The 72,089-nt window shown below is 35.4% G+C and overlaps 2 protein-coding genes across 3 annotated transcripts; one reads left to right on the plus strand and one right to left on the minus strand.

The window, feature by feature from the left end:
• Positions 1-3,540: 3,540 nt before the first annotated feature.
• LOC129264884 (uncharacterized) lies at positions 3,541-36,902 on the minus strand. 2 transcript variants are annotated; one of them, XM_064102048.1, is made up of 10 exons: positions 36,854-36,902; positions 27,740-27,857; positions 22,260-22,308; positions 21,528-21,609; positions 18,089-18,228; positions 12,837-12,916; positions 10,063-10,438; positions 8,291-8,384; positions 7,663-7,831; positions 3,541-5,753 (listed from the first exon to the last, which is right to left on the minus strand). In XM_064102048.1, exons 2-10 carry the CDS (start codon positions 27,841-27,843, stop codon positions 5,711-5,713), a joined length of 1,137 nt encoding a protein of 378 aa, XP_063958118.1. In that variant the 5' UTR covers positions 27,844-27,857; positions 36,854-36,902; the 3' UTR covers positions 3,541-5,710. The 2 variants fall into 2 exon arrangements, with proteins under 2 accessions (XP_063958118.1, XP_063958116.1); XM_064102046.1 differs by having other exon boundaries at positions 36,747-36,894.
• A 6,675-nt stretch (positions 36,903-43,577) lies between these two features.
• Positions 43,578-58,878, plus strand: LOC129264882 (calmodulin-beta). The gene is made up of 6 exons (XM_054902840.2): positions 43,578-44,183; positions 49,680-49,710; positions 50,162-50,305; positions 51,759-51,885; positions 53,977-54,092; positions 55,199-58,878. Exons 1-6 carry the CDS (start codon positions 44,181-44,183, stop codon positions 55,225-55,227), a joined length of 450 nt encoding a protein of 149 aa, XP_054758815.1. The 5' UTR covers positions 43,578-44,180; the 3' UTR covers positions 55,228-58,878.
• Positions 58,879-72,089: the final 13,211 nt, after the last annotated feature.

Raw genomic sequence — 72,089 nt, forward strand, 5'->3', positions numbered from 1 at the left:
AAAAACACAGTTATCAAAAGATAAGATTATACAGACAAATAATATTCAAGATAAACAGATGTGGCCGTCACAGGAACTTACCAAGGTGGCAGTCACTCTGACAAATCTAAAACCAGAACGGAGACAAAGCTATTGTGTTATTTTGAGTTGTGTACCATTGATCAGCTTGGAATCAGTTTCATTTGTGTAACTGTAATTGAATAGTGATATCAGTGTAGTGTTTGCAATTTTCATTACAAGATTTAAAAAAAACTCATGATGTGGCATAACAAATTCTAAATTAAGAAGCAATGTCAGCCTGATCATGTACGCCAATGTTGTACATGTTAAAGAAAATGATCTTGAAACTCAATTTCTGGTTTTTGTACTCCTCTCATAATAATTAAAAACTATTTACTTTCAAGGATGCCGTCTCCTTTCCTGTTAATGATATTGCCAACTTGTCATACAGTCTATAAAAAGGTTTTGATTCGGATCGGATGAAATAAGAAAGTTATCACATTTTTAAGTTTTGCTTAATTTAAAAAAATAGTTATATGCACATCCCAGTCGGTATGCGAATGAGGGAACTGATGACATCACTCACTATTTCTTTTGTATTTTATTAGATGAAATATTCTAATTTTCTCCTCATTGTCCAGTGAAACAAAGTTTAAATTCTCCCTGAACATGTGGAATTACCATTGTTTAACATTTTGTGGTTCGGTCAAGTTGGTCCTTATTGTCAAATCTGTAAAAATTGAATTATTGTATAATTAAAACAATAAAATCAAAAGAAATTGTGAGGGACATCATTGATTCTCTCATTTGCATGTGACTAAATTGTGCATATAACTATTTTGTGAACAATAAGCAAAACTTTAAGATGTCTTAACTTTCTTATTTTACATCCGATTTTGATGAAATTTTCAGCATTATGATTGTCTGATTTTTTCTCTATTGATTCAAATCAATGTTTTTCTGAGGTGGACTTGACCTTTAACACCGGCGCTCAACACGAACTGCCAGAAATATGTCATTAGGTCAATCCCAACATCAGCATCATATCAAGTACGGTGTTGTAACAATACCAACATAAGATTTCAACATCGTACTTGAAATCACCCATTATGCACTAAAACAATGATGCAGACAACGTAATTGGAAATGTCGTTGATTAGATAAATTTTGTGATATATGTTAGGTGAAAATTTATTGTGTCCAATCAAAATAAAACATCTGCAAACCCCTGTATTCTCATAAATGAATAAATGTGGAAAAATTGCAGGATATAATTTTTGTTTATAGTTCTCTCATATCAAATCACTAAAAAAAGATGTAAATTAGTGCTGAAACGGCCCGTTTTGATGAAAAATACTAGAAATATAAAAATAGGCACTAGATATTAAAAAACAACAACAAATTTTCATAAAGAATCAATCAATGACTGAATTAAGAGGACCAATACCCTTTGTTAAGGTTGGAGGTGCAAGAGTAATCCCTTCAAAAGTTGAAATAGATGGCAGGAGAGATTTTCTTTCAACACCCCACCCCCCAAAAAAATGAAGAAATAAAATCTATAATCTTCACAATTATACAAACCTGCTAAAACAAGAACTGCATTTTTAAATTAAATCCCTTCCCTTTTCAACAGGTAATAAAAAAATGTGGAGGTATGCATGCATAATTTGTTATCCAATGTATGGATATCTTGGTTACTCTGCATCTCTCTTCTTTCAAATCCACAATACTATGGTGGCCCTGAAGGGACATCGCAAATAGACCAAATCGCGAATATTCACGACGTTCGCCAATTTTCGTCGTGAATTTTGTCGTCAATTTGAATATTCACGACGAAATTGGCGACGAAATTTACGACATCGTGAATTTCGTCGCGAATTATTCACGACGTCGCCAATTTGAATATTGACGACAAAATTGACGACGAAATTCACATCGTGAATTTCGTCGCGAATTATTCACGACGAAATTCACGACGTCGTGACTTTGTTTTGCTTGCATGGGCGGTATGCGGGTTGAAACCAATTCGTCTGCTGCTAATTCCTCCACTCACAAAAGGGTCTCCATTCATTTAGTCTAATGCAATTCTGTCCATAAACTTTTCGCCTAACAACCATATGGTCCAATAACCATTTGGTCCAGTCATCACTTCGTCTAATCACCAGTTCGTCTATGACCATTTCGTCTCATAACTAGTTGGTCTAATATCAATTTTATTTTCCTTAATTTCGCCCAATTAACACTTAGTTCAATAAGCTCAAATGGCATATGGACAGAATTGCATTAGACTAAATGAATGTAGACCCTGTTGTGAGTGGAGGAATTAGCAGCAGACGAATTGGTTTCAACCCGCATACCGCCCAGGCGAGCAAAACAAATTAACAACGAAATTGGCGACGAAATTCACGATGTCGTGAATTTCGTCGTCAATATTCAAATTGGCGACGTTGTGAATTTTCAAATTGGCGACGTCGTGAATTTCGTCGTGAATATTCGCGATTTGGTCTATTTGCGATGTCCCTTCAGGGCCACCATACAATACAGTATAAGAAATATAGTATGTTTAGCTCCCACCCTATCCCCATCTACTATAAGATGTGTCATGTACGTGTCATTATGCATAGTTGACCATGAGTGAGAGACTTAGACACCGTTTTCACTTCCCTCCTAAAACTAGTTTACTGGAAACTAGTTTAGTGGAACTGGTTTAACGTGTAATGAGAACAGTCAACGCGGTATTAGAAATGATCTTCAAAACCGGTTCAGAAAACCACCTCGTGATGTAGTTTTGAAACTCACTTTGCCTCAAACTGGTTTTAGCGTAAATGAGGACACAACCATTCTTCGGGAAGCGATCTTCGCATATTTCGAGCGCGCTACTCCACACACTGTCTATGGAATGCTTATGCTGCAATTTCAAATTTCATGAGAAACATGTCGCCCCACTGAGTGTTCCCATAGCAACAAGACCGCTTCACGTGAAGTGGTTTAAAAAACCACTTTCGGGAAATCAAATGGGAACGCTAGCAAAGCGATCTTCCAAAATAGTTTCCTGAACCGGTTTCCAGTTAACTAGTTTTAGAATGTATAATGAGAACGGTGTTATCGTCAAACCTAGATGACAAACCTAGAGGTTTGAGGCACATGCCCCATCAACTTCATGTCATATGCCAATTACTGTACATTCCAGGGGGCTGTATCATAAAGCTAAGTCATTTAATCAAGATTGGTGAACCTTTCTGATGCTGGATGAGATGCATCAAATTTTACATGTTTCAGCAATAGTCAATTTCAATAATCAAACTTGAAGTATTTAAGTTTCCATTCAAATGCTTGTTAAACATGAGAATTTTATTCTATTAAGATTGTCTTTCAACTGTAGCTGATCACAATCAACATGGTTGAGAATCTGATTAAACGCCAAGAAAGGATCACCAGTCTTGCATGAATAATAACACCACCCTGTGAAAAGGGGAACACACCTTCTAAATCTGTACACATGCTTATATACAATGAATGAGTAGTTGTACACAATTATCATCAATTATAAAGCAAATCATGCTTTAATGTATAACAAAAAACAAAGAAATGTATAAATCTCTCACTTTCAATTTTCAATCTGCAAAATATACACATAGAGATGAAATTGATAAAAAGGCAAGAAAATGGATTTTTGTCACTACATATCTTGAAATTTGAATAAGCATATACTGTACATGGTTTAACCATTCATCTAGAATGTTTGATTAAAAAACTTATCATACAAAGACAACTAAAGATTAGTTATAATGTAAAGTAGGAGGAAGAGGAGATGACGATGGTGACAAGAAGAATTACGTACACATGAATTGGGTATACATGGTTTATAGCTTCATCAAACAAGACATCTGTTTTTTTACACTATTGTGTCAGCTCTGAAAACATGATTATTTACTCCCCCAGGGTTAAAATTTGATTCAAAGAGAGCTCTAAAATCAAATGATTGACCGTCATAGGCTCATAAACAAAAGCTGCACAGACATATGATGCCATATGAATATGATGAACAATGATGACATAAAATCTATTTTAAACATGTTTTTTCTGAACAATTTCTCTCCTCTCAACTGTTGTTGTGTCATTATTCCTGACGAGGCAGTATTTCAAGATTCCTATGGGCTTTGTACAATGATCGTTGGTCAATCCTAACATCAGCCTGATTTCAAGTACAGTGTTATGGTTGGTGTAGGTGTTCTCCATCACCAATATAAGGTTTCAATGCAGACTGCCAGAAATATGTAGAGGTCAAGTCCAGTGTTGTGGCTGGTTAACTAATACCAGCACCATCTCTGTAACATCAGACATGGATATCACTGAATAACCTCAGTGAGCTTTGATCAAGTGACCCCTGACAAGCCCTGAAACTCGAGCTTTGAGCTCTGAATGACTTTTGTCCTTTGAATGGTTCTTAAATTTCATTTACAAGAATAATAGGATGGACTGATGTGAGGACAGATCAAAATAAGAGTCGATCTTGTCACAACACCTACTCAAACTTCATTACAAATAGCAGAAAGTACATTGCACTATAGGAGGTTTATCCCAACACCAACCTGATTTCAAGTATATTGTTAAAGGCGGGTGAATGACTTTCAACACCATACTTGTAATGACCTGATTGACTGCTGATGCTGTGATCTCCTATCATGAATTAGTTTGATTCTTCAAAGTTAAAACCATTATTAAATTACAAGAATGAAAATCAAATGGACAGACTGACGAAAGGACAGATTTAAATTTGAGAGATCAACAAATATAAGTCATCATACTCCTGACCCTCATGAATGGCATGTAGTTTTGTACATAAGGTCACCTTGACCTACTCTTCATCTTAGATGACAAAATAATTATATTTACTCTCTTGTAAATTCTCTTATAACATGTAACCTTGAAAATCGCTGTGCAGTTTTAAATAATTCAAGTAAACAAATAGATCTGAATTACATCAATGAAGTCAAAACAAACACCAAAGGCAATACAAAACGTATATTATTTCAGCCAATCTGCATAACTTACCATAAATAATATGCTCTATGTTGGTATATATTGTATGTGTCACTAATTTACACATCACATAAATAAGAGTACATGATGATTACAAATTAAAGTAAGATAAACTAAGTATTTCAAATGGTCATGCAAGAAAGGCTAACTCAAAAGGGCAAATGCCCATAACGTATGTATTTCTGGTACATCTTCAGCCCACAAAGTTAGAGAAATATTTTATGCCTTGTTCAGAGATACTGTACGTGTTCTGATATGCTTACCTAATTTTTGCCAATTACAGCAATGTTAATGAAAAAAAAAGATCTATTCAACATACTTTCCATAAATGGATCAATCACAGCATCTTTCATGACAGAAGAGTAGGAAGTTAGAAATCATAAACAACATCTGTTTTGTATTTTAGCAGAATTTTTTCTTTGATGGCCTTACAAAAATCTTAAAGTTTTGTCTATAGTTCAGTATACTGTAAAAGAAAAAGGCCTATGATTAACTTGAACTTATCAACTTTCTGCTTCTTTCTGAATAAGAATGTTGCAGCATACAATCCTATAGTGCTCTGCCTTGGATGGTAAATGAAAATATTTCTAGACAGATTCTGGGGCATGAAGCCAAATGTAAGGGGGAGGCACAAGTTCCAATTTAAGTACAGGATCTTGATCTTGGTTTAGTCTCGGAAGAAGAATTTTTTTACTGGTGTCACAACAGCACTGCACAGGAAGAAAAAAGAAGAGAAATTATGATCTTGACTTATTAAAATTGTGCCTATTTAATTTTCACACCTATGTATACTTAAAAAAAAATAGATTTGACAATGTTCTTCTTAAAATCATATAAGTTATTATGATTATTCTACATGTTCTATGAGAAGTCCAAACCATGTTTGATATTGTTGTAAAAAGGCAGAAAAAAAAAAATTGCTATTAATAATGATTTTTCATGATAAAGCACTCCCTTATTTACACACTGCCATGTAATGTTTACCAGTGTTCTGTGAAGCTAAGCTAAAATTGTTATTGCAAAACCTTTATTTGAATTTGATGAAACTTCAGCATCATAGCTTTATTCAAGCAGTAAAACCATACTTAACTTGGCATTTGATACAACCAGTAGATGGTAAGTATGCATCCATAATGTTTTAATTAGAAAAGTAAACGTAAAACCTAAATTCATTATGGTCAATGTTGTAAAGAGAGCCTTGGTGAGCAAGTACAAAGGAAAAACTAAGTCACGATCTTATCAACAGATACCAATTCGGCCCCCAAGTCTTAAAAAAACAAAAAAAAAAACAGTCCAACTACTCAGAGCTACATACTTGGTCTAACGCTTGCAACCTGTCACTTGAAATATGCAATCAATCAACAGAATTGGTTGAAGATTTGTGATTTATTGGTTAAAGTTTATGAAACCACTAGACGCTTTCCATGGTCTAGAGGTGAAGGGGTCCCTGGATGACCTTTGACCCCATCATCCTCAATATCACACATGTGGTATTACCCAAGGATCATTTGAATCAAGTGTGATCAAAATTGATGCAGAAATAAAGAAATGAGAGCAAGTTGGACAAAAACTTTAAAAAAAGGGATGGACATGACCTGTCATTTGACCTTTTGACCCTATCAACTTCATGGACCCACATGTGGTATTACTCAAGGATCATACATACTAAGTATGAACATACCTGGTGCACAAATAAAGAAATGAGAGCAAGTTGAACACAAACGTTAACATTTTTTTGTAACAGACCAACAGACTAACAGAAAAGGTGATCAGTAGTTCTCTGCCGAACTTGGCTAAAGCAGTAATTAGCAACACAAAATTGGCCCTCATCTCAAAACTACGATTGTCGCATGATTTCATGATCAATATGAGGCCAGCTATGACATGGCACCTAATACAGCATGGTAGAGGATAAAAATGACCCCCACAGAACAAGACACCAATTGAAATTGACAAGTTTAGATGACTCTCATTGGCATACATTTGTATCCACTATTCTGGTAAAGTTGCTCCTAGGCTTGTTTTAGAAGATGCCTGGAGATTGATCACTGATCAAGATTCTATTTCAAATTAAGTTTTTATACATGTTTTAGCGTCTGCTTGTCAGACTTCACTGACATCCACCTTTTTATAGTCTGTCAACCAGACTTTTATTGGTATCCAGACATGGATTTCCCAGCTTTTCGAGAAAACAAAATCCCTGATGAAGTTTACAAATTCCCTGATAATTATTTAAACCCATTCCCAGTTTTGCATGTTTTCTAAGTTGTCGCAGTGAATTACATGTATTTTCAGTATAAAAACAATAATGCAAAACTAAGTTAGTACTATTACACAGGCATGTAATGGCCTCCCTTCTCCCCATACAGCCATCCTTTCCTCACCTTATACAGAAAGAGGTTGGTATGCAACAAAATATAACAAGATTCGGATTGATAACCGTGCTTTCGACTTTAAGGCTGATCAAATTCCCTGATTTTTCCCTCATTTGAGGCATTTCCCCCTAATTTTAGGTATTTTTTATCAAATTCCCTGATTATTCCCTAACTGGAAAAAAGTAAAATAATTTTCCCTGATGGGCTGGGAACCCTGTACTACTGTAAGGTTCTATTGACTTACTCAAACATATGATGGACTATCCCTTTGTCAGTCTGCCCCTGCTCCTCTGCTGTGGTATCCTTCCCTGGACTGGCCATTTCCTGGAGCCTTAGCTGCTCCTGGAGGACATGTTGCTCCACTCGCTCTCGACCTGGATGTCCTGGGACACCAACTCTAGCAACCCCTCCATCTAAAGTTCAAAGAGCAAGAGACAGAAGTAATAGTTGAGGAGGTATAGAAATTGACATACATGTTGTCATATTTAAAAAAATCCTCCAAATGACGTGTGACCTTTGGAATCATTTAATATTTTCTCCAGCAAAAAAAAGAATAAAAAAATCATGTTTCTCTATATAAATGTAATTTCATCAAAGATCAGGACATTGATGGTGTAATTCTTATGATAAAAAGTTTTTTTTATAAATGTTTTGTACCATAAGTTCCAAAGTCACCACAAAATGAAAGCAATAATCATCACATTTACCCTTATACCTGCATGAAAAATTGTTTTTCCTTCTTTTTAATTGTCATCATGGCTATCTGAAAAATAATTAATTTTCAAAAATATGTTGAAGGATAGCAACACTTATCTAAATGCCTTAGCAATTATGTAACTAGACAAATGCAAACAAACAAATGAAGTACTCACCTGATGGCAGGACATGTTTTGGTGGCTTGTCTCCATTGCACTCAACATGGTCCTTATCCCACGATTCGTTTAAACTTGGAAATCTTTCTTGATCCTTTCAGATCATATTGAAAAGAAAAAAAAAGAAAGAATGGATGGATCAAATGATTTATCTAGTGCTGGATTTTAAAGAACTTATTGAGTATTGATAAGTGAATTATCCATTTTAAATCATAAAACACATATTGCTTAAATACTGAAGAAGTTTTATAACCTAATCCTGTTCCTAAGAAATCCAATTACTCTCTGATTCTAAGCACTATATGTGAGGTAAGAAGCCTTATTGCCACATTTACAAATATTATCTATTACTAGTATGTACTGCCAATGCTGGAGGCCGTTTCTTAAAAGCTGTTCGTAAGTTAAGAGCGACTGGTGAACCTTTTTTACGCGCTAAACCATCGCCAATGAATATACCATTTACCAAAAGAAACAATCACCAGTCGTTCTTAAAGTTGCTCTTAACTTACGAACAGCTTTATGAAACACTGAACAGCTTTATGAAACACCCACCAGTTTCACATTTATCATCTGTATTTGACAAATATCATAATTACAAGAAAAGTAATACGTGTAACACAAAAAAGGCAAAACAACAACAATATAAATAACAACGATGAAACAAAGTTAAAAGAACGCACAATTTCAAATAAACATGTTATGAAAAAGAACACTTGCTCATCCTTCTCTCTATCATCAACACTGATTTCAACAAGATTTCATTATAAGGTGCCATTAAATGATTAAAGAAACCATAATTGAATATGCAAAAAAAAAAAAAAAAATGAAGCCAATGGCCCAAGATAAAAGGTAAAGAACCAATAAAAATGTATGTTAACAAACACATTATATAAAACACATTCTGAAATGCCAATTTGCTTGTTATCAATATCCAAAAGAGTAAAATGATTTTAAGAATGTATGAAATCCTATCCCCACTGAACAAAAACTATTGCCAACCCTTAACAATTCATAATTTCAAAAGGAAAAAAAAAACAAATTTTATCTAAGTTCTAGAAACAGACTGGCACAAACTTGTCTTACATAATATGGTGAGTCTAATGCAGAGTTTGAAAAAGATTCTCACCCCTTTCTTCCCGTATTAGACTGTGTTTAGACTTAATTATCATGTTCCTTTTCCCAAACACCATCCAGCTCCATGACATTACTTATACCTTGACACATAAAGTACAAATTAACCAGAGTAATGCATGGGAATTTCTCATACGAATAACAAAAGAAAAATCATAAATAAACAGTTGATAATAATTAATAATAATAATAATAATAATAGTCAGTTCTTATGTAGAGCATAACACATAAAAATAAGTAAACCTTCTTCAAGTCAAATAATTGCCTTAGTAAAAACAATTTTTCAAAAAAAAAAGCTTGTATAAAATCATGTGCTTCCTTTAAGGCAAACATATTTTTTGGGGGTCTCTGAACGATTGTTCCCAGATTAAAGTCACTGCCATCCTGTTTATTATCTTTATCATCCAAAGAAATATTATCTAGAACTTTTGCCAACACGTCACAACAAACATCATGTCAATCCTTTTTCCTTTTGAGTATTTTTTATCATTCAAATTAAATATAAACTTTCATTAGTGGAAATGAAAATGAAATTAAACCAAACTTGAAATAAAACTATAAGGCACATCGACCAATTAAAATAAATTTCAAATCAAACTATAAACATTTTTTTTCTGGAACTTTGGACAACACAACCTTACCAAGGCCTTCCTTTGCACCAGATTACTAAATCCTGATTCTAACTCAGGTGAACGTTCCCTCTTCTGTCTCTCTATTTCTATCCTTTCCCTATTCTTCCTTCTAAATGTCTGTCCATCAAAATCATCTCCCATCCCTGTTCCATCTAAGCCTACATCAACAGGTGGAAAAGTGTTGCTACCTCTTCTCGGCTCCTCATTGCTGTTGTTGCTTGTGGAGTTTTTGTCGGACGTAAACCTGAGGGCCCGCTTCCTGAGGACACGGCCAGACTGGTTGGCGCTTGAAGCAAACCCACGTGATGGCGCCAAACGGCGATTGGAGCGTCGAGGAAGAGAGGAGCTCAATGTGGTTTTCGCTGGGATTGGTCTTCTCTGTGGTCTAGAGACCCATCACATACATAAATAAAAGAAAGAAAAAAAGTAGATTATCTGTCATGAATGTTTTTATCTCTTTCCCCATGTAAAACATCATTCTTTGTAAACTGAAACACATTAAGTGAATTAAAATGAAAGTGAAATTTGTAGACATGGTGTTCAAGCAAAAGCAGAAAGCTTGATTTCGAGTACTTTACCTCCAGAGGCTCATATTCAGAACTTAGGTTTATAAAACTGTGGTCTAAATTTTTCATTTAACTTTGGTAGCAGAAGATGGGACAGCATTACAAATGATGTAATAATTAAAAGAAACATTTTGAAGGCAAAATACTAACAAGTGGAGCGCCTCTGGCAGTCTCACCTGCATCGCGCGATTCAATATAGCAAAACTACTATAAAATAATTATTCACAAAAAAAAACATTCATATAATGATACAATACTACGTTCATTGAAAATAAATGACATTTGACCTTGATCATGCGACCTAGGACTTGTCAGTAATACTTGAATACCCCTATATCCACATTTTATAAACTATATCTATAAACTTTGAAAGTTATTACAGCAGTCTAATGATTACCTCCAAAATGACCTTTGACTTTGGTAATGTGACCTGAAACTTGCATGGGATGTTCAGTGATACTTGATTACTCTTATGTTCAAATTTTATGAACTAGATCCATACACTTACAGAGTTATGATGGTTATTCAACAAATACCCCCAACATGGCCAAAGTTCATTGACCTTAAGTGACCTTTGACCTTAGTCATGTGACCTGAAACTCGCACAGGATGTTAAGTGATACTTGATTACTCTTATGTCCAAGTTTCATGGATCAGATCCATAAACTTTCAAAGTTATTATGGTAATTCAACAGATACCCCCAATATGGCCAAAGTTCATTGACCTTTGACATTGGTCATGTGACCTGAAATTTGCACAGGATGTTCAGAGATACTTTAATTACTCTTATAACCAAGATTTATGCACTAGACCAATAAATCATCAAAGTTATGATGATAATTCAACAGATACCCCCAAAAGTTCATTGACCTTTGACATTGGTCATGTGACCTGAAAATCGCATAGGATGTTCAGTGATACTTGATTACTGTTATATAATAATAATAATAATAATAATAGCCAATTTTTATAAAGCGCTTTTCCCTGAATGGCTCAAAGCGCGTTACAGCATATTATATCCAAGTTTTATGAACTAGATCAACAAACTTTCAAAGCTATGATGGTAATTCAACATATACCTCCAACTTGGCCAAAGTTCATTGACCTTAAATGACCTTTGACCTTGATCATGTGACCTGAAACTCACCTAGGATGTTCAGTGATACTTGATTACTCTCATGTCCAAGTTTCATGAATCAGATCCATAAACATTTAAAGTTATGATGGTAATTCAACAGATACCCCCAACTTGGCCAAAGTTCATTGACTCTAAATGACCTTTGACCTTGATCATGTGACTTGAAACTCCAGCAGAATCTTCAGTAATACTTGATTAACCTTATGGCCAAGTTTCATGAACTAGGTCCATACACTTTCTAAGTAATGCTGTCATTTAAAAAACTTAACCTTCGGTTAAGATTTGGTGTTGACGCCGCCGTCGTCGGAAAAGCAGCGCCTATAGTCTCACTCTGCTTTGCAGGTGAGACAAAAATCAACATTTCCATTTTTTTTGGTATAATTCACATACAGTTTCATTCACCAAGTCCTTGTTTAACCAAGTTAATATTTTTTATTATTATATAATTATCTAATATTATCTATTATACAACATATTGGAGCTACTGTTACACTAAAAACTATGGTAGAAACTGTCACATATATCATTGGTATTCATCATCAGAACTCTGGCTGGGCCAGCTTACCGAAGAAACTATTTCTTTCCAATAATCGATCTATGAATTAAATCAACTTCTTTAGTGTTTAGGGGTGAAAGAACAAGCATATTGGAATAGATAAATAGTTACACACACAGTATTAGGTGACTTACATTCAAAATAAGGGGAAATCATAAAGGATATTGGCTGTACTCCCAGAGAATGTATCATCAACATTTTTGTCAGATCTGACTTTTTCTTGATTTTGATTGGCTGAGGAGCATTGTTACTATATGGTATCTGTGGGATAAAACAGCACTTGTCAGATAAAACATCTGACAAGTCCTTTAACACAATGTTCCCCTAATGCTTTTCTCTTCTACATCATACGGTAACACCAAAGATGGGGAAGAACAAGCAAATTGTACTACTGGTCTAAATGAGAAGTGAAATCCAGCTCATTTAATAGACTTATTACTGACCATATTTGGAAAAAATTGGCATTTGCATTGCTACTTGTATCAACAAAGATAAAGAAATAAGATTTTCATGTACATTTACCTTTTGTTTTGTTCACTCGATTTAGATGGAGATCTCCCTGTTTTCCTTTTGTTTGATTGTACATGCTCTTCTATAGTTTTCTACAATGAAAAAAAAAGTTAAAATAATGAATATACATATCTCTATGATCACACTTATTGTTTCAAATAAATGTTAACTTTGTATTTATAAGGACTTAGACACGCCATTCAAACACATTCCAAACGTGTATGATATTTTACAAAAAAGAAACACAAAACAGTAATGCATGCACAGTTAGTCAAAGGTTCACATTAAAAATTGTTCACTTTACCAAAACTGCAGCATCTACAGAAGTATTGGTGTAGCTGCCATGACTTCAAAATCAAAAAGTTTAATATGCTCTTTAATCTGAAACTTACTCATTCCACTTATTAGCCATATAACCATAATTTTTTCCCCACAAGCCTAATATGTAAAGGAAAATCCCCAATTTCTTTACCAAAATATTTAAGAATATCTTCTCCTTTTTTTATTATTCAACATAACAATAATAGCATTATTGTTTGTCAATAAAAATTTATTTACACCCGGAAAATCCTCACTTGATAAAAGTTGACATGAAGTAATGTTCTAATGTGTTATCATAAAATATTTGGTGAAGAGATCAAACTTTTCTCACACGGCACTGAAAGCTGTCATGAAGAATGAAAGAGACTACCAGAGGAAACATCAAAGACTCCTACATCTGAAGATCATACATGTAATCCTCCACTAATATCAGCTCAAATTATTGGGAAAGCTGTGCACCGTGCCTCTCAAAATCTACGTCTACATGTAAGTCCTTGAAGATGTAGAAGAAGTGATCCACACCCTAGCCAAGAAATTTGATGTGTAGCAACCACAAAGACAGAGATACAACAGATGGCCACAACAAGATACCAGATAACACTGTTGAAGCCATCAATCAAGGAGACCTACAGCTGATGACACAGCTCTCAGCATTCGTCCTATACCATTCATTTAACATTAACAGAGTGCCATTTTGAAAATGAGAAAGCACAAGCTAATGGTGAACATGTGGTGTTCCAGGTAAGTTATGCTGAAAATTTTGCAATCATACAGAGATTCAGAGCACTCATTGTGCTCATCAGCAAGTCGCTTTGTTCACAGCATGTGCACATCATGAGGATAAAGTAAAGTCCTACGTCATTGTCAGTGATGACCTTGTACATGCAATTGCCATATTCCTCCACCATCTCATCTTGGACTTCAATCAAGACACGAAAACAAAATTCTTTTCGGATGGCGCTGCAAGCCAGTTTATGCAGAGATACTTGTTTGAGAACATAACCAACTTCACTTTAAGGAGCTATAAGGCATTGACGCTACTAGTACTAGGCCACCAGCCAAGGCAAAATTGGGCAGGAGATGGAATAGGAGGCAACAAAGGTAGGTTTGGACTGCAACCAAAGCAGTAGGTTTGATTTAATGTTGCTCTAAACTTTGCAGCGGAGGCAGTAGAGAGGTGTTCGATGGAAAGAAGGATTTCAATGCAAGATGGAACAATGTAACTGTACTACCCAATACACATATGGTGTCAAGCATGTCATTCATACTGTCATCTACACAAGGGGCAATTCTCAAGAGTACAGTCTTGAAAACGACTGATGATCAGCATGCATATAGATCATCCACCTCATTAGCAGAGCTTCTATTCTAAAAAAAAAAACAAAAAAAAAACAGTTCACAATCCACATTGATAAACTTGTCCTACTTCAATATATGGATTACCTCCCCTTAAAAAGGGCTTGAAGTATGTTGCACAGGTGATATCCATGTCACTGATAGAACAAAGGAGTATGACGTGACACACTTGCATAATAATGATGATAAAGGTTAAGTGTTTGCAGAGAAAGATCTCACTAACAAGTACGAAGTAAAGGCAGACACTCAGATTGTGAAGTTACTGCCATTATAGACAATAGAGGCCGTCTTACTCTTCACTTTTGCAGAACCAATTGAATAAGCGAACTAATCATATCACATTCAACATGAAGATAGAAGACTTTTAGTTGATGCTGGATGCAATGCATCCGTCACCTTGTAAGCACACTTGACTGTACATAGTAACATGTGTGTTGTTTATTCTTATGTTCTATATCAACATGTAAATTGCTACAAAGGGTGCTTGCTATCTTCATTTTTTTTATTTGGAAATTGCAAACATTTTATTTTAGCTTCTTTGAGGACTTGGAGGGATTAGTGGGAGTATAAGTCAGTACAAGTGATATGTTTTGACTATGTTTGGTATTTAGTGTACAAAAATCTAAATTATGCAAAGTTCTACAGAGTCAGAATGTTCATTTTGAAAAGGATCACACTTGGTTTTAACTTAGTCGTAATTAACAAAATAATCAACCAATTTTCTTATGACAGGCGGCATATTATACCTACATGTAGAATAACACAGAATCCAATCAATAACTAAAAATCATGACAGCCATTTTAAATTCAGAGTTCAAACAAAATGTTTTCTCCTCAAATATGCATCCATAACCATACATATACCTCTCATCAATTAAGTTCATTACTATAAGTGTTAGTACTTTGAAAAAGTGGATACCAACAATTACTGTCATGTACCATTTCTCTGTAAATAAAGATTGCAGTACACAGATGGGCAATTCCATGGAAAATGTTCACTTTCGAGAAAAAATGAAGTTTCAGATTTCACTTAAGCAGTCAAATTTTCTTAAAAAGTAATCTATAAAGTTTCAATTTCCAATAGAAAAATCACAATATTGATAAAATTTTGTGTTTTTTTCCATCATCAAAAAAATAAAATAATAAATTGCAAAATCTAAAAAATGTGGCTATTTTTAAACAATTCATCTTTCCTGTCTCTACTAAAAGCAAATAAGGTCCCACAGGTCTCTTTTAACTTTTGTATTGATGATTAATGTTTAAATCAACAGAAAATCATTGTTATATTTCATGCCATTCATCAATTTTAGAGAAATCGATCTTCAGATTAATGTGATTTCTTTACCATTATCAGTGTCATGTCTGTTACGTTTTTCACTTAAAGTTTTCACAGCTTACAGGAAATTTGTCTGAAGGTACTGCAGATTCAGATTCTATGTTAGAATTAAACCCCCTACCATGTGTAGCAATCATTTTCCCTGACCACTTCTCATTTTCATAAAAATGGCGTAACGGACATGACACCTAATATATGACAAAAGGCAGCATTCACAAAAACAAAATATTAGGCTCAGTGTCACAGACTGTGGTCAGTCTCAATTGCTTGAGGATAGCTGGATGTAATAACTCCTAGAATCTGCATGTCATTCTAGCTATTTTTAGAAGTTGGTAAATGATGAAAGTTCAGCTCTTGTTCTGGTATATTTTTCTGAGAATTAATGGTATGCCACATAATATTAGGATAAGATGCAGCTAAATCTGGCAACATACTCAGATCACAATCTGCATCATTTGTGTTTGAACAATAATTGATTATCTTAGGTGTTTGCACTGACAGTTTGGAGCATGATAAAACTCCAACTTGTGAATTCATGAGATCTTTGATGACATTGCTTCAAAGTATCTGACTTTCACCAACCCTCAACTTCTTCAGTGATGGCACTGGCTCACATTTAAAACAAGTTTGTAAATATTCAGATATCTGTGTTACATGATGTAGCTCTATGAATCCATGAATCTACAGTGGCACTTCTTCATATCACAAAGCAAAGAGGCTGTGGAAGGAATGTGGCGCGATCAATAAATTATGTCATCATAGTATTTTGGTCAGCCATAATCATGATTTGAATGATGTATCTTCGTTTGTACACAAGCAGCGCAGACAATACAATGAAATTAGATACAGCCACATTTGTCAGCAAGCAAGATCGTAAGATTTAGTACATCCAAGATTTGATGAAAGGATGATTATACCAAGGATCTTTATTTTGAATGAAAAAAATCTCAGAAGCGATTTACAAACATTCCGATTACCTTATAACTCGTACATAATCGATAATGAAAGACTGGTTTCCAGGTACTGCTATTAAAATTTAAAATACTTTTTAATATAATTTTTTTAATCTTGAAATTGACATTAATACTAGTACATATATATGCTTTATCATAAAATACATTTTATAATACAGGTGTATGTTCATCTTGGATTTAATCAGGTCTGGTACATTTTGTTTTCTTCTCACAAAAAATCTGATTTGCTCTTCTCAGTGTGCCTATGGTACTATTAAAGCATTGTATTCTATATAAAATTATCATGTGGGCTATAGCTATTAAATTAATAATACCTGCCAAAAGTGCCAATAATATCTACATTTTTTTCTTAAGAATGTTAGTAAAGGTACTTTGCTGTTACATAATTACATTCATTATTCATATTTCTTTCATTTTGCAACTAAGAAGTGCTGATGAAGTTCACTTCGGAAGGGTGTCATGTCCGTTACGCTAGTGTATATTGTCAAATAGTAAGCCATGAATAAAAAATAATCTTTACTTTCAACTTTTTCTCTTTTAATTAGATGTGGGGGATGGTAGTAACTGGAAAATAATCATTAACTGTTGTTAACTGGTGTAAAAGAAATTTTTCCAAATATTTTTTTGTTTTATAAATATTGTACGCAAAGCCCCCCTCTTAAATTGCAAAATAATAGGAGATATTACAGATTACCAGTTATGATGTGTGTCTCTATCCTCTAGCCTTAACAAGTAACCAATTAGACTTGTACCATATCTTGTAATAAAATAATTATATTCGCTTACAAAAAGTGGACGAAACTGTCATGTCCGTTACGCTTCATGTGTCATGTCCGTTACGCTACATTTTGAGCTATGAATACAGAATGCACTGTAAAACTTTTGTTAAACACCATTTTATGGATAGAGCATGATCTTAAGGTTAAATTAACACCAGCGTCAGGTGCATGCAATCTAAGAATTCACAGGAATTTTGATAAGCAATAGGAGGTAAAAATGCTTCGTCCATTTCGTGTCATGTCCGTTACGCTGACAAAGAGTACAATTTCTCCGCAACTGTTCAACGAAACGATTTGAAATTTCATGTGTATGTAACTGATACTTAAATGTGTCTGATAAGCTCAGTAGCAATTATCAAAAGACTGCTAATTCTACTGTATAAACCTTTGAATTACAAAAATTTGTCTGAACGTCATGTCCGTTACGCTGGAATTGCCCAGATGATAAATTTGTTTGAATGCTGAAATATGTTTCTGAATGACATGTGATGACCTTACCTGAACAGGTGATTCCTGATGGATTTCTTGTTTTGACGTACAGAGTTGGAGATGAAGGATATACATATAAGAGAGAGCAACAAGTGGCTTATCTGGCAGTTTGAATACCACTTTGTCCGGGAGTTTCCATTCTTTCTTCTCTGCATTGGAAACAAACAAAAATGATATCATTGAAAATTACAGCAAATTCTCCCCAATATGTTTCATGGGGTAGTAATCATCTGCTTAGCATACTTGGATCAAGGTTGAATATTCAATGGGCAAGGTCTCCTACTTCCTGTTGTAGCTATACATGTAGGTACCCAACTGCTGGACAAATGAATACAACGTTAGAATTTGTCTTTATTTTTTTTAAAGTTTCTGGCCACTATACATCAAATTAAAAGACTAAATGCAGCCTGATTATCAATTTATCTTACAATATTTTTGTCACTGCAGCAGTGTGCAGTGAGATCTATGTAATTGTTGGCTGTATATATTTTGATATATGTTGTTAAAATTCAATTTCCACTAGATGTCTCATTTTGCACTCTATAGATTTTTCATAATCCCTTTCCACATGGAAGTCCAAAAGGGACTTGGTGTGTGTTACAGTATGTAGGCAGAGAGAGCCAAGTCTAAGAGCAAACTGTAGGTCCACATTTTATTGTTCTAATCTGTATAGGATTGGCCCAGTTCATTGTTTGTTAGGTGCTGAGCACTGGGTAGTTCCAGCTTCGTTGTAGTTTCTAATTAGAAACCGGGGTAATGATAAGCACAATGTAAAGTGCTATGAAACAAAGTGTAATAAGCACTGTATAAATGCAACTATTATTATTATTACTATTATCAATGAGCAATCAGGCTTGGTCAGAACCTTTATAGAGAGATGTAAAAAACCAAGAGACTTCAGTTTTTGTTAAAACACATAGAAGAGAGAACTCCAGTTGACTGTCAAGATATTTCTTGTATTGATTGCAACTAAGTGCACTTGTCTCATAGCCTCCAATTGTATTCTTTTTCACATTTTTGGACTGTGAGATGAAGATTAATAACAGCCACATAAGCCACACCAAAGTCTGTGAATATATTTCTGTTGGAGTAAAAGTAGTTAGCCGTCCTTTTATCGAGGAAAAAGGGTGGCAGCCACAATAAAATACAACTGCTATAGACATCTATGCTTCGGCACGAGTGAGCAAGAAACATTGGTGAGAATGACGTTGCTGAAAAGAGCTACCAGTGACCAGGACCTGCTGAGCCAAGTGAGTGGTAGCAGTAGCAGACTGAGCAGGAGATCAAGTAGATCAGCAAAAAGTAAACTTTCTGCCCTTAGAGCCTCACTGGAAGCTAAAAAGGAAAATGAGAGTAATATGTTAAAGTTGCTAAAGGAGCAGAGGACAAAGAAGCCTCTCATAAAATCAGAAGGCTATTCTTGAACAAAAATTGAAGACTCTTGAGCCTGAACAGGAAGGCGTGGAAATGCCTATCGTAGTGAACAGAATGTGATTGCTGCCCATAAGTCTTTAGAAGCCACAGATTTAAAAATATCAGAAATAGCTAGGTTGGAAGAATGCTCCATAGGTGACAGTGAAACTGATGAGGTTTCTATACAAATTCAAAAAAAAAAAGACTTAAATAATTTCTCCTGAATGATTGCTAGATAATTTAATTCATCAATTACAAATTAAGCCTCAAGTGCCAATTAGGAATCCTTTAATTATTTGTATACTCTATGTATCACGCATATAACTTGTATTATAATGTACATATTACATAACTGTAAATATTGTTTTTTTTTGGTATAAAACAACAATTCAGTTGCTATTAATAACAATATCAGGGAGGGCCTACATTATACAACCTCTGCTTTTCAGTTGGCCCTCCCTCCCTTTCAATTATTTATATTTCAATTTGATAATTGTCTATTGTAATGTTATGTTATTGCTTTTTGTATATACTTCAAATGTTATTATATGTTACTATGTCAATCGTATGATAATTGTAAATATGAAATTGAAAGTGGAAAAATAAATTGAATTGAATACTCCAGCCAGTAGCCCAGCAGTGCCAGCAGGATGGGATACAGTCGCATCATAACTGGAAGGTTGCCAGCAACAGCTGTCTCGTTTTGCAGCAGGACAAAATGCAGCCAATAACCAACTAGACACATTAAGCCAACTCCCAAAGATCAATGTATCGATCTTCTCCGGTGATCCTCTGCAGTACAACGCTGTGGAAAAATGCCTTTGACTGTACAGTGGATACAAAGCCAATTGGTGAGCAATACAAATTGAATTATTTGAATGCATATGTCAGTGGCTGGGCTATAATGGAGACAGTAGAGCACCATCTTTTGATAGGAGGGACTGATGCGTACCAAGGGGCTTTGAAGCAGTTAGCAGTGTTAATTATCATTGATGTTATTGAATATAATTCAAATGGCAATTATTTGTATTGTAAATGTTTATTATAAATGTATGAAAATAATTTGTATTATTCTCTACGTTCTTATGGAAATAAAATCTGAATCTGAAGACAGGTTTGGTGATCCCAACACAGTAAGCATCTCATACACAAAGAGACTGACTTCATGGCCGAAGATTTCAAGCCGTGATGCCAATGGATTGAGGGACTTTGCAGATTTTCTTCAAAAAGTTGTGGCAGCCAAGAGAAGAGTCCGCAACTTGGGAATTTCGTATTACCCTCAAGAAAACGTAAAGCTTGTGGAGAAATTACCAGAGTATTAGGAGGGAAAGTGGCACGATGAAATTAATAGATGGCATCCTCATAAAGGCCCACTAAGCTTCCCTTCATTCGCAGAATTGGCTGAATTTGTTATGAGAGCAGTGAACAACGCAAACATCCCTGAGTTGGAGTCATTATCTAAGGAGTCTAAGCTGAGCTTCCAAGTGAATCAAAGGAGTACAAAAGTGAGAACCCTTCTTACAAAATACAAATGGACATGATAATGACCCTAACAAGTGGTCCAAATATCATCTTAGCAAAGGCATGGCATCTACTCTATATGCCCCTTTTGCGAGAGATCATCACATTGATGAGATCTTGAAAAACCCCATCCGGGTGAGAAAAGTATTCTTCAGCTTTTTCTTAATCCCTTTCCACATGAAGTTCCATATGATTTCTTTTCTTCTCTTACTTGTATTTGCTCTGAAGTACCTTGAGGATCTTATTAAGTTTGAAACCCTATATCTATTATTATTAATTAAAACTGAGCAACTATTTACTCTGCAAATTTTTTCTTCCTGTCATAGTTTTATGTAATACAATGGCAACACAGTACACCCGCTTTCACTCCCAAGACTAATATCAGAGAAAAGACTCATTAGCATTGGGCAAAAACTGAGGAAGTAGTTCACTATAAAAAGATTCCCCTGATTTACTGGCATGAGAATAAATGGCTACACTGTATAGATAGTATTATGTCATGCCTAGACCATACCTGGCTTTACAACTAAATGCTGTGTCCTCATCATTACTGGGTCGACGTTTTCAGGGATGCACAAAACAGACCTTATAATATCCTGTAGATAAAGTGAGAAATCAAATGTAATTTTAGTACAAAGTATCTCAACAAAAAAAAAGTAATTTTTTATTCTCAGTCACTTTTCCTGCATAGGCAAATGATTTATGACTTTCAATTTATTTACATCAATACAAGATTCATTTTTTTCTTCTTAACTTTGAAATCTTATAAAAAGTCACACATGGATAAGCAAGAATTTGACATTTCTAAGTTAAAATCAAAGTGCAGAGATAAGTGGATATAATTTGTTAGGATATAATGACCTTGCAGTAACAGGGATTGCATATTAGCATCTCTTTCATGTTTTTTTAATTGTATCTTTCATTTGGCCATTAAACATACTTGTGCCGGCTTTAAAGGCTAGGCCTGGATAACAATATTGCCATCAATGCGCAAGAACACTGCAATATTATTACTGATTTCACTTTCATTGAATTAGAATATCATAATCATCCTTTCAGTTCAGGATTTTATTTCTACTTTGGTTTGATTCTGTTTTGCTAGATGTCTTAACAGTGAAAAACAAAGCTAAATATGAGAAATGAGACCTGAAAGTTGTTGCTTCATATACATATATTTTGGTCCATTTTTTCTGCTATCAGATATTCAGAGAATTGTTATGGATGATAAGTAAACCAAACTACTTACCTCTACTTCTTCTTGCAGTGATCTGTCATCAACATAGTCGCTAATAATTCTGGAAAACAATAAGAGATTAATGATATCATAAAGATGCAACATATATGCAGTTACTATCAGGTTATTTCAATTCCATTCTTTGACTCCTATATTACCAACTGTCTTCATGCCAGCTTGAGTTTGCTTTTAATTTTTATCTACTAGTAATTCACTTACTGTGGGTATTTTTATTTCATCTGATACAAATGCAAGGACATTTTTCAATTCTTATAATTGAATGACAACAATGAATGCAGGTTGTGAGGTATACACATGGCAAATAAACCATTTCCTCATTTATATTTCTTGATATCAAACATTCCAATTATTGACATCAGGAATTGCCTTTTGTAAACAATGCAAATATCAATTCAAGAATCAAAGTCTTTAAATTGGCTTTTGTAAACAATGCAAATATCAAGAATAAAAGTCTTTATACAGTGTGTATACAAAAAAAAAACGGGACAGTTAAGAAAAGTCTATCAAAATTTTGTTTCAAATTATGATGTATGTATTTTGATATTAATAGATGCTCTGATGTCTTATCTTTCAAATGCTTTAAAAAAAAAATTAGTTTCTTTCATGCTTGAGCGAACACAAGACGTTTTTTTGAGAGGTTAAAAAAAAGGCTTGCGCCAAATGCCAGAAAATGAGAAAATATTGATCATCAGACTTCTTGCTCGTTTTTATTCAATTTGCTCTCATTTCTTTATTAGGTGGTCTGTCAACGACAGATCACCTATTAGTTTTGTCAGAATTTTCTTTCTTCTTTATTATTTATTTTTATTTATTTCCGCCAATTTTTTGTTCCTAGGATAACTCCAGATCGGTTTTGTCAATTTCTTTCAATTTTGGCACAGTCAAAGGTCATTGTCATAAGACGTGACAATAACATTTTCAAGGTCATCAGGTCATGATGACGTCATCTAGACGCCATTTTGTAAAATCACATTATCAATCATATCTCCATTATCAAATATCAAAAATTAACAATATTTACATCACATTAACTTCAGGTCAAGGGTCAACAGTTCATGTCATCAAAGGTCACCTGGTGGTCGCGACGCGCGCGTATGCGCTCGTCAAAATTTCAAATTGCTCAAAATCACTTTTTGACCAAAGTAGAGTACGTCATTTTAAGCATTTCAAAAATTTGCGCACGCACACGTATGCGCGCGCGTTTCTGCGCGTAATGCCTTCAAGGCAACGCAGAAACGCCGTTTTTTTTTATATCATTGCATTGATAATATAATTCTGAGCAATTTGATACCTTCATCAACCTTCTACGACCATTAATAACGAAATTAACACCCGTTAAAGTTTGCAGCACGTGTGCGCGCGAGCTCTTACTATAGGCCATATATGGGCAAAAACATGCCTATTAAAAATTCACTGTAGCTCTTTAAATAGTGCGTTGACCCCCATTTTTTTTTCATATATCGATAGAGTATGAGTTGTAGATTTGATTTCATGTCACCATTGTCCCTCAATTTGATCATGACGTCATCATAATGGCGTCGGAAGTTAAAATATCCATTTTCCTTGTTATGACGTCATAATAATTATGCAAATTAGGCTTTAACTCCGTGAATATCGGTCAATTTTCGCCCAATTTTCGATACGTTGTAGTTTAGAATGTACTCATTCTCCTCAGTTAACATGAATTTTCATTTTGAAAAACGCATCATGGCATAAAATAGCGATCAAAAGAGGCATGTCATTTTTCCTCATTTTGCGTGTAATCTCTATGGGACATGACTTTTTCTCAAAACTAGATTCTACATTCCTCTTTTTCGTGAGCTATATCTCCACTTTTTCTTGTCAGTTGTCTCTGAGCTTTTAAAATGTTGTAGCTGAGATTCTAAGCTTTCGGAAGTGTGCCCTCCATTTTTTGATCAGATGCCGGGATCATGCCCGTTTTTCGCTTGCAAAATTGGATTTGCAATTCTCAAATTTGCTTACGTGTAAACTCTATGGGGAATGTCGTGGCTCAATGGATAACGCACTTGACTTGCGTTCTCGGGGGCGCAGGTTCGAGTCCTGGGGTAAACAAGATGATTTTTTTTTCATTTTTTTTTCTTTTTTACCACCTCGTACATGATCCTTTATGATAATTAAAAGGTATAAAAGTTAAAATTTAGCAAGATAAAACAGACTATAATTACTTTTTTCATATCACATGTATTGTCATATATCAAAGAGACCATTTTCACAGTGCTTTATCATCTCCCGTCTTTCACAAGTATTCCATCCATAATGAACATTCCGTTGTCATCATGAAGATCATATTGATCTGCTGGAACATGGTAATGGTGATCATGATGGCGAGAATAAGGACAGACCACCTAATTCGTCCGCATGACGAATTAAAATCTAGTTTCTATTGGTTTTCCAGGTCAAATGTCCGCAGATTGAAACCAATCGTCCATATAGGTATTTCAAATGTCCGTGTACATGAACAAATGTCCGCATAAGAATATGGATGTCCGATTAGGGATTTCAAATGTCCACGTAGGTTCAAAGTGTCCATATAGCTAAATCAAATATCCGATTAGGGAAACCAAAAGTCACATAGGGAACGAAATGTCCAATTAGAGAGTGTAATGTCCCACTAGGGAAAACAAATGTCGTATAGGGATCTCAATTGTCCACGGTTTAAAATAATGATGACTCGAACGTGATAAGTTCATTTTTTCATCTTTCGCTTTTTCATTTTCTGTCACTCAGCTTTCCCTTTTTCTTCCTGCTCGATCTATCCATTTCTTAGGCAAGGGATTTCCCCCCCCCCCCTCGTTTCACAAATTTGCTGATCTCCTTGATTTTTATCCTTATTTTTATTTATTTATTCATTCATTTTATATATATATATATATATATTTTTTTTTTTTTTGGGGGGGGGTCTTGGCCCTGTATGTTTTCTTCGTCTTATTTATTTATTTTGTACACCTTTATATATTTCTTCCCTTTTCATTCTACCCCGCCCCTGTTTTGGAGCCGTTTATGTGGAGATGGAGCGCCTTTTTGTATCAGGCTCTTTTCTCTTCCTTCCATTTATTCCACCATTTCAACTTTTCCTTCTCAACTCAATTGTTATAGGAAAACTAACAAATGTCATACAGTGATTTCAATAGTCTCTATGGGTGTAAAATTTTCAGTTTCTTGCATATTCTGTTGTTTATTTACCAAATTATTATATTCCTTCCACTACATATCGAACACCACACAACATGATTTACAGACAAACTATGGATATTATTTACAATATTTTTTTACTCCAGCCCAGAATATAAAAATCTTAACATGGCATTTAATTTCATAATTCATATGAAAAACTCATTATTTGTAAACATGTTTGTTCCTTACAGTTATGGAACCTATTTAACTCATAAAATAATCATTGTTTAACTCTTCATATGAAGTATCAGTTTATATATAGATAAATTTCCTCAGTCTCTCACCCATCCCAAACATGTAATTTATCTTCTTGCAGGCACAAATGAACATTATTTCTATCTATATGTTTGTATTTTATCATGAATACATCTACAACCTTATTTTTGTGCCATATGCTAAACCATCTCTTCATGAAAATGCATGTTAATTCAAGACGGTTACATTTCATACACTCATTTGCATTACCTGAGGCATAACGTGCAACAACCTTGAATGCTGTCAGAAATCCTCTTAATTATATTTTGGTAATTCTTTTTGGTAATTCAGATAAACGTCTTAGACGATGTAATTTTCAATGTTGGATTTGATTTTAATTACTTTAAGTCAATTTAATTAGATGGGGTGGGTAGGGTGTATCTAACTCGATAAGAAGTAATCATTTTGATAGGCTCACTCAGGCAGGGTAGCCGTTTCAAATTCTTGTTGTTTAAAAAATCATCATTATGCAACTAACCTTGATTTATTAAAAGTACCTCTTATTCCTTAATTAATTCAATCAATAGTTCTGTCATCTTTATTAACGATTACTCATCTTTAACATCTTTTTCATCATTGTTCATTACCTTACATCATTACCTTGTTTTGGACCCTATATGGAAGACTAGAAGAGTGATGCCTACATTGTCAATGTTCGATGAGAACAGATAAACGAGAGTTATCACAAATTCCTAGAAAGCAAGTGAACACTTTTTGCGAGAGTGATCACGAATTTCCTTGTTGACCATAGTAGATTGCGAGACAAATGAATACCCTCTAGCGAGAACAGATATTTAGACAGAACAATCAATTTCAACGCATTTTCCTTTAAATAAATGTTATTTATGCTACACTCTCGGTATGAAGCATGTTTATTTATGTTAAGCTTTCAATAAATTTTCAAGTATTTTCTTTCAATAAACCAAATTATAATTGGTTTTTACCATATTGTTTGAATAATCTTTACTACTGAACAGAATTTCGATACTTAATGTGTACATTTGTCATACATTATAAGAAAAATTCAATCTCTTTTCAGCATCATTAGCAATGGACATTTGAATTACCTAAACGACATTTGATTTACCTAAGTACGACTTGATGTCTTAATTTATGCATGATTATGTAACATTTGCTATTGAACAGATATTTGAATTCCCTATGGACATCTTATTTACCTATTAGGACATTCGATTTGCAAGATGGACATTTGATTTACCTATTGAAAATAAATTCTATTGTGTGGACATTTGACTTCTCTAAGGACATTTTATTCATCTATTGGGATACAAGTCTGGCTAATGAGACATTTGAATTCCCTATTGACATTTGAATTACCTAATCGGACACTTGCTCTGACACGGCGGACATTTGACCTGGAAAACCTATACATCAATTATGTTTATACTTGGTAAATATTATCGTTGGATAATTTTACATATCTGTCCATGAGGATGAGGTTGAAGGTCGTCTAGGGGTCAAAAGGTCATATGATATGTGGTCGTGTCTATCTTTTTTTGAAGTTTTTGTTCAACTTGCTCTGATTTCTTTATTTCTGCATCAATCATATTCATACTTGACACATATGATGGTTCGCAAATAACATTGATTCATTTAAATACGTTATCTTTCAAAGGCAACAAAACCTTTGCAGCGTACAATAAATTTTCTAATTTTCTGCTACTTGGCGCAAGCCTTTTTTAACCCCTCACAAAAGTGTTCTGTGTTTGCTCAAGCATGAACAAAACTGATATTGTTTAATGGCATTTGAAAGATAAGACTTCAGATCATTTATTAACAACAAAATATAGACATCATAATTTGAAACAAAATTTTGATAGACTTTTCAAAACTGTCCTGTTTTTTTTTTATACGCACTGTATAGTATAATGAAATCATTTTGCGTTGTCAACAAAATACTTTAGTAAAAAGAACAAGAAAGAGGATTAAATGAGAAAACAGCTTGCCATACGTGAATATGTATATGCTGGCTAAAAAGTCAGCCTCTTTTCATTACTCACCCTTCATTGAGTGGAGGCATCAGAGTCTTGATCTTGCAGACTTTGTCATTATACAGGATGCAACGGCAGTCTTTACCTGGTAGTTTGAACTTTGTTAGTGACATCGTGTACTTTATACCTGGATAAAGAAGACAAAAGTACACATAAACTAGGGCTGAGTCAGAACGTTCAAAGGCTGTTCACATGGATAACTAAATAAAAAATAAATACAAATACAAACCTTCCCCAAAAGTTGGTGAAATTTTACATTTTTATATCCAAATAAAGGTCCATCTATTTCCCATATTTCCTTGAAATTAGTATGATTTAGTTGAAACTATCAAGAAAATGAAGAATATTCCCTTCTTTCTTGACTCTGAAAAATCGTTTTTGATTGATTCTTTAAAATATCACTTTTGTAACCAAAAATACTCAGTTCCATAGTTATCATTTCATTTTTCATCATTAGCTTTGGGATCATTTTTTTCATTTACCAGAGCACTCAGAATTTAATTTTGAGCATTATTTTGTGTGGGCCCTCCATTGGTGGAAAGTAAAGTTTGTCTGAATTTTCACCAAACAATCTCTCTTTTTGAAACTTGAGTATATATATAATCATTATAATACTTATTTATAATCAAGTTTCAAATTTTATTATTTGTTAAATAATAATTTTTATCTATAAATTGTTCTACAAAACAGCATTTTGTAATATCGCTTTTCGAAGCTACGTCATAACGAAGCGGTTCAAGGGTCAAGCCTATTGTATTTGCGGTGTTTACGAATGGATCGAGGGATATCCTCTCATTTTTTCATATTTATACAAACAATATTTTAACCCCTTCAAACGCATTAGGTGTATGAAGGTTCATAGATAAATAAAATCAAGAGAAACAAACCGATTTCACCCTCTAAATATGGATTTCCTAGGGAAATCCATCCTTGTATAGTATACAAGTCTCGCTTATGCTAATATGGCAACCATTTCTAGGCTCCGTGTAGACCAAAAGCTTCAGTCACTGCATTTGGTTGTTCTGCTGAACTGCATTGGCTCCACTCACCAATACATGTACATGAATGGGGATGATAGTAAAATGTCAGAAATTGTTAAATAAATCCCCACAAACGAAGGTTATTCCTGTCTAGGCTCCGTGATGAAAATTATAGACCCTAGACCTATGTAAAAATATTTTAAAATATCATCAAAGAGTCCTCAAGGCTACATTGAACTCACATTTTTTATATATGCTTGCAAAATCATATCGTGTAGATCAAAAGCTTCGGGATTGGTCTCTGTTATATTATTGGTTGTTCCACTGAACTCCGTCGGTTCCACAAACCAATTACAGAGACCGATGTTCTAACTCGATCTGTACAGGGACTCAATGGCCATATATGTTTATATGTATTAAGTTCGGCAAACCAGGGAAGTGGGAGTTGCGTGACAGCCGTAGTAAGTTTTTTTTTCTTTTAAGTTTATTTTTTTCCCGTTTTGGTGCATTTCAGGCCAAAACGGAATAATCTTTATTTTGGTCCAGTTCTTTTTTATATTTTTATGAAAAAGACAAAATCGATGAGCCCTGTCGGGGGGATTTTGCATTGTTAACCCCCTAATATAATGGTGGCTGCACGATCGCGAGCCTGCTCGCAGTCTGTGTACGAGAAATTTTCAAAAAAATTAAAAAATGTTTAAAAACTCCTTGAAACAGATAGCTGCCAGCTGTCTAGATATCGTGATGCTTGTTGAGAATATCAGATTTCTTCATGGGCGCTAACGATGACAAATTTGCAGATTTTTTTCTCAATATTTTCGTTAATACTGAACTCATCCTGAAGAAACTTACGCCAAAGGGTAATTTTAGGTCGCTTTTCACATTGATGTCAGATTTTAAGGATATTGCCTTGGCTAGTTTTTGAGATAACGACCGTCCGCGAAGTAGATCTGTATACGTGACGCGAAGTTTGGACTCACTCATTGAGTCACTGACACTGCCATCATCATCATTCATGGCCATTTTCTTAACAAATAGACTCTACAGCACACAAATGACAAGCAGTGTTTTCGGCGCTTCCTTCTTCCTTTCCTCCCTTTTCTTCTCTCTCTCTCTCTCACTCCCGGGGGGGGGGGGGGGGGGGTCACTCTCCACATGGCCTGCTACACACCCGCGTCCAGAAAAAGCGTCCCGTTTCAGGCACTCAGACATCGACGTCTTTGGCAAAAAGGGTTGCATTTCAGCACCATTCACTGGTAAATCACCTTTTAGGGTAGCCTTAATTTTCTCTCTCTTCACGCCATTTAGGATTGCTTATTTGGTTATAAAGATTACGCCATTGAGAAAAATATGACTAGATCTATGCCATTAAGGGTTGCAAATTTGAGAACATCCGGGAGCAGACCTAAGCCATAAACACCATGAAGGGCGTGATTTTAAGGGATACAAAATAATCCTCGCACACCCCGGCCAGCGCATCACTGATGAGAAATACTCCGTACAGTATAGCAGGCCTCTACAAAAAAAATTCATCACTTGCCCTGTTGGGCAAGTGATTAAAAAATTTGCTTGCCCGATAGAAAAAACTGCTTGCCCGATTTTTTTTCAAAAATCTTTTGCTCTTAATTATTCTTTTCTGTCCTGGCTGAACTTGATTTACTGGCGCTGCCCTTGGCATTTCTTTTTCTTGACTCTTGTTCATTGTTCAAGGTGTTCTGGCCGCCGATTACGACGACAAAAGTCGCCTATTTTAGTCTGACGACTCATTGTTTATTTGGTTTGAAGATTTCACAAAATGAAATACGGGACAATCGACAAAAAAAAAAGATCAAGAAAGAAGGTCTAGAAAAAAGTACAGAATTGGAAGGGAGGGTGAACGAAAGAATGATGGAGAGAAAGAAAAGAGATGAATTGAGAAGAAAGAAAGAAAAAATGAAGGGGAAAATGAAGGAAATAATAAAAATATAAGAAAGTTCTAATAAAAGAAGGATGAGAGAATAAAAATAGATATAAAGGTTTCTGTCATTCTTTGAATTGAATATAGAAAGAAAAAAAAAAAGGGAAGATGAATAAATGTGTGAAAGTCAAAACAAAGAAGAGAAAGACAAAAAGAAAGTAAGAAAAAAGGAGGAGGAAAAAAAGAATGAAGGAAAGAAAGAAACAAAGAAAGAAGAAAACAGGAAGGAAGGAAGAAAGGAAAAGAAAGTATAAGGGAAAAGAATAAGGACAAAATGAAATAAATAATGAAAGAAAGAAAGAAAGGAGGAAAGAGAGGGAGGAAAGAATGAAGGGAGGCCAGAATGAAAAAAAAGAAATAATGGAAGGAGAGATAGAACGAAAATAAAAACGAGTGGAAGGGAGAAGGAATGAAGGAAACAAAAAAAAAGGAAATGTAATAAAGAAGGCAAGTAAGAGAAAGAAGGAAAGAAAGAAAATGAACAGAGAGAGAGAGAGAGAAAGGATCAGGAAATAAAAATAGATATGTAACAAAAAAGGGCAAGAAGGAAAAATTAAGATAGGATAGAAAAGAAAGAGGAAAAGTTCAAACTTCAAGCAAATAAAAACAATCCAATCATATAACAAAAATCCTAATGATATTTGGTGTTTTTTTAATATATTAAAAAAAAAAATATAAAAAAAATGTTTTAGAAATTGATAAAATACGGGACGTCTGGTCCTGGCCGAGTCAGTCCAAAGCTTGAATGCATTCAGCGCGAACTAGCTCGAGACTCGGCTGGCGCGATCGCTCGTGTACGTCCGTACATGCGCTCAGAGGGCGAGAGAGGGGTTTCCCCAGCTAGCTCCTTCGTCGATTAGTAGCGCATGCGCACATTGTAGTTTAGAAAGTAAGATGGCAGCCTCCATCGAACGGGACCGCTGGCGATAAATTGTCGCCTTTTGTCGGTAAATTGGCGCTGATTTGACATGTTTCCACTGTTTTTTTACTGGTATGACATTGTATGAGAGATAATTGCAATTTATCAAAAAATTATTAAACTTTACTGTCAATTTATCTTTTTCATTTTCAAAACAACCACTTGCCCGATCGGGCAATTGACTTTGAGAAATGCTTGCCCGCACGTCATTTTCACTTGCCCCGGGCAAGCGGGTTTGTCGCGCCCCGAGTATAGTCTCTAGTCTTACACCCGGCTCTATACTAGGCCACTCAAGGGTCAGGCGCGTAGCCAGGGGGGGGGGGGCGGTGGCCCCCCCAAAACGTCCCCAAAAAGAAAAAAAGAAGGGAAAAAGAGAGGGGAAAAGGAAAAGCGAAGGAAGGAAAGGGAAGAAAGGTGGCTTTGTTGGTTTTTCTTTTTATTCTTTATTTTTTTTCAAAAAAGAAACTCCTTCACTCTTGCTCTAAATTTATATATACATGTATGAATTTTGCTTCCGCGCTGTGCGCGGTTAAATGACAATATTACAGTTCTCCTTTGTTTCCCTCACCCTTTTTCTAACCCTGTTTCCACCTCGGCTATATGTGTTTCTTGCCAGTTAAAGTTCAAACATATACATTTGGGCATGAAATTAGAGTAAGGATATGCCGAAGTATATGAAGTTATCTTTTTTTATTTTTTATTGATCGCGCAACTTCTGGTCGGGTCGTCTTTGGGCGGGTAAAATCTTTATATCAATTTCTGCCATCACCTCCATATAGGCAACTTCTCCCGCTTTTCATCTCATTACTAAACAACCATAATTTGGGGGCAAACAGGTTCCTAATTTAAAAAGAGGAAGGTATAAAATTCATGTCATATTGAATAAAAAAGCACATTATTTTTTATCAATTTCTACTAAACTTCATGTCATTTCCCTGCACATTCATCTCCTGAATGACACTTAAATATTGTTATCATTCAAAATGAAGCGCATCAGGATAAGTCATAGAAATTATACATTATCCTGTTTTATATAATTTCAATAAATCACAGAAGTTTCAACTTTTTGCGCACTATTTTCCTTGTAATGAAGTTCAATAATCTTAGAAAATCAAATGAATTAGAGCCGATGGGGGTATTAGAGATATCTGCATTTGACGAAATGTCTGCCCTTTGAAATGTCAGAGTTTCATTATCCTGCACAGGGAGGAATATGCACGGGGAGGAATATTTTCCTCCCAGCATATATCCTTCTCCTCCTCTGTTTTGCGAGTTAAGAAATGCACTGTCGCTAAATTGTTTGTAATCAAATCTGATCTTTCCGAGGGAAGTATTCAATATAACTTAGAGAATACCCTTTTCTCGGGACCCTTTTCTTTGCAAAAAAATTGACAAAACGCTTTAGCTTCCGCGCTTCGCGCAGGGTTAATATTATTTCATTTTCCTCCATTTTATCCCTTTTTGTGCGTTCAGTCACTTTCGAAAACAAGGTTCAAAATCACAATATAGTCAACTGAATTGGGGCTAATATAGGTACCAGAGACAAGAGAGGCGGCTCCTTTTCATTTTAATTTATGAAACACCGAAAGCTTCGCTCGGGAGGGGGAAACTCCCCCTTCCTGCACCCACCCCCTAGGGAGCGCGCTTCGCGCGCTCTGTGTTGGCACGCTTCGCGTGCATTTACCGCCCCCTCCAAAATGAAATCCTAGCTACGCGGTTGTCAAGGGTTCATTACATGCCGCCGTGCACAGAAAAATCAAGCCATAGAAGTTGTGTGTTGTGGACACCAGAAGTGGGATCGCAGCTCGCGCGACCCACTAGTTAGAAATCCACTGCCAAACGCGGTTCATGGTGCGAGGTTAGTATACTAATACTGTAAAAAACCTCTCAATACGTGCGAGTGATACTAGGCAGCACGTCTCTGGTTTAGGCCTATAGTCTATACCATTTTGTTTGATTCATACCGGGGATTCCTATATTGATTTTGTATTTTTTACTATCAATTAAGTCTAGATCTAAAACAAAAAAAAGAAGATACAGGTTTACTTATGCATGTAGTTTTCAACACATTAACTGATATTGATTCAATTTTTTCAAGTTTTGATGAAATTGGTAAAATGAATGTTAAGTGATGCATCAGTCAGTCAAGGCAAGCAACATTTTTCACTTGCATTCATTAATTAAGGCTAAAAGATCGCTATTCAAAGTGGCTAAGACTAAGAGAGGAGTCAATGAGAGTAAATTATGCTGGCCTTGCAATAACTTTTTTTTAAATGCCGGGAATTTACACCTGTTGTATGTAACATCAATTTAACATCAGTAATCAGTATGGTATCAAATTAATCGATTTTGATATGTTGACGCCACTTAGGGTATCGAATTAGAGGCTTTTCCCTGTTAGCGCCACTGGCGCTGGCTCACTGCTACCATCCTGCCTGTGGAGAATCTACAGGTAGACTATGGTATGCCAATGCTGTATTAAAATATCACTTTCTTGACCAAAATTATTAATTTCCATACAGTTGCAATTCAATTTTCATTAGTAACTTAGAATAATTTTTGTATTGACCAGAGCGCTCAAAAACTTGAATTTTGGGCATATTTTTGTGTACACCCTCTATTGGTGGAAAGTAATTTGGCAGGAAAATTTTCATTTTTCAAGCTCTATCTTTAATAAAGAAAAAATAATTTAAAGAATCCTTAAGAGCCAAGTTATATAATGAAAAGCTGTAATGGAAACTGACAGTGTAAAAAAATCAAGCATTTGTCGAAAAGACAAAGAGAAAATAATCCAAACATTGTCAACCTTATTTTGCCACACACTGACACAGAGAGATGTAACTGAGAACAAGGTTATATCATAATCATGTGGAGCGTTGTGGCCCAGTGGATTAGTCTTCGGACTTTGAAACAGAGGGTCGTGGGTTCGAATCCCAGCCATGGCGTAATTTCCTTCAGCAAGAAACTGATCCACAATGTGCTGCACTCAACCCAGGTGAGGTAAATGGGTACCGGTAGGAAGCAATTCCTTAAAAAGCTGTGTGCGCTATGAACGCCTAGCTTAGCCGGGTAATATAGGAGCGCCTTGAGCACCTAACAAGGTGGATATGTGCGCAATATAAATACCCTATATTATTATTATTATTATAACATAAACTTGTTCATTGATAGACCAAAAGCTTTGGTCTGTTATGTTGGTTGTTCCGCTGAACTCCGTTGGCTCCACTCACCAAATACAGAGACCGAAGTTCTAGCTTGATCTGTAAAGGGACTCAATGGCCATATGTTTATGTATAAAGTTTGGATAAAACAGGGAAGTGAAGTTGCCCGACAGCCGAAGTATCACTGCTTTTTCCCCTTTCAAGTTTATTTTTCCCCGTTTTGGTGCATTTCAGGCCAAAACAGAATAATAATCTTTATTTTGGTACAGTTCTTTTTATATATTTTTATGAAATAAAGACAAAATTTGATGAGCCCCGTCGGGGGGATCTTTCATTGTTAACCCCCTAATGGTGGCTGCACGATAGCGAGCCGCCTGTGTATGAGGAGAAATTAAAAAAATAAATAAAAATGTTAAAAAACTCCTCGAAACAGACGGCTGCCAGCTGTCTAGTTCATTGAATGAGTGACTTAGGGTGGCTTTTCTCATGGCATGGGTTACGCCATTTACGGTTACAAATTTAGTTAATGTAGTTACGCCGTTAACAGGTTTAGGGTGCATTTCTGAGGTTGTCAGACACGGGTGGGTAGCAGTCCATGTGGAGAGTGACCCTCCCCCCCCCCCCCGGGTCTCACTCTCACGTTCCATACAATTGAATTACAAAGTTCAATTGGCGACTCTAGGCCAGGGCCCGTATTCTGAAGTCGGGTTTAACTTAAACTCAGTTTTAAAGTTGTGGTTTAAGTAAGGATGGCCAAAAAAGGTAGAGATATCATAATTCAGCTAAGATTTGGCTCTCATATTCAAAATCATATTTTTGTCCACTCACACAACATGTGAGGTTAGTGGTAGATCAGGGAGCTAGTATAAAAAGATGATTGACTTCACCATCGATGAATCAGGAAAGAGCACAGCAAACATAAGAAACATACAACTTAATAAAAAATTTGACACTTTTGGCTTCCCATAATTTTAGCAGAGTTAGACCATTGACTTTGTCTAAGACTAAGTTAAAGGGGAATCCAACCCAAATAAAAGTTTGTTTTTATAAGGAAATTAAAAATCAGACAAGTTGATAGGTGAAAGTTTGAACAATATTGGACAAACAACAAGAAAGTTATGAATTTTTAAAAGTTGTAAATATTGGTAATCACTAAACCCATGGAGACTTCAAATTGGCCGCATATGGGATGTCATAGTGATGTAAGACAAGGACCACTCTTCCATGTACTCCAATACATATTATGGCTAAAATGTCATATTTCCCAAAAGTTTTATTTCAAATTATATTTTTCTTTCATGAGGACATAAAACAATATACTACCTGGGTTATAAACAAATTTTATGATATTTATCAACCAATGCAAGTATTTTACGATTCATGATATTTATCTGCCGATGCAAGTATTTTTCAAATTTAAATTGGCAGCTATACACACGTGTGGTATCTAGGTATCGATAACAAAGACATCAAGATGGCGACCAAAACAGACTTGGCAAGTCAACGCTCGTGCTCTTAATTATTTTTCATATTAACTAATTTATTGAAGGAATATATACAAACATATTAATTTGGGGGGAAAACTTAATACTTTTGGCCCATGATGTACCGTACGTTAGTTTGGGGTCAAAATCCTAACCAAAACTTATAATAGGCCTAGGTCTACTTTCACCATGGGAAAACCTATGGTGTGTATAGACCAAGCAATGCGTAAGCAAACCAGGCGTCAGTGGGGAGTAAGCCTACGTAGAGTAGATGACTTTTACTCCCCAGACGCCTCCAGGCTAAGAATACGGGCATAGCCATAGCTCTCCGAGCCAACGCGTTAGGCGCGGCGGGCGCATGCCCCGAAACTTAACCCAAGCGCAAGCCAGCGCTGGCCCAGGGAGCTCTGCCGCAGACTGGAGTGGGGCTTTAATTCTGATTCATGATTTCAATTTTCATGTCACGTCTGCGTCTGACACATGCACACCGGCAACCTATAAAGAATAATATTTACCGAGTTTAACCTGTTCGTAGATCGCCTAAAAACTTTGGGTAGTGAATATCTGTACCATGTAGAGTCTAGCGTAAATCGTTCTTTAGATGTTATGAAGTTAGACCTACCTTAGTTAGGTATCTCAACTTTTTATTTTTTTCCGCGGCCTAGATCACCGTCGTAGATGGCGCAAATCGTACCTCCCCAAGGCCCACTGAACATGACTTTTACCTTTGCTTCTTTAATTTGTTGTTTCTTGGGACTCCATGTGCAGTCCAGAATTTTTTTTTCACTGTGGCTAGCACGTTTTTTTTTATTTCTTAAAAATCAATTAAAATGCATCAACCACCTAGTATCATGCCTTTTAAAGGTAATTCCAGAGCATAAATGTGTAATCTTTTTAATAAAAATAAAATCAAATTTTATAATGGATATGTCACGACAACTTGACATCATAATATCATATCATATTCGCCCATATTCTCTTCCTTTCTTTCTTTTCTCTTTTTGGTCGTGAAACTTTTTGCAGGGAATTATCCATAGCCCCCCTTCAAGCCCCACATCTTTACGCCGGTGGAATTGGTGGTCCTTTAATAGTTTTAAGTACGAGACTCTGCTTACGCATCTAGATGGGAGCGCCTGGTCGAGCGCGAAGTGCGGGCTGAAATAATAAAAAAATAATAATGACCGGAAAATCCCAGCCAAAAACAATGGGCTATATTGAGGACTCTTATCTGTTTACATTTTCTATTTCCCTAATTCCCTTTATACATTCTTTTTAATTTAACTTTTCATTTCTTTTGTATGTTGTTCTCCATGTATTTTACATCATGAACCTGAATAAAGTAAACTTACAAATTAAAGTAAAGAGATCAGTTCAAAAGAGTGGTAAAATAAACGGGGAAAATGCCTGTTTGCGAGGAGGGGTAAATTTAAAAAAGATAAGGTCATAATCATAAACATGTTAATGTTATTCTTGGCTGGATTATTGTTCTTTTTCCTTCCATCTGTTTGTAACAGTTTCCGAAAGGATTTGTTTGATTCAAAAGCAATAAACATTATAAAATTATGAGAAATAATATCAATGGTCATCATGGGTAAATACGATAACCATCACTATCATCATCATGATAATCATAATATTATTATTGCTATATTGTTATTCTTATTATTTCATCATTAATCATTATTATTATTATGATGATGATGATTATTATTATTACTATACTACCACTGGCGTATCCAGGGGGGCACAGCCGGCCCGTACCCCCTTTTGAGAAGCGAAATAAAAATTTGTAATGTAAAAATGCCATTAAAACAAAAGTGTGCCCCCCCCCTTTGAAAGTGAAAACTTTTTTTCCTTTTTTTTTTGCTTGTCAAATTTTACTACTGCTGCTACTTTTATTATTATTAATATTATAATGATAATACAGGCCATCCCCACCTGAAAACAAAATTGGAGGATGTAGGCATGTCCCCCCCTCTCGTGATCGACACCTATGGCTAGAACACGGAAATGAAAGGAAAATAGGAATTCCTTTTTATTTCCAAAATCGATGCATTCAAAATTTTCACATTCAAATGAGGCGGGCGCGAAATTCTTTGCTTGATTTATTTGAATTATCCCCTTTTCCTCTCTGTCTTGTGCCAAGTTTCTGCACGCCAAAAATATTACCAGCAGAAATAAAGCACTAATTTCTTAATCTTTGTAAAAATGAATAATTATTGCAGATTTAGTAAACCCGATCATAGAAAAGAGAATTAGCGGCACAAAATTAGGCTGAGAGGAAGCATCCGAAAGCAAAATTATACACGGACCCCAAACACCTTTTGGGGCGAAATCCTCTAAATGGAGGATATTTTTCTTTTTTTTCTCATCCCTCTCTTTTTGCGAGGCCCTCAGATACCGCCCACGACACTAATGCCTGGCCTGGATACGCACTGTGGCACCAATTATCAAATAAAAAAATAAAAATAAAAAATAAAGATGAACACGCGATCCTTGTCATTATGAGTTTTACTTGCTTTTGTATGTTGTACATGTTGTAAGGTTACCAGCATTATGGCTCATAAAAACAAAGGCATGATTTTTGTCTTCAGGGAAGGCGAACCGAAGTTGAAAGTGGGAGGGGGCGCACAGAGAAGAAAGGGCACCTTTTCTTTCGAAAAGGGCACTATTTTATAACAAAGAAAAGGTGATTTATCTACAGTGGTGTAATGAGCCAAAAATTTTGAGGGGGCCAGATAATTATGTCGTATCACGTAAAATTTATAAGCAGCGAGCGACCAAAATTTTGATATTTTATTACAAAAATCAAATTTTGTGATATATTTTGACATAATGTTAAAAAAAAAAATCATTATTTCACCCTTCTCATTTTAAACCTTACAGATGGCCACTAATCTTAATCAAATTGCGTGTATATTTATAGCTTTCACATAAATTCAATGCAGTTGTGTATATACCGTAATCATCCAAATATTTTGAGGCGGCACACCATAGCAAATGTGGGAAAATTTGTAAAAAGTCGCCAGCGAGCGAAGCGAGCCAGAAAGAAAAATTGCCTTTTAAAATGAAATTCTAATTATGTGATAGATTTTTACATCATGGCAAATATCATGTCATATATATATTTTTTTTCATTCATCTCATTTCGCTGCCTCCTTTTTTTTTCTTTTATTTCCCCTTGGCTGTGGAACCACCCCCCATCCGGTACGCCAGTGTTTCAACACAAAGTTTGATGCAGGAAGGGTCCCCAACTGCACGGGGTCTTGGACAGAGCCCCCGGTAGTTTAGAGATTTAGCAAGTTTATGATAGACTTTCATACGACATTATGCTACCATCCATCTTTCTTCCCGCTCGTTATCATCGTCAATCCTCGGAAGCCCGCTTGTTTTATCTTGTCCCTTTTCTTTATTTTCCAATTTAGATTTTGGCTCATTCCATTTTACCTTCATTTCCCGCTTTTGTTTGCCTTTTGGTCATCTTTAATTATTTCCCTGTCTTACTAATCATGCTAATGTATTTGTATATCGGAGAGAATTGTTCTTTCTCACTTGTTCTCCTTTCCTTCCTTTTCCCGTTTTCTTTTCGTTTTCCCTTTTTATGTTTTTTTTCCTTAGTTTTCTTTTCCCTTTCCTTTTCCCCTGTCAATTCAATTCTTTATTCCATTCAAAACATAATACAAAATAGTATAAAGTAATACAAATCGAGTATAATTTTCCTTTTCCCCATTCCTTTTTTTTTCTTTCCTTTCCCTTTCCCTTTCTGTCTTTCTCCCCCGTTTTTTTTCTTTCCCCGTTTTTTTTATTTTCCAGGTGAACTCCGCCAGGGGGGGGGGGCAGCTTGCCCCCCGCCTGTTACGCCACTGCATCTGATTGTTGTTGTATCCCCGATATCAAATATTGTTGGGAATTTCATTGGTCTTTGAGGAGATTTGATTCAGAAGAGAGCTTTGCCTGTCCATCATGATTGTCTTCTAGTGGTAAATATTGCCAAACAGTGTTCCAGTTAGAATTTTTAAATTAGATATCAACAAGAAGTTTATAACTTCAAATTTCTACAAGCAATGTAGGCCTATTATACAAATCTCTTATTATATGCCACGGGCAGACTTTGACACCTATACAATAATTATAAATATCTTTGCCAGAAACTGGGACTGAGTCCGATGCTATACGGGTGGACTTCAGAGAATTATATATCAAAATGTTGATTTGTTTTTTTGTTTGTTTTTTGCTTGCGCATTGCATTTATTTGATACTAAAAACTTTCAGGTATAATTTATTCTCTCTCTTATTATAAAACCACCACATCCAATATTATCCTCATTATTTTATGCATAAAAGTATATGCATAAACATTACAATTTGCCTTACATGAACCCCTGGGTCTGGAGTAGTCTAATTTTTGGTTTAGGGTCACTTCAGGCATGCAGTATCAACAGAATGATGTCTTATAAAGAAAACAGAGGCGTCTATCAATTTTTCAGATGGGGGGGGGGGGGCAAAATCATGAATCAACATCCAAAAGGCGCTCGATCACAAAACAAACAAACTCAATTAAACACACACACGCACGCACACATCCCCTACACACCCTCACCCACACCCACCCACCCTCCCTCATGCACGACACACACCCACACATTACATAATGACTCATTAGAAAGATACGTGGTCGCATGTCATAAGGTGGTCCAATTTCGCAAACAGGGTACTGATAAAAAAAAGTTATCTCTTAAAAAAAAAAAATGTTATAGGTATACCATTCTTCAAATAATGAAGGAGAATTTATCCTAATAACCTTGTATTGATAAAATTGACCGTGCATGCAGCAATCACGGGTTTCTCTTGCTACTTTTTCCAGGCATTTCTTAAAAGCGTGTGTAACGAGGGAGGTCGTGAAGGTCCTCTTATGAAAACACTGTGAGTATAACCATGTACAAATAACTTGGAAACAACCAAGGAGCTTTTTGAAATGACCATCGTTGTGATGTTATGCACGATACACCCCACTTTCTTCAAATCGCGGAGAATAGGTCCTACATCTGGGCAGAGTTGTCCAGGCTAGGACCCATAGAAAATGGACCAAACCTTCTTTTTTTCATAATTATATACAATATTTTTTATGGTTTCTTGTCAATTTGAGGGTGCTGATGACAAATTTTGCATTATCGATATACGGATATAGGGCCAATTTTAATATAATTATACATGACTGTATCTATTTTTTTCTTTCTCACTTAAAATTTTTGGGGTGCAAGCCCCCGAGTCCCTTATTTTGTTGAGTAATATCATATTCGTGAATTTAGAAAGTGCTTAATGTCCAGAATATCAAGAAAAACATTTTGCGCTTGACGCTCGCACAACTGATATTTTGATTTCTACTGACGGAGCTTGTATGCCGGGCTTGTATGTTTTTTTACTGACCTGAAAAGGGACATTTTCAAAAGGTTACTTCGAATTCGTGATAGTATATCAGTTCAAAGGAAGAATGCGAGTGAAGCACGAGCAATTTCATTCTTTTATTATGCTGCCGTGAGTACACAGCAATGAAGCACCGTTTGAATTCTCTATATCCCCATCCTTCAGTTATTTTCCTTATTTTAATTCCTTTATCATGTTCATGCTCTCTCATCTTCATGGTATAGGGGTAGTGAGCCACAGCGTGGGGACTATCGGCCGATCGAGGCCATTTAGCCGCGGTTGGGCCGTCCTTTTTTATGCCAATGATCCTTTAAACCTTTTTTTTTAAGATCATGAATCGCCTCCTATTGCCCCCACTTTTTAAGCACTGAAAAAGTGCCCTTTTTTACCCAGAAAGTGCCCTTTTTATGCAAGGAAAATTCCCCCACACGAACGTGTATACATAACTGTGCTCCTATTGTAGGCCTACCTGAGGAGCCGGGCCCGCTTTAGGTTGAAGCGGGGGTTGGTTATAGATGAAATGGTAAACCAATCGATCTCCACTTACCGACTTTATGCGTGTAGAGACATCCGACAGACAATCCTCCAATTTATTCAAAGTGTTCCAATAATAATTGCACGATCCCAGTATTTGACACAATATGCACAAAATCACACAGATATTATCACAAAAACTATATAGCACAAGCGGTATTTTGGATTTTTCTCTTGGTGAAATGACGGAGAAAAAATGAGGGTATATAGTACGGAAACTTAAATATGAGATGAGGTAGAAGATACAATGGATGAAGTTTGCTTCAAGTGAGATGATGGAAGTCCACAAAAGTAATTTGACGACGTTCTCAAAACACGTGTTTACTAAAGTAGAAAACTTTGAGAAGTGGGTCAGAAAAGAAAGTAGTGATGTGATGGAGGTTCTAAACAAAGAGAGAGGGGAGAGAGAGATACCAAATACCAATTTAGAGAATTTTTAGTGAGTCACAGGTGAGTATGCTGTGCGAGGGTCATTATTGACCACTTCTTGTTGGCATGATTATTGCTAAGGAGTGGAAGTAACTGGTATCCAAGGGTAATGTCCTCTCGAAGATGATGAGTATATAGAAGGCAAAGTTGAGAAATGAAGAATGAAATTGAGAAAATACTAAAATTCAAGGTGTTGTGCAGTGTGCCCTTTTTCGTATAAGTGCCAATTTTTTACAAACAAAAGAGGGACTTACACCCCTACTCGTCTTTGTGTTCTTTCATTAAAAAATGATTTGCTTTGTATTAAATATTTTTAATAATTGACATATAATTTATAAATCTAGGGGCTGCGTACTTTTATGAAGTATTGATTCATTTCATGTTTCTTAGCCGCCGAAACTCAATTAATCATAACCATTGGAACTCTGCATCAAAACATGCAATAGGCCTACAGTTAAAATTTTGGGAAGATTTTGACGGCACCTTAATTAGACAGTAATTTTGAGTCGATCATTATTTTGAATCCCCCCCGGGGGGGGGGGGGGGTTCTCACGAAATAAGGCATATCGGGGATGTGCCGCTGGAATGGGTCGCTAAGTTTTGGAAGAAATCCCTAAGCATGGGGTAGCCTTTTTTATGTTGGAAAATCCGTAAACATGGCCCCAATTTTTAGATACTGGCCTTAAACATGGGTCCGATGGCCCTAATTTCTAGACACTGGCCTCAGCATGGGTCCATAATTTGGGGTGATAACCTTATTTTTTCTTGTCAAATTTTAATAAATCCTTAATGGGTACCTTTTTAGCCCAAATGACCCGTAAATATGGGTATGGGAACCTTCAGCCGCACAACCCCTTCCGAACCAAAATTAAGTACCCCCCCCCCGGGGGGGGGTGAAACTAAGAATGTTTATTGTTTAAGATTAAACCGCTAATTTCGGTATAGTTTATAATTGTCCCATACACGCTTTTAAAAGAACTGTCGACATGGTTGATTTGTTAATGAGCCAATTATATTGAAAATGCGTTCTTCTTCTCTTAAGTTGCTATACATTCGAATAACTGAAATGAATCCCTATCGAATAATGACTAGAACAATAGCTTTTTGAATAATCTGAATTAAGTAAATTTATACAAAAAATCTATCTGACGTAAAAGACGCCACGCGAGGACCGTGTCAAACATGCAATGCAAAAAAGCTAGGTGCATTCCCGCGCATGGATATGTCGCAGTGCGGCTCAGTAAAGCGGTCCATTGAAAGACGGTAAAGGAAAAGACTGGGCTAATGATTTGATTTGAGCTAGCTGCATGAGGCATACGGCAATCAACAAGCGAAATTCCACACACAATCCCTGCATAAAAACACGCATTCCAACTGCATTCTCTCTCGATACACTGTGGCCCCAGACACGTACACGTGAAATACGATTAATTTTGTGTGTGCGGTGTGTGTGTGACGCGGTTTTGACCATTCAACTGCAGTATCTTTCTCCTCGCCTGCGAACCGGCTACACTCCTACAGGTCCTTGTTTTTGCCTCTATCATTAATTTTACGTCAATATAATGGTGAGTATCTCACTTTAATAAAGATGTTTCATTTTTAGTGTGTTGCCTTAATATTTCTTGTATTTTCATGTGCTTGTATGTTTGTAGGCCCTATTGATCTGATCCCCGCCCAATTTCTTTTTTCTGCAAAGTCAATTCAAAGAAAAAAGAAAGGGCAAAGCAAAGGTCAATCGGATTTGGTAGCTTTTTTGTCGAATAGACATGGTATAGACTATAGTATAGATCTAGTAAAAAGTAGTAGACTCTAGTTGAGCTTGAAGTTGAAGCCTGATCCTGGAAATAAAATGTTCGAGACAAGTCAATGCTCTTGTCTTAACTAGTCTCATTTGTCATGTTGTGGTTAATGCGAGATTAACGTCGGAGAAGTGTTACTGTATACAAATAATGCATGCAGCCGAGTGCGTTAGTGGAAATGCAGAGCACGCGAGGTTTCTTTAGATAGGAGTCGCACTGTGCACGAGCCGCTTGCGGCGAGTGCCCAGTGTGCTCCATCTGAAGAAACCGAGCTTTCTCTGCATTTACTTTTACGCACGACAGAGCAAGTGCATTATTTGTTTTATAAAATAGCAACACAGAAACAATTTTTTAAAAAGTTACAGTACAGTTTTGTTGGACTTCTACCGCACTGGTTTGCTCGAGCGTGCAATGTCAATTTTCGTTGCACACCTTTTTGCACTACCGTGCAGTGCACAAAAAAAGTTGGATGTCATGTGACGCGTATTGACCAATCGCGATGCTTGAAATAATACAGCTATTTTATAATTAGTGTTAGTGTTACTGTGAGTGGGGTCGGGACAACTCGGACCACGGGACATCTCGGACCGCGGGCCAGGTTGTCTCACCCATTACGAGATTTTTTTCCCACAAATTTGCGTCTATTTTTCCGTCATTTCGAAATTTCTTGTAAAGATTTTCTAGAGATATGGTCTGATGGTAATGTTCTTCACTTTCCGAGTTGTCCCTGATTCCCTGATTCCTGTGAGTGTGAGTGTTACTGTTACTACTTACTAGTGTTAGGATGGGGGGTCGGGTGTCCGGACACTTTATATTTTTGAAGCTTTCTTTTTTGTCTTTGGATTACACTAAAAATATGAATTCAATAGTTGTAATCATCTTCCATTTTGTTCTCCATAATATTTCCTTACATTTTGTACGAAAAATTGATGAAACTTTGCTTGAAAATTTTTCCAAATGACTTTCTGAAATTGATCGTCCAGACACACAACAACTGGGTGATGGTGGGCCCCAAGTCTGCGCACCAAAATGACCTAACAATTTGAGTTAAGATTTAACATGAATTTCTTATTTCACAAAATCTTTTGGTTGATAGTGTTCCTTATATTATTAAGAGTAAGTGTACCAAATTTCTCATTAAAAAATGAAAGAAAATATAAGATTTTCTTGAAAAACCTTTGGGCAGTCATTTTCAGATTGAAAAAAAAATGGTACCCCATGTCTGTGCACTCATTCACTTTGCACACGATTCTGGGATTTTGATGACAAAGGCTGCATTTTGAGGCCGTCACATGAAATGCCCTGAATTCATTATTTTTCCACCATTTTGAGTCAGATTTTTTATGAATACCTGTCTATGTAAATGTAATGCATGTGTAAAGTTCGTGCTCGTTGCGTATCTTCTTTTACTAGAATCGCGCAGATACGCGGGTGCGCAGACTTGGGAGACCGCGCAGACATGGGGGAAATGACCATACTTGTTAGTGTTACCGTAATAATCCGTATTCATGGTCAACTCTCCGACTCCGAGTGTAATTAAGTTCAATGACATTGAATTGAATTTGAAATATATCACTGACAGTGACACTGTCACTCAGTGTCAGGTACAACAATTACATTGAATACTAAAGTAGTATACCCAGTTGTTGTGTGTCCGGACAGGTTGTGTGTCCGGACGATCAATTTTTAAAAAGTCATTTGGAAAAATTTATAAGCGAAGTTTCATAAATTTTTAGTACAAAATGTTAGGAAATATTATAAAAAACAAAATAGAAGATGATTACAAGTATTGAATTCATATTTTTAGTGTAATCCAAAGACAAAAAAGAAGGCTTCAAAAATATAAAGTGTCCGGACACTCGATCCCCCATCCTATAATGGTGGGCCCCAACTTAGTCTGCGCACCTAACAATTTGAGTTAAGATTTAACATGAATTTCTTCTTATTTCACAAAATCTTTCAGTTAGTAATGTTCCTTATATTATTATGAGTAAGTGTACCAAATTTTTCATCGAAAAATGAAAGAAAATAAAGGATTTTTAAATAAAAACCTTGGGCAGTCATTTTCAGATTGAAAAAAAGTGGTAGGCCTACCCCATGTTTGCGCACTCATTCACTTTGCACACGATTCAGGGATTTTGATGAGAAAGACTGCATGTTGAGGCCTTCACATGAAATGCCCTATATTCATTATTTTTCCACTATTTTGAGTCAAATTTTTTTATGAATACCTGTCTATGTATTGCATGTGTTAAGTCTGTGTTTGTTGCGTATCTTCTTTTAATAGAATCGCGCAGATACGCGCGAGTTCGCAGACAAGGGGGACTGCGCAGACTTGGGGGAACTTGCCATAGATAGATCTACATCACATACGGTACAGATCTAGAATCTATGATGATGGGCCCCAAGTCTGCGCACCTAACAATTTGAGTTAAGATTGAACATGAATTTCTTCTTATTTCAAAAAATCTTTCAGTTAATGTTCCTTACATTATTTTGATTAGGGCCTAAGTGTACCAAATTTCTCATTAAAAAAATGAAAGGAAATATACGATTTTCTTGAAAAAACATCCGGCTGTCATTTTCAGATTGAAAAAAAGTGGTAGGCCTACCCCATGTCTGCGCACTCATTCACTTTGCACACAATTCAGGGATTTTGATGAGAAAGGCTGCATTTTGAGGCCGTCACACGAAATGCCCTAAATTCATTATTTTTCCATCATTTTGAGTTGGATTTTTTAATGAATACCTGTCTATGTATTGCATGTGTAATGTTCGTGCTCGTTTCGTATCTTCTTTTACTAGAATCGCGCAGATTCGCGTGTGCGCAGACAAGGGGGACTTGACATATATCTAAACAAAACATTTGGTCATTGGTACCGGTAATTGGAGCTAATTAATAGCAAGAGACGCTAATTACTTATCGAGGTTAGCCCCACTTGCTCACTGCAACATCCTGCCTGTGGGGAATCTACAGCCACTCATTCAATGAACAAAGTTATAACCTTGTTCTCTGTTATATCTCCATGTGTGGCAAAATAAGGTGGCAATGTTTGGCTTATTTTCTCTTTTTCTTTGGGACAAAATGCCCGGTTTTTTACACTGACAGTTTCCATTACACCTATTCATCATACAACTTGGCTCTTAAGTAAATTTGATTCTTTAAATTATTTTTTTCTTACCCGGTAATTAAAAATAGAGATTGAAAAATTAAAATTTTCTTGCCATATTACTTTCCACCAATAGAGGGCGTACACAAAAATATGCCCAAAATTCAAGTTTTTGAGCGCTCTGGTGAATACAAAAATTATTCCCAAGTTACTAAGGAAAAATAAATTGCAACTGTATGGAAAGTAGTAATTTTGGTCACAAAAGTGATATTTTAATGATTTTTTAAAGTGTGTGCTCTGTACAGCATTGGCATACCATAGTCCTACCTGTAGATTCCCCACAGGCAGGATGGTTGCAGTGAGCTACAGCACAGGTAGGACTAGCCTTGAGGACTCCATGATGATATTTTTAAATATTTTGACAAATACTTCTTCATCATGGAGCCTTGAACCGCCTTCCATATATGTATAAGAGACACATCAAAACAAAGATGGATTTCCTAGGGAAATCCATCTTTTTTTACACCTTCATATGCCTAATACATAGATGAAGGTTAAAAAAATTGGTTAATAAAAAGGTGAAAAATTGAAGGTTTCTTACCAGACGATCTCGTGTAGATCCCTCGATCCGTTTGTCAACAAAGCAAATACAATAGGTCTGACCCTTGAACCACTTTGTTATGACGTACCTTCGATTAGCGATGTTACAAAATGCAGTTTTGAAGAAAAATCTATAGATAAAAATTATTAATTAACAAATAATAAAATTTAATACGTGATTATGAATAATTATTATAATGTTGCAAGGGGAACTATGCAGACTTGGGGGAACTTGCATACATCAAATTCAGTAGTCCAATGTTTTTAAAAAATTATTTATTTACCACTTGTGGGATGGAACACTCTATCAGCAAATGCTGATTTCGTAGGGGTCCATACACACAAAAATAAAAAGTACAATAAACAATCAAACATAGTACTGACAAAAGCACAAAATCATGACATAAATCATAAAAAATACAATATTGGTAAAAGAAACAAGATACAATATGATAATAAAAGCAAAATGTAATTAAAAGCAATAGGGGGACTAAAAGAAAACTGAAAAAATGTAAACAATAAAGAGAAATAACTTACAGATATAACCTAAACTCAAGCAGGGCCTAAGGGATTGATTGAGGGGGGAATGATGCAGGTGTTGCTAACAACAATAATCAGGATGAGGGGGGATGAGCATGTTTTAAGATTTGTTAATATAAAGTGATACAAGGGGGAATTTTCTTTTCCAATAGAGTTCCATATTTGGTCACCTCGGTAGACAAATCATCTTACCATAATTCGTCTTTGGATGCGTTTACCATAATTACTGATGCAGCCAATTGCGATCATTTACATTTAAACTATTTACAGGAAAGAAATATCTTAATTATTCACAAAAATCTTTATACAGAAATATTTGTTATAATTCAGGCAGTATTTACCATACCAAATTAAATATAATCTTCCAGTAGCATTAGTTTTAATGATTTTCTAAATATCTTGTGACTGGGGGTGTTTCTAATATTACTTGGCAGATTCATAAAGTAGGACCAGAAAATGAAATTTTCCCAAATTGGTGTTATTTTGGGCAAGATTCACATTTCGCCTTTCTGTTTCTTGTATTGTAAGGATGGTTCTATGAATGAAAAATAATAAAAGTAGACCCTATGCGGCAACCGATTATTAATTAAATTGTGCATAAATACTCTTCTATAAAAAATTGGTATTGTTTTGAAAATAAATTTGTTATTTGTTATCGGATTTTGATCAAATTTTCACCTTTTGCTCTGAATTTTACTCTATTTATTGGGATATAAATATCTCCAGTCTGGACCATCCCTTTAAACTGTTATTGCATATAAGTTACACATTTGCTATTACAAGTTTTATGAACGAGGGGCCCCTATTCATGCATGGATGATCACCATCTAAAATATTTCTATAAACGGTGCCCATTTTACTGTCAATTTTTTTTTTACTTATAAATTGATAAGTAAATTCATAAATTGTCAAATTATGAGATCTTTGAACTAAAGATACTATTTATTTGTTAGTGCAAATACTGTATTTCTACTTCATTAATGTTTGTTTCTTTAATTTTTTTTTCGTACAGGCTGATCAACTCACTGAAGAGCAAATTGCAGGTGAATTTTTTTAAATTTAAAGTAGAGAAAACATGTTTCATTATCCTTTTAAATGAAGTTATTCTGAAGTGTCCTATGGAACTACACTTCAATACAAATTACCTAAGATAAGAGTATGAAAATGTGCTATCATATTTTGTTAGGAATTGTTGAACTTGGATTGGTAATTGTGGTGACACAAGGCATTTGTTAGGCAAATATAATGAAGTTGCTGTAAAGTTCTATTTGAATTATATTTTGTCTTCAATGCCTTGTGTAGCCTCCATTCCCATTTACATGTGATTTTTGTTGCATGACACTGCAGATTTCATTTACTTTTCGCAGCAGACTGTAGACTATTGATATTTAGTTATTCTTATTTTGTGTGAAACTTTGTGAATGAATTAGTATAAGTGATAGTCAACAAGATGTAGAAATTGGTGATAGTTTCTTGTAAATTATATTTCTACAGAATTTAAGGAGGCTTTCTCCCTATTTGACAAGGACGGCGATGGCACCATCACTACTAAGGAGTTAGGCACAGTGATGAGGTCACTGGGTCAAAACCCAACTGAGGCTGAGCTTCAAGATATGATCAATGAAGTTGATGCTGATGGTAAGTTTGAAACAGCTCTGAATGGATATGTATGAAAGCTTGTGGAGATAAAGATGCAATAAGTCTTAATAAACATGAAATTTCACCCCACTTGTGTTTATTTCCTGCAACAACTAAAAACATTGTCTCAACTTGTACGACTAAATCCTATTGTCATTGTAGTAATGACTTAATTGCATGTAGTTGCATGTAATCTGCTCTGGTTTTTCAAAGAATAAATAGATGATCATTGATGTGGAATTTTGTAGTTGCAGGATAAATAATTAACTGGTAAGGAATACCTTCTCTCTACCTCATGAAAGACACTTGTCGTGGATAGTGGAGTAGCTTATATATAGTCACTTGGAAGCAGTTTCACAGAGGTTAGGCCTACATGTACATTGTAGTTGTAGCCTCACACATATGCCAAATGCGTGTCCCCTGAACACAATCTGACTAATGCGGTGATGTGTTATATACTGCATGCAACTTGGGATCTAAGTGTGAATTAAATTATAGTGTCACACTAAACTGTGAAATGAATGGTCAGGCCTACAAGCAGCATAACACTTTAAAACTTCTGTGAGTTACTGCTTTGTCTTTTATTGAACCAGCACAATCTGTCCTTGAGAAGTGAATACAAAGATTGAAATCATATCATTGCTTAATGCTCATACAGACAAAATTGTAATTTGTATTCCTTTACATTGGTACATCAGCACTGCCATTGATGTGAGTACTGAGCAGTGTAATTGGAATCCCTGGGAAATGCATTATTCTTTGTTTGGCTTGCCGGGCTGTAAATCAATAATCAGTAAAGTGACAACTAGCAGACCTTGAGTCTTGAATGGGCTGTTGCTCATATATATGCTCTAGTTATGTAAAAGAATATGAAAATTGACAAAGAAAAAATTAATGAAAAAAATTCAATTGTATTTTCATTGTAATATTTCATTGCTCTCCATAATAGCCACATCTGTGTCTACATTTTGTAAATATACAAGTGGAAACAGATGTGGCTAATACAATGTATAAATGTGGAAAGATCTATTCCAGTCCTTGTGTAGAAGTAGGTGTGTGTGCATACATTATCATATATCATATATCATTATTTCGATATACATGTATGTATTAGTGACTTGCCTACCTTGTTTTAATGAATGCCAGTAGTAAATGAAAGTTGTGACATAATAGGATCAGGTTTTCAGATATCGGATTTTTGTTCAATATTCAGATTTTTTTTTATTTGATGAAAAGATGAATAAGAAATAATTCTGAAATTTAAGATCTAATTTGTGTACTGTAAGATGTATTTTTAAGTTAAAAAAGGGAAAGACTATCTAGTCTCTCAAAGCCTCATAGCCCACTTTTATGCCGCCATCTTTTCTATTTCAACTAGTGAAGATAAAACTAGTGACAGTAATTTTGTCACAGCATTTACATATACTTTATCATTTTCTTTGTGTGACTGTAGGAAATGGAACGATAGACTTCCCAGAATTCCTCACGATGATGGCAAGGAAAATGAAGGAAACAGACAGTGAGGAGGAGATCAGGGAGGCATTCCGGGTATTTGACAAGGATGGCAATGGCTTCATCAGGTAATATTATACCCATTAATGAGTGTGCTGTGGCGATGCAGCACATTCGAAATGAGTTTACATCTTAATGCAAATACCACAGATGCCTGCATTGTCAAGGGGGCGGGGGATAATCTGTACACGGTGTTTTCCATGTGTGCCTGAGTAAGATACACACAGACACCATGTTCAGACTGTCCCCCGTTTACCAGGACATCCCCAGGGGAGTTCGTGTGTTGCTGTATGATTGTTCCAGTGATTTTAAATTTTGATGTTGATTTCCTGTAGCTTCTTTATGCTTGAGCCAATCACTGAAACATGACCATGTAGGACATGTGTAATACACTGGGAAGTTTGTTTAATCCCATCTCATTTCCATCGGTCTTTCTTTTGCAATTTTGTGACTTTGGATTCTGAAACCAATTGATGTGAGGGGCTATAGCCTCTCTGTGATCGAACCGATCTCTTAAGTATTGACATGCGTTTAGAAAAGATTATTCAAACTAGCATGTGTAAAAATATTGTTCATTTTGATGAAGTGGTATTTGTGCAGTGCCCTTGTAAAATTTGATAAGTTTATTTTGGAACCCAGTTTACTTGTGATTATAAATGAAGATTTTCTTCTGGATTGTAAAATGATACTTTATAAAGGGCCTAGTTCTTTTTCTAGTCCCAATACATTTAACTTCTTTTCCTCTTTTTTTCAAAGCGTCTTACATATTGCTTCCATGTTGCCCTCCAGCTATTTACATGATACCCGAGTGTATGAATTTAATAAGTCCCAATTCTTCTAATGTTACTGATGAGACTACTGCCATCATGTTCACATGATGTCCAATTTTAGGCATGCAAAAAAAAAAACATTTTGTTCCTGAGGCATAATAATCATTACTGTTTCGGCTCAATGATGTTTGGAGCTATAAATATTAGTGATCAGCTGCAAGAGAACAATGGTCATGGCTTTTAGTTTGAGTATGGCTTCAATGGCAGTGTGGCATTTTGTTCTCAACTTGGTGTGTGCATTCAGATTGGGAAGGTGAATATTCAAAGACTCTTAACTCCCTGGATCACTCAGAATGCAAGATTAAAGCGACCAGCCAGGGGTAATTCATGTATTTGCGAGCAATTTGCTTTCTCTGGACTGCAGGCTTTATAACCTCCATATTTAGGACCAGCTAAATTGACAACTGAACGAAAATGGGAGAGCTCGGCTATTCGATTCGCCGCGTATGCTGCGTATGTGCAAGCTACCGCCGGGACCGTGGGCCTGCAAGCCATGGCGATGGAGAGGTTGGAGGGCGAACTCCTCATCCAATCGCCCTAGCCTGCAGCTTCTAGGCCGCGATTTAAGAAAGCTGTCCCTTTGTCGGACCCACTGACTCTTCGTAAGCATTGTGAAGATATATCCTTGCACTGTGTTTTGTCCTATTTTCGGAATCTGACGTATCCATTATTGTTGCACTCTGCTGTCTTTGCTTGAATTTGCCTCACTCGGTCTGTCAAACTTGCATATTATCTCATTGCAGCATGCATGTACACGATATACCCTCCCGGCCCCTGGCCCACGCTGCAGGCTATTAGCTTGCTAGGTGTTCGGTGCAATCAATGGGCTTCGTCTAGGTTGATGAGCAGTCCAGCTCGCATCCAGTGATAAGCGTAGGCTGCGAATTTTCTGAATGTGTAGCCTCTGACTTTGGTCACTTTCACACGTTTTCGGACACATTCGGAGATTGCTGGACTAGTCCGACAAACACTCATGACGTACAAGTTTTGTGTACAAATGAATAGGGCTTACGGAATTGAGCATTGTACAGTATCTCCTGATTGTTTTCCCCTTTAACACTAATTTTAGATCCACCAAATTCATTATGATCAGGGGTGGCAATACAGGGGGTGGGGATGAGGCACTTATTCCTTTACTCTGTCTTGAGGCTCATCAGGGGGACCATTTCATGAGCAGTCTGATGTCTGTGTGTGCCTCACTGTCAATTACAAATCAGAAAAGTTGCCAGAAAACAAGTGTTGAAAAATGCTGTATCTACAATACAACTGCTCAATGCCATACTTTTGATAGTGTCTATTTTAATATATATGTACACATTAATTTTGCAGTGCTGCCGAGCTTCGCCATGTGATGACAAATCTTGGTGAGAAGTTGACAGATGAGGAAGTTGATGAAATGATCAGGGAAGCAGATATTGATGGTGATGGTCAGGTCAACTATGAAGGTAATCTTATCAAATTGGGGATTTTTGCTTCATTTCATATTCACACTCTTAAATACCAAATTTACCCCAATTTCATTTGAGCTCACTCAATAATTGAGTGATTTGTAAATAGAAAGTAAATTTAGTCAATTGAAAATGAGGAAGAATGGGAATTTTTATTTTGTGCATGGCCTAGATAATGTCTTGGGAGTAATGCACACTGTATTAATCCTGTGCGTATTCGAAAATGGTTCTTGATTGATCCTTATTGAGTCCTGCTGCTTCAGCTTGGAAACAGTTGCAATGACAAATCAATTGCTTAGAAAATAAGCGATTGAATAAATGATTCTATTGTATTTATCCATAAAAATCTTTTTCGAAGTAATTTGCAACATAGTAGGAAATAGAGATTAATTACTATTGGTATTGACTATTAATTTGTTTAGTATGCTCTGTTTGGCCATTGACCCAAATTTAACAAGCTTTATTGATTTTGAGCTTTTGAACAAAAGAAAAATGAAAAGAATGCTAGTAAGCCACCGTTGCTCACTCTGTATTCATTACTGACTCTTGCTCAGTGTACAAATGAAGTTAAGCTCAGACATAATGGCCCGAATTCACATAGGTGGTTTTGAAAACCCATCACTTGAACCAATGGTTTATGCTGATTTCATTTAGAAATTATGCTTAATTTGCCACATATTATCCGTATATCAAAATATGTCCAATGCTGATGCGCTCTTATGTCACAGTGCGCCAAGTTTACGCATGTTGCCCTGGATAAGCACGTTATATTTCATGAGTCCACTGTATTGAAAGTTTGAAATGGTGGACTCATAAATAAAATGGCTTGTTTAACCATGGCAACACTACATGTAAGTAGGTGTCAGTAAAGCGCACTGCGACAAAAGCGCACTTAAGCATTGGACATTTCTTAATATACGCAGTAAATTAAGCATAATTTATAAATGGAATCTGCATAAACCACTGGTTCTACCAATGGTTTTCAAAACCTTTGTGAAATGTGAATTCAGGCCATTGTGTACCATGCACTTGGGTATCCACAAAATCATATGACCTCAATTGTTTGCAGCTTTTAATAAATCTTTTTCTCTTTGGCTTTTCAGAGTTTGTAGCTATGATGACTTCAAAGTGAGAACTGTTTTCAAGGTCTTTCATTATTCACGTGCGTGCCACCTCCTATTTCAACGTTGCCACCTGTCATGGACTTCTCAACTATATCCCCTTCTCATATGGACAGACCTACATTGTAAACCTGCCATCTTTTCTACAATGCATGTAGCATGGCTGTATTGTCTTCTCTTCACTTAAGTCAAGTTTATATGCTTTGAAACTGCGCATTCCATGCCAAGGATATTTCCCAGCTTTCCCTACCCGCAGCCATCTACCTATTAAACTTGTTACTCTTTCTCACCATGGAAATGTTCCTGGATGCTGTTTAGTGCTTATTGAGTACTCCACTCTGTCTCTTGGACCACTATCTTAGATGCTTTCCCTTGTGCCTTGTAGCAATCCATATAAAACCCTCAAACAATGCACGCGCACCTTGTACAATTCAATTGGCAGCAATATCAATATTTAGGTTTTTTGTAAGTATACTCTCCTGTATATAGAGAGCTCTATGATTGTGTAGAGTGATTTGGTAATTTCTTTTTAATTATTCATGATATTGACTGTTCTGAAGAGTAAACTTTAACAGGGTTTGTTTTGTGTTTTATTTCTGGTTGTTGCTCTGGCAATTGCAAGAACCTATTTTTCCCTGCAATTTATGTTTTTTCGCAAGAATGTGTGAGTTGCTTAAGGCAGAATTTTTTGCATTCCATAATTTCATGTTTTATGTTTTCCATCATTTTTTGCAATCTTTCAATCTTGTTTACTGCATAAACCTTGAATTGGAGAAAAAAAAATGAAATATATATGTTGCAAGCCTTTTGATGGGCCTTTTGCAGAAAGTTTTTCAAGTATGCAAAGTACAGTGATCATGTGGATTGTTCATGTAGATAAACTTCTGTATCATTTGTAAGAGAAGACGTTCCCTTTGGGCTAAATCTCTGAACGAAGTGATTTTATATTAAAACGTGCCATAATGACATGAAATGCATGTTATGCAATGGAGCTGATATACAAAAGGAAAAAAAGCATGATGAATCCATTTTTGAATGACAGCATTTGGTTTTCATGGGGAAACAGTTGAGCTCAACTAAAAATTTGATTTATCTTTTTGTACTTATTTACTTCTTGATGTCTCCTGATAGTGCTTTTTTTCAAGACTTCCTAAACAGTCTTTCCTTGATTACATTGCTTATAACATATTACCTACATATGTTTACATATCAACCGATAATGTGTTCGTCAACAAACATGCATATAATACAGTAGTTGTATATATATAATAGCTGTATGTGATTTCTTTGAGTCATATAAATTGGGCTCAGCTCATATTTATAGATACGGAAGATGTACTGTATTCTACTCATAGATTAACTTAAGACGATTCCTAGCAAACTATTTAACAAAAGTTCATTGATATCATTTATGCATGAATATCAATTATGTCTGGATTAATCAGTGTTCACTGTTTCGTTACCAGTTTTCAAATATAACATAATATTGGTATTATCATACAGGTACATGTACAATTAGAAGCAGCTCAACAATACTAATCATATACTATTGACATGTAAAAAAATGTTGTTCTTGTCTCTTTTGTTAGCTGTGATCCATTCTTGTTATCACTGAGTATGTGCAGCAAGTGCAGTTAAAGTCCACAATGCTATCAAACATACACCCATCATGACCCATGGAATTCAGTTCAATTTGTTCGCTTGCCAAACATCGTAAAATTTACTATATGAGCTTCAGAAATATAGATACTACCATGATGAATTTGGTATCAAATGAAAGAGCATATTAAGCTATTTCACATGATAGGGATTCCGTTGGGATTAAAGTATATTTCAGGTGGAATTTTCTTTGAAGAAAAAAAGGAATATTCATGCCGAATGTATTCTGTTATATTTTCAAACATCGTTTCATAGAAATATATAAATGTCAAATCTATGATTTATATTACATTTTCTATCATATGTCACCACTGAACAAAAAAGGTGTAAACTGAAATGTTTGTGTTGAGAAGTAACTAGCACAAATTTTTTTGGGGTCAAGTTTCTATTTTTGATTTGTCTAAAATATGAAGATTTTTTGGGGAGAAATGACACCTAGATATTTTTTATTTTTAAATGACGAAGCAATGTGATGAAGGGGCATGCAGAGCTGCCAAATAGTACGATTTTGTCGTATTCCGTACGATTTTTCACTTAAAATACGACACTAGGATTTTTACAAATAAAATACGATTTTTTGAAAATATAGCTATGGTAAGGCTCGACATAACAGAAATCCACCTCGGGCAATCATTATTGAAAAATGTTAAGTTTTGGTGGCCCGAATCGGGCAACCAATAATTTTCAAAGTAGCGCAATTTTTCTCCCGATTTTGCACCATTTATCAACTTTATACAGTTCAAATTGCAACCAATTCGTCATGCGCCCTTTTTGTTGATCTACACACAAATACACACACACATGACAGTACATAGGCTTACCGCTCTAGCATACAGTAGCTATTATCCAGCCGGCCGGCTGGCGTGCGTGAGCTTTGCATGAAACCACTGCAGCTACATGTAGCTATCTGTGCGCTATCAGCCTATTCAGACTCGGGGAGCTACGATACGAAATGTTGCTGCTAAGATATCTTCCACAGAACTTTGAAAATCTATTTGCAAGCATTAAAAACAGGAATTATGACCTCTCTTTTGACTCAAAAAGACCGATTTCCAAATGTATTAATACACATAAAAACACATAGGTGAGTACATCACAGTCCCATATGTGCATTTGTATGTATGTTGATACTTGGTTTCTTTCGAAGCTGTGTCTTTTCTAGCAAAAAATAAGCAGACAGTTTTTTCCTTTTTGTCTCACCTGCATAGCAGAGTGAGACTATAGGCGCCGCTTTTCCGACGGCGACGGCGGCGGCGACGACGGCGGCGGCGGCGTCAACACCAAATCTTAACCTGAGGTTAAGTTTTTGAAATGACAGCATAACTTAGAAAGTATATGGACCTAGTTCATGAAACTTGGCCATAAGGTTAATCAAGTATTACTGAACATCCTGCCTGAGTTTCATGTCACATGACTAAGGTCAAAGGTCATTTAGGGTCAATGAACTTAGACCATGTTGGGGGAATCAACATCAAAATCTTAACCTAAGGTTAAGTTTTTGAAATGTCATCATAACTTAGAAAATATATGGACCTAGTTCATGAAACTTATACATAAGGTTAATCAAGTATCACTGAACATCCTGCATGAGTTTCACGTCACATGACCAAGGTCAAATTACAGTGAGCACAACAAAATAATGAGATGTATAGTAGGAAAGTACACGACGGGTATGAATAGGATTTTTTGTCTAAAAATAGGATTTTTTGGGTGAAATAATAGGATTTTTTGTCAAGTGTGGTTGGCAGCTCTGGGCATGGTTTATACTCATTTGTTAATTACCAAATTCGTCATGATACACTGTAGCACAAATATTTTATTAGATGCAGGAAATTTGAAGGTGTTGGCAAGTGTCAACTTTACTTTGAATTCCATGGGTGTATGTAAACTTCTGGCCCCAACTGTATATTGAATGTTTGACAAATCCATCAAAGTTGTGAATTTTAAGTTTTGATATTGTGTTAGAAATGAGAGCAGCACCAATATAAATTCCATTAAAAGTATTGCCTTGTTCTCAGTTGAAATTTGTTATTCAGCGGTCCGTATGAAACCGGTAGTCACACATTTTTGTGTATGCTTGAATTGTTCAATCATGATCCAGTAAATGGAAATTTTTAGTGGAATTTACATGACATATATGGGAAAACTGCTCACATTTGACTTAAAATCAAAACTTTGATGTAAAAAAGCTAATTAAAAAGGAGTACATGTGTATCTGCCTCGGTCAAATCTTATGGAACCTCAAAAATATATTCAAATTAGGCAAAATTCGACTTGAAATTTACTTAAAGGTCAAGTCCACCCCAGCAAAATGTTGATTTGAATAAATAGAGAAAAATCAAACTAGCATAACACTGAAAATTTCATCAAAATCGGATGTAAAATAAGAAAGTTATGGCATTTTAAAGTTTCGCTTATTTTTCACAAAATAGTGATATGCACAACTCAGTGACATGCAAATGAGTCATTCGATGATGTCCATCACTCACTATTTCTTTTATTTTTTATTGTTTGAATTATACAATATTTCATTTTTTTAAGATTTGACCATAGGGACCGACTCAACTGAACCATATATTAAACAATGCTAATTCTACATATTCGGGGAGGAATTAATCACTGTTTCACTTGACAATGAGAAAATAAGAATATTTCATACAATAAAATACAAAAGAAATAGTGAGTGGATGACGTCATCCGTCTCATTTGCATACCAACCAGGATGTGCGTATAAATGTTCTGTGAATTAATCGAAATTTTAAAATGTCATAACTTATTTTACATCCGATTTTGATGAAATTTTCAGTGTTATGCTTGTAGGATTCTTCTCTTTTCAAATCAATTTTTTGTTGGGGTGGACTTGTCCTTGAAAAGTAAATCAAATATTTTTCACATTCTGTTCTTAAAAATATGCTTTTCAACTTATAAACGTCAACTTCAGTAGATTCCCCATGATTTTTGGCAATGTTTCATAGTAAGAGGCCAACTTCAGTATTTCTAGTAAGCTGCAAACTGCATTGAAATGTATACATGACATATATATCAATAGCATGTATATATTAGTCTAGGTGAGGGGTGAAAAAATGTTCAGATTGTGCTGCACACATCAAAATGACATTCTAAAAGTTATCAGGGGTCTTGCCAAAAATGAATTCAAATTATTCGAATTCACTTTATTCACATCCATTAAAAAGGTACAACACATCCAATAATTACATAAACAATGATAAAATCAATCAATACATTAAAAATTAATGACAAAGAAAAGGGTAAAACCAAGGAGGTTTCAAATGAGATGGAGTAACAGCAAATAAAATCTCTTTGAACAAGGTTAAGAGCCGCCAGCAGAAAGTATGTCAGGCATGCACTTTGCTCAACATCTCTCGCAATTGTGTAGACAAATGATTCCCGCATGACTCGCAGCTATAGGTCATACATAAAGGGAAATATGCTTTTGTGATGATAATTACTTTTTCGCCGCATCAGATATCTCGGCGTAATAGTGCTTGGTTATTGATGTCTTCTAATCCGATCAAATTTCAGTTAGTTTATTAATATGAAAGATGGAAAATTTATACAAATGGATATTCGTAAAGTTTCACTCCTCTGATTTTTTCACTGAAACTGGCGGCTTCGAAGGCGGACATCAAAAAGGTCCTGACTGCCGTTCTTTCTTTTGTGCTTCTTTAGAAATGAACAGCTGCTTGAATTAATTTGTTACCTGTAACTGTTGGAACTCCAGTCATAAAATCTTGGTAAAACCAATATGCAGTGGATGTAGGGGATTGGCAAAGACCTATCGAGGCCAATCCCCCTTAATTCTGCGCAATGGTTAAAAACAAAATTATACAAAATAAAACAAATGAAGTCCATAGCATAGCAATGGTTGCTAGGAAACAAGATATCAACCAATACATAGGATGGCTATGGACCGACATTCAATAGTTATCCGTTTGAGCATTTGTAACTTCAAATTTCCTATGAACACTATTTTGAAACGGTGTTGCCATGGTAACGGCATATTACAACAATTAATGTGTAAATATCTTGCGGATGGAACTACTTCTTCATTTTACAACATATGCTTACAAAATTTGGCCGACACAAAGGTCTTGAGCTAAAGATGTGCCAGACACATTTTTCGCATTTCTCAGAAATTGTGTTGCCATGATTACCACAAAATTCAGTATAAAAAAAAAGCCAGGAAAACCCGTTGCAGATCAAACTACTTCCCTAGTTTTTACCCAGTGCTCATGGAAGTTGGCACACTTATTCATCTTAGTGTTTAAGACGTGCAAGATTCATTATCCAAATGTTTTGGAAAATACATTACCATGGTAACGCCATAGGGCGGGGGTATTACTTACCTTCAGTTATGTTTCTAGTGTCCTTCGCAACCGGCACCTTTGGGGAGGGGAATAGTTTGTAAGTAAAGGCGTACCCCATAGTTCAGTGAAATTTACAATGAGATACTCATACTAATGACACTGGCGTACAGATGGGGGGGGGGGGGGGTGGAGCCCCCCAAAATTAACAAATAACAAAAACAAGGAGACGGGTGGAACGCCTCTGGCAGTCTTGTCTGTATTACGTCATTCAATATAACGGTAGTGCTGACTGAAAACATGAATAATTCACAAATAGCACCATTCATATGATAATGAAAGACTAACTTCATCGACCCCAAAAGACCTTTGACCTTGATCATGTGACCTGAAATCCGTGCAAAATGATCGGTCATACTTGATTTCCCTTATAACTTTGAAAGTTATGATGGCATTTCAAAAACTTAACCTATAGGTTAACATGTCAATGTTGATTCCCCAAACCTGGTCAAAGTTTATTGACCCTAAATGACATTTGACCTTGCTCTCAGGCAGGATCTTCAGTGATACGTTTTTCTACTATGTACGTCCAAATTTCATGAAATAGGTCCATATACTTAAGTCATGACATTTCAAGAACTTAACCTTGGTTAAGATTTCAAAACGCTGCCGTCGCCACCGCCGTTTTCGTCAGCGAAGAAAACGAGAGAAAAGTAAGGGAGAAGGATGAAACATGATATCATCTGAAAATATTCTGTCAAAACCTATTACAAAATTAGATTTTTGTATGAGAAAGGTAACAGAATTTTGCTCGCGCGCTTCGTTCGCTCGCAGCTTTCTTAAAATGTTGCCTCATACACTATGTCTGCCTCTCAAAATGTTTGACTTATTGCGCTAGTCATTGATCAAATTAATTCCGTTGCTAAAATAAAAGAACAGTATTTCCCGTATCTGTACGATTTATCCATTAATAACTTTTATTAGCGAAACAGTGTACTAAGTATTTCAAATATGAATTCAGTTTTGTTTACAATTTTTAATGTTCAATTTTTGAATATATTTTTCAAAAACTGTTAAAAATATTTCCATTCAGCAAATATATCTTATTTCATTTGCATTAATGTACTATTTTCCATGGTTTGTGAAGTTTATATTGTGGTCTGGGATGGCATATTAATTTTTCTTAAGGCACCCAATTCCTAATAATTATAATGACAACTTTTCCATTCTTATTTCAACTGTAACCAATGAGTAAATTATTTTTTTTCATTGAACACATTTCAAATATTTAATCTCCATTTTCTCCTCTTTAAAAAACAACAACATGGTTTTAGACACCATTCAGTCTTCCGGCAACTGAAAATTTGCTCGCTCGCTTCGTTCGCTCGCATATTAATATGCGTGGTCAGCCCAACTGTAATTTAGTAGTTTATGTCACACTTAAAACCGTTAAAACAGGCTTCCTAAAAGAAATCACTACATATAGGCCTTCACTGTCACCACCAAATGTGATAGATGATGAAATAATGTACATATTGATTATTTACCCCCATATACAGTACCTAGAAAAATTATGTGGATGCCCCCGAAATTTGGAATTTCCAGTTTAACAATATCCCCCATTTCCCCCACTGCTCGGACCATATTTCACTACTGGTTTTTATGTTGCTATAGTGTACATGACAAGGGAATACTATCATGGAACTAATTATTTGGTAGCCATCTGGAAGCGATATTCTTTGGGCCATTATTTATTTATTATTATTTTTTTTTTGGGGGTGGGTTCATCTTGGTTGTGTCTTTGGGATATCTAGGACACTATAAAGTTGGTTTGGTTTACAGGGTGGTAGCTGCCCTCAAAATGTCTGTTGTTAGGGTAATTTTGTTACTTAGCAACCGTTGCTGAAGAAAGTGTCGTTAATTTTTTGCACCACCCTTGAAAATCACCAGTATGAATTGAAGAATGATTGTGCCAAATTTCATGCTTTTAGCATTTTCTGAGCAAAAGTCGTTATTTTCCATCCCTCGCCGAGTCTACATGAGAGTATTCTAAAGAGAGAAGAGATATAGTGAACATGAGAACAAAAAAGAAAGTGATTGGGAGTGGCTTAGGTCTTTATAAAGACAATGCTTTGAATGATCTTCAAGATTCCAAAACAAATTGTACATGAATATATAAAATATAAAAATGTATAAAGCATGTTAATATCAAATTTTATACAGACATCTATTCGTGTATAAAGTGTCTTTGGATCATATTCACTTGGTCTACACGCATTTGGTCTAGTCAGATAGAAAACATACATGAGCTACATGGGATATTGGTTTTACACTGCACTTGGTCTAATACCCTCTTGGTCCAATTACTAAATGAAAATTTGGTTCGTAAACAGTTAATTTAATTCATCCATATTGAATTATTCTGTATGATCAAGTGGATAATAGACGAATTGGTTGTAGCTTTAATGAAATTGGGGGGGGGGGGGGGCTTAGATCTTGACAAGAAGGGCAATGCATTGAATATTCGATGTTCTGTATATGTTCTATAATCATGTCTGATGAAGTATTTTAACATACAATGTCAATGGTTTATACCCACTTGGTCTACTCATAAAGTCTAATACCACATTAACTACTCAGGTATACACTGGTCTAATGTCAGATTACTAAATGAGAATTTGGTTCATAGACAGTAAAATGTACATGTAATTCAACCATAATTTTATACAGAGCTATAGGGTAGGCAAACTTGGCTACATAATTTATTTATTACCTCGTCTAATAGATTTATAGTACCGCGTGGCACGTATGAAATTATGACTTTTAACTAAAAATTATGACTTTTGAGTTGCTGGATTAATAATAATTACTTTATAGGTTGGCAGCTCTGCATATAGACTAAATGCTGCAGGATCAAGTTGATTATACGAAACGGGTGAAGCGACTGTAGACGAATTGAAAATTAGACGAAATGGTAAATGATCTAAACGGAAATAAGACCAAATGGCTAGCAGAAGAATTCGGATTAGACCATGTGGGATGAGTATACTTAAGTAGAGGAAGAGGAATTAGACCAAACGACAAAATGCTGACATGATAGTTTGCGAGTTCGAAAATGGAGAGGAGAGTGGAATTTGTCCTGTTAGTGCAAAGGAAAAAATAATCGTATATTTAAAGTGACAAACAACTACAAATACAACTATCAAAGAAGGAAAAAGCAGGGGCTTTTATTTTGGAAGAGAAGGTTACAACGTTATAATGCGCAATAATCACAAAAAATGTATTTATTGCATTTGAAATGTGAGACAGGAAAAGGACAATAAATATGGGACGAAAGTGAAAGATTTACTGAGAAAATTGGACACTCATTCATAATATGTGAAAAGGAATTAAAGGGAAAAATTGAATAAACCGTTTACTTTAATTGAAAATTGTACTTATTGAAAGTTAATTTAGTACGATAATCGGGAACCACTTTCATATCAAGGTATAAATTCTAGTCCACAAGAAGTACGGAAAACGGGTTGTTTTTCACGACCGGTTGTGATACGCACGTACAGTGAAAAGGGTAAATAATTACTAGAATCAAAATGCCCTTTTTCAAAATGAAAAATGTCCTTTTTCCAAAGTGAAATGTGCTCTTTTTCGAAATTAAACACCGGCCCTTTTTTAAGTACAACATAATACATTTTATTTAAGGAAATCACTTTTTTGCGCTTGCCTCAGTTATTGTGTAGTAAGGGGAGTAAGGTACCCTGCATGTTTCTGGTTAGAAAAATGCTATCCAGTTTTCAGGTTGGAATATCATTAATTTTCAGCTCGTGCTTCGTGCTCACATTATTCGATTGGTTAAATATGTATCCTATTCATGAGTCACTAAATGTCGTTAGTGTATTACAAATTGCAGCTCGCGCTTCGCGCTCCGATCGCGTTAATTCTTTTAGATACACATCTTTTTCATGATTACAAGAATTGCTTGGAATGTTTAATTTTCATTTCTTATTGAAATGTCCAAAAGTTTGAGCTTGCGATTAGCACTGGCAACATCTCGCGAGGATGCCCTTTTCACAGTAGGGTCTAATAAGCCCCATAAATGACCAAAATTGAATTTTTAACGTCAGATTAGAAAAAAATCCAAACCGTGTAAAAAGGCCTAGATTAATATATCTTATAATAATACTCAGAAATCAATTTAAGAAACGCCACAAATGATTAACGAACAATATTTTTCATTTTCTGATTAACAAACATCGAGGTATAGGCAATTTACGTGTTTCGGAATACGAACCTTCGGAATTACGAAGTGTAACTGCAATGTCTACCCCCCCCCATTTTCTGTTTACCTATTAGGCCACCCCCACCGATTCGATACAAAAAAGAGAACACCAATCTAAAAGGGCACAACGATGAAGAGGACACTTTGATTGTTCGTAAAATGCTTGGATGTTATGGACCCCCCCCCCCCACGTAAAACATGAATACGGCTACATCTGTTATGACGTTGTAAATGTTGGTACTACTTTTTTATGAAGAGGAAGAATACTATCCGACGAGGTACTTCGGTCACGACTCCAATCGCGAAATAAAAAAAAGATATGGGTTCATAATGGTAGAATTAAGTCGACCAGCATTATTACGTTAGGTCCCTGGTTGCACTGCACGCGTTTACACTCGGAGTTGTTATCCAAGCCATATCAAATTTCGCGCTTAGATGGGGATACAGACTTCTACCAGGTTGACCCTGGCGGCCCTGGGAACATTTTACTGGGGTGCTGATGTAAATTTGGCAAGCAAAAAAAAAATCACTAACAAAATTGAGGTCATTTTGGTTAAAATTGTCCATTTATTCACACCTACCAGACTCGATAATGAGTACATGAAATTAAACTCTTGGTTGATTGTTCATAAGCTTATTTTGAACATGAAAAAATACATTAAATGATTGTTACAAACAAGTTAATTATTATGACAGAATAAATGTTTTTCTAGGTAACACCCCTATTACTAGATCATTGAAATTCTTAGGTGTAATAATCGATAGTAAATTATCATGGAATAATCATATCAATATTCGTACTGAAATATCTAGAAACATCGGTATATTATACAAACTCAATTATTCCTTCGACAATATTATTAAAGGAGAATGAAACCCTTGAAACCAGCTAAATCCATATCAAAGAGAAAAATCAAAGAAACATATTGCTAAAAGTTTGAGGAAGATTGAATGAATAATAAGAAAGTTATGAGCATTTGAATATTGAGATCACTAATGCCATGTAGATCCTCCTATTGGCAATGCGACCAAGATCTGTGATGTCACACACGTACAACTCCCTCATTACTTTAGTACTTATTTCACCTATATTCTCACTTTTATAGTCTATCACAATGTGAGGTGTTCTCTTTATGAGAGGACAAGTACAGAGGTTTCACAACATTATATCATTGATGAATCGTTTGACATAATTATGATAAGAATGAGCAAAAAGAGATGTTTTGGGGTATATTTTCAGTGTCCAAAAGGGGAGAGTTGTTCATCTGTGACATCATAGATCTTGGTCGCATTGCCAATGGGAGGATCTCCATAGCACTAGTGATCTCGACATTCAAATGCTCATAACTCTTCTATTGCTAGTCCTATTTTACTCAAACTTTTGTTGATCTTATTCTTTGATTTTTCTGCTTTCACAATAGCTTACTTGCTCCAAGAGTTTCATTCTCCTGTAATGATTTATAACGCCTTAATCTTACCTCCAATACTGCAATTTTACATGGGGTGCTTCTAATAAGTATTCCATGTATAGATTAATACGATTACAAAAAAGGCTATTAGAATTTTTTTTCATTCCGATTACCTTGCTCAAACTAAACCATTATATTTTCTCACTTAAAAATCTTGAACATATTTGATCTATACTACTTCAACTTGGCTATTTTCATGGACCTGTGTTATAAAAATATAATATTCCACCAAGTCTTCCTGATAAGTTTTCTCTTACTGACGATTTCTATTCATTATAGTACAGGCAGTTCCTCTCATTTTCACTTACCATTGAAGAGAACTATAATGTTGCTAAAAATCTTTTTTTTCCCAAAAGTCCAATTCATTTGGAATAACCTTCCTTTATATTTAAAACATAGCCCTTCCCTTTCCGTTTTCGAAAGGAGACTAAAAACATATTTAATTCTACACAGGCTTTTCGTTACTTTGATTAGATTTTTTAGGTGTTATAATTGTAAGGATGTTTGTATAATTTGTATTTTGTTCTTTTGATGGCAGCACCAATAAAGCTTCTCTGCCTTCTAGGCTGTCAATATGTTTGTAAATGTTATTTTTAATCTATGAACGAAATAAATGCATATGAATGAAAAAATGAACTTCCAGGGCCGCTGCCTACAATACACGCAGCACCCCCAGGAAAATCCTTCAGCACCCCGCTTCCCAGGGTCAATGGCTGACCTGGGAAAATTATGAATTTAAGAATAGCAGACAGTAGCGTCTTTGGTCTCTCCGGTCTATATTAATAATCTTTTCAAAATCGATGGGCTCTCCACCAATCCAGGGGAGGGGGCATGGGGGCAACTTCCATTTGCTAGTGGATACCATTCGTGTCTATGGGGTTTCAAATAGCACACTAAACACGTATTTCAATGATCTGAAAACAAATCTTTATAGATACGCTTTACAAGTATACGATAAGAAACCTCCTGTGCATGATTTGCAAGGAGGTTCAGCCGGGGTAGATCGGATCCGAAACAGGAAATGTAATTGGCGCAAAATTATTCCTTTTAGAAAATAGTCATATATATAACCCCTCAAAGAATGAGTTTGGCCATTTATTTCTCCCAACTCCCAATTTTACGCAATGCACATTTGATATCATTCAAAAGATCATTTAATTCTTTTTAAAATTATACCATGTTTGTTATTATCATGCCATCACGAAAAGAGCAGGATTCAAAAGTGTTGGATGAGGTTTGAATTTAAAAGCTGCAAAAGGCGAGCAGAAATAGTCATGAGGGTCAATACAGAACATAATTCTTTTGTCTGTGTCAATGGAGATGAAAATCTATTCAAATCAAGCCCCTGCTTCATTTTTAATGTTTTGTTGTGGTTTATGTAGTGATGGTTCTGTGAGATAACATGGTTTGAGTCGTGGTTTGAAATACTCACGCATGTTTGTTTGTTATGTGTTTGCTTGTGCAGAGGTGTGTTTGATTCCATGTTAACTTATGTTAAGGTGCATGAAAACAATTAAAAGAAACCGCTGAGAAACTCACTCATCACCACGGAACAAAGAACAGTGACTTTCAATATTGTGTCATTTGGCACCTTTTAATTTTGACCTTGCCCCACATTTCAAGGTACGGCACCTCCATGTGAACCATAATTATATCATGTTGGGTATCATTTTAAAGAGAATTAAATGATCTATTCACTAAATTAATTACACATTGATATTGACTAAAAATGAGGATGGATATATCGATCGATATATATATAAATAAATATATATAATATATATATAAATATATATATATATTTATACCTTTATTACGTTAAGTACGTAACGTGTCACATCTTGAAATAGATACCCTTTTATCCACTTGTCAATGGAAGTCCCTCCTTATCCCATTTTCCATGTTGTTGATATGTCGGGCAAGTCTCAGACAAGCTCTCAGGTTGTCAAGAACAAGCTTTGTCTAAAAGTATGAAAATTTAATAGGTTATAGGAGACATCAAGCTTCAGATCTATAAGAGGGTGATTCCGTTGGCGGTAGCAATTTTCATATCGGGACGTCTGTAAGCGCAATACAAAATGTGACCTCAGTAATGCGAGGTTCCTCTTTTCTTTTCTCATATTTCTCTTTGCCACTTCTTGAAAAATCAAAGGACAAGCTTATATACCCATTATGCCATATTCCTTGAAGCTTTTTTTTTTATAAAGAAAAATATATTCCAAGTATCATTACAAATGGTTTTGTTTATACATGAAACATGCATATTCAATCAATTTTGGGCCCAAATTTCAATATGTTATATTCAGGCAAGGTCGTCCGATCAATATCAAGTTCAAGTTCAAGTTCATGTTTATTTAAACCAATCAAAACAAGAGACATATTACATAGTTTAACAAAAATGAGAATACATGATAGGTTTGGGACCCCATGGAAGCAGAGCTTGTGAGAGGGGCCCCTTATAAAGTACATTACAACAATAATGAGATGAAAAATATTTACAATGATAATCTAGAGAGTAAATAAGAAAATACATACAAACACACACGCACACACACACACACATATGGTTTATCAAGAATCAATTTAAGATATTTTGTAATCTTTCAAATAAATATTTTCGACATGAATTTTTAAATATTGGCAGTGTTGGACTGGATCTAAAGCTTTGTGGTAACTTATTCCATTCTTTTGTACAAGCTATCATAAAAGAATTCAAAGCAGTATTTGTTCTTCTAAGTAGTTGGTGGATAAGATTTTTCTGCCGTGTATTGTACAAATGGACATTTGAGTTAACAACGAATGCATCTTTAAAAATGAACAGTTTTGAGAGGATTGTGATTTGTACATAAATATCAAACAATTGAAGGAGACTAAATCATCAAGAGGCAAAATCTTCAATTGCAGAAATAGAGGAATACTTGGACATCTGTAATTCGAATATGTTATGAGCCTCATAACTTTCTTCTGAAGAACTAGCAGTTTGTTTAGATGGTTCCTATATGTATTTTAATAAAAGCTTGTTACAGCAAAACCATTTAAATATATTTTTAATTTCATTATTAGTTGAGAATATGAGAGCTTGCATATCTTTGTGATGGGAAAGTAAGCAAGTGTCATCTGCGAATAGTGAATAAGTAAGCAATTTCGATGAATTTATAATATAGAAACAGTCAAACAATGCGAGCATGCAGCGCAAGCTGAAAAACAGGATATTTTGCTTCGCATTTAAACAAATAAATTTGTAAATCAAACAAAGTAATAAAAGCTCGATAGTTAGATTGATTTGATAGATTGACTTCAAAACTTGAAATTTTAAGCTCCACTAAACCATTTTAGCAAGATTATTATATATTCAATTCAATTCACTTCTTTATTTCCATTTAAAATATAATACAGTTATATAAGTTATAGTTACTAAAACATAACTTATTTATACAAGTTATATAAATCAGATACAATTTTACAGATGAACATTATTACTTCATAAAATTGAGCATAAATGAAAATGAGGGGGGGGGGTCCACTAAAAGCAAAGCTTGTAAAGTGTGGATCCCCCTTGGAAATAAAAAAATATTGTATAAAAATATATATATATATATATATTTAAAAAAATATACATATATATATATATATATATTAAGAGCTCACTTGCAAAAGAGGTTAGGTCAATTTTTCATCAAATTTGATTTTTATGTCTCAATGTATAGATTTTTAGGAGCTCTGTAAGATGATTACAAAGAAAAGTTGACATTCCTATTAAAAAGTGAACTAAAATGGCAAAGAAAAATCACTTATTTTTTCCCAAAAGGGGTTAGGTCCATTTCAGTTTAGTTGCAAAAGGGGTTAGGTCCACACAGAATCATTTGGAAAAGAATATCTTAAAAAATATGAAGACAGGTAGATTTCGTTTATACTCAATTTTATGTTCTCATGGTAGGGTATGATGAAATTTCAGTTTCGCATAAGAATATTGCAATATGGGAGGATAAAAAAAATGATTTTCTTAGAGTTGACCTAACCCCTTTTGCAACTAAACTCTTCTGAAGAACTCATTTGTCAAAAGGGGTTAGGTCCATTTTTTTCATAAATTTTAGTTTTTTCTGTCTCTAAACCTATACATTTTTAGTCACTCTGATGATACCAAAGAAAATTTGAAATTCAAATGAAAACGTGAATGGAAGTGGCAAAGAAAAATCACTTTTTTTAATCAAAAGAGATTGGATTCATTTCACTAGTTTGCTTGCAAAAGGGGTTAGGTCCACAATGATTTTTTTAATAAATATATAGAAAAATTTGAAGACAGGTAGATTTCTTTTATACCCGATTTTATGTTCACATTAAAAGGTAGTACATAATGACAATTTAGTTTCTCATAAGAATATTGCAATAAGTGAGAATAAAAAACATGGTTTTTCTCGGAATGGTCCACCTAACCCCTTTTGCAACTAAACTCTTCATATATATTATATATATATATATGTGTAAAGTTATACATGTACAACAGCTTTGGCAACTCTTTTATTTAAATATTGTAAAGAAATGGATGAAGAGAACAATGGTAGGCGTAGCTTAAATCAAGGTTCCCCAGAGCTATCTACCCTTTGGAAAAATTGGTGATGCCGAAAAAATGTCTCTGCCGGGAATCGAACCCGGGCCCCCAGCTTTGAACGCCGGTGCCTTAACCACTAGACCACAGAGACGGGTTAGTGGCTAGGGCGACCCCGATCCGATTGACCGTCAGATAGACAGATTTTCGACACTATACCAATTATAATTTCCTTTGTCGGGTGAAGGTGGGTTTCGAACAATGACAAGCCGCCATGCTTCAGCTGGATCAAAGCTATTGCTTTGATACAGTACACGAGAAAGTATACAAATGTGTAAAGTTATACATGTACAACAGCTTTGGCAACTCTTTTATTTAAATATTGTAAAGAAATGGATGAAGAGAACAATGGTAGGCGTAGCTTAAATCAAGGTTCCCCAGAGCTATCTACCCTTTGGAAAAAATATATATATATATATATATTATATATAGTGTGAAAGAAATGGATGAAGAGAACAATGGTAGGCGTAGCTTAAATCAAGGTTCCCCAGAGCTATATACCCTTTTTGGAAAAATTGGTGATGCCGAAAAAATGTAT

The sequence above is a fragment of the Lytechinus pictus genome, chromosome 7 (assembly GCF_037042905.1).
Source record: "Lytechinus pictus isolate F3 Inbred chromosome 7, Lp3.0, whole genome shotgun sequence".
Lineage (NCBI taxonomy): Eukaryota > Metazoa > Echinodermata > Echinoidea > Temnopleuroida > Toxopneustidae > Lytechinus > Lytechinus pictus.

What these genes read in the sequence shown, in the direction of transcription:
- LOC129264884 (XM_064102048.1), bottom strand. Translation starts at nt 27,843, where the DNA reads ATGTCACTAACAAAGTTCAAACTACCAGGTAAAGACTGCCGTTGCATC. An exon ending in ATGCCTCCACTCAATGAAGG is followed by an intron (nt 22,309 to 27,739) that starts GTGAGTAATGAA and finishes ATTGTTTTCCAG; the next exon opens with AATTATTAGCGACTATGTTG. An exon ending in GCATTTAGTTGTAAAGCCAG is followed by an intron (nt 18,229 to 21,527) that starts GTATGGTCTAGG and finishes TTTCCAATGCAG; the next exon opens with AGAAGAAAGAATGGAAACTC.
- LOC129264882 (XM_054902840.2), top strand. An exon ending in CAATGAAGTTGATGCTGATG is followed by an intron (nt 50,306 to 51,758) that starts GTAAGTTTGAAA and finishes GTGTGACTGTAG; the next exon opens with GAAATGGAACGATAGACTTC. An exon ending in GATGGCAATGGCTTCATCAG is followed by an intron (nt 51,886 to 53,976) that starts GTAATATTATAC and finishes TTAATTTTGCAG; the next exon opens with TGCTGCCGAGCTTCGCCATG.